Below are 72,089 nucleotides of genomic sequence, written 5' to 3' on the forward strand. Positions count from 1 at the left end.
TAGAACTTGTTTCCATATGCATGCTTCTTGTCACGCTTAAAAGATACCCTGAAAGAGTTAAATATCAGGTATGCAAGTGGCTGACTCAGTCCTGACAGGAAGTGACTACAGTGTGACCCTCGCTGATAAGAAATTCCCTTTTTTTTATCTTTCTTGCTCTCAGAAGCCATTTTCTGTTAGGAAAGTGTTTTATAGTTGGAATTTCTCATCAGTGAGGGTCACATTGTAGTCACTTCCTGTCGGGACTGAGTTAGCCACTTACATACCTGATATTTAACTCTTTCAGACAGAGAAAGAAAAAAAGGAAAACAGCAGTTATTTGTGTGCTAGGCACTGTACATACACCTGTCTATCTCATCATGTCACTTCGGGTATCCTTTAAGGAAATGCGATCACAGGGACATTAGAGAGTGCATAGACTGCACTGTCTGATGTTTCCATACATACACTGCGATTCACCTCTGAATCGCAGCACATGGTTGCATGCATTTTGGGGCAATTGCGCCCATGATCTCATTCATTATAATGCCTCAGGGAATCACATGATGCAAAGCAAAGCAGAGCTGCGCTGTTGCAATGGAAATGAGCCCTGATGCTGGGCATACACTGCTCGATTTTGCCGCGTGATCGTTTCGCCGCTCGATTCCACAGTCAATTCTCTTATCTTTCTTTTTCTATTCACTTCATTCCAGAATTGAGCAGCGAAACGATCAGGCGGGAGATTGGACATTTCGGAAATTATCTATTCAGCCATCTTAATGGCTCAAAATTGAGCCGTGTATTCCCAGCATTAGACTGTATGGAATATAGTCTTGCAGTAATTCTTATGCTGGGTATACACAGGTCAATTCTGGCGCTCGATTCTGCACCCCCTTGTTTTGCCCGCTCGAGTCTCTTATCTTCCGCTCGTTTTTCTTATCTTTTTTTCAATTCACTTCAATGACAAGTCGAGCGGCAAAACGATCGAACATGTTGGAAATTATCTATCGAGCCATCTTATCAGCTCAGAATTGAGCTGTGTATTCCCAGCATTCCAGTGCTAGTTGTGCACTCCAGTACTTTCTGGTGCAGGAGTGTAGCAGCACCTCTACAATAGACCCTCTGATTTAGTGAAAAGGCAGACTGTAGTCACGTGGTTGAAAAGGCGGTACGGCCAGCTCCACCAACAACCTAACGTGAAAATGACCTTTTAGGTTGGGGGTACTTTTTTTTAGGTCCCCTTTTGCACATATGACTTTATATGCCAGCCTGTACTACAGTGCAGAGCTGTATATTAGTAGTGTGGAAAGGTGGACATAACTAAGGTCACTTCTGTGGTCTAACTCCACTACCAGGTATTCCTAAACGAAGATACTTTGAGTTCCCAGCAGTGCAGCTGGATACAGAACGATGCAGTCTTACAGCATGTACCTTGTTGGCCAAGAACCCGCTATTGTGAGGAACATCTCAAGTGACCCTTTAAGCTTACAAATTTCTATGGCGTATTCCATAATAATGTACAGCAAGACCCCTGTTATCTGGAACTCAGGCAACCGGAATTATTAACTAACTGGCATTCCGGGGCTGTAATTTAGCAATATGCAGATCTTTGCAGCAGAATCATTTTACCGATTTTCTTGCAAACACTGCCATTCCAGCGCAGGAGACTTGGGCGCAGCAGTAACTTCAGCGCTGTCAAAAGACGTAGCTGAAGTTATTTATAAAACACTATAATTCATCATGCAGCAATTGCTGGAAGCCGAATGATTTCATTCCCCACCATCCATGGTGGCCTAGATGGGGGAATAGTATTTAACATCAATGAGAATTTGTGCAGGAGCAGGATAAGCCATACTGGCTGTATCTTGCGCCAATTCCTCTCATACCCTTTTCTTGGTGTCATATTCAACACTTCCTGTAGCTCCCAGCGGCTTCCCTGCATCAGTTTCAGCGTGTCATGTGACCCGCATTGGGTCACATGATGGGACTTGTACACAGAGGATGCCGGAAAGCTTCTAGAAGCTATAGAAAATGTTGAAGACAGCACCCGAAGGATCGGAAATTAGTTTCTGCCCAGCATGGGGGAGATTTTGTGCTATTTTGGCTGGTTGGTCAAGTAACCAGCAAGTGCCCATATCCAGCATCAGGCAATGCCTGCCTATGTGAGATATTGGGGTCTTGCTGTATAAAAGCTGTTCAAGAATTTCTTTATGCTTTTAAATAACTAAAGTACCCACTGAAGTATGTGTAGCATGTGTAGCATGTGTTGAGAACCCAGATACGACAAGATCCTTAGCCTTATGTAAACTTGTTTTTCTACTGCAATTCCAAATGTGGCCAGGTCCCTATTGGTTTTCCCACTTTGAGTGTCACATATTCCTACTCTGCAGCTGAATCCAGAGAGGAGCAAGGCTACTGCAAGTCCAAGCACATTTGCCCCAGGAAAAAGGTATGTTGTCTAGTGCGTTTCTTCTATACACAGTTTATTTTCATGTGTCAAGTAGAGGTAACATATGAACTGGCACTGCTTCCACTTTCCATTAAGTTCATACTGCACGCATTGCCATCCAGATTTTGGCAATGCGTGCAGTATGAACTTAATGGAAAGTGGAAGCAGTGCCGGTACATCCAGATTTTGGCAATGCGTGCAGGAGGCCGACACGCACGACAGACTGACTGTCTGATGTTCACACTACATGCGTTCTGGACCAGTGCGGTCCGGGACCGCATGCTGCACACATTTTTTTTTACCAAAATGTGTGGCTGACCTATTCACTTTCAGTGAATGGGATCAGCCACACAACGCATAGAAATGCAGATAGCGTGCGTTCGTATGCATTGTGTTCCGAACGTACGCCCATCTGTGTTTCATGATGTGAACATGGCCTAAAACATGAGCTTTATTGTGAACGGCTCTATCCGACTGTTTCGCTATAGCCTCTGAAGACGCTGCTACAGTGAAACTGTTAAGCGGGCCGTAGCCACCACCACGCCCCACATAATCTCCCTACGGGTATGTGCTGTTGATACTATTCATACTTTTTGAAGAAGTTTGTATCTGTATTGCGCTGTGCACAATAAAGCTCATGGTTTAATGGAAAGTGGAAGCAGTGCCAGTCCATATGTTACCTCTACTTGACGCATGAACTATTGCTTATTATCTTTGGTCCTGAGCATGCGGATTTCTACTATTCATAGTGCCTGAGGAATCGTTATCTTGTCTTGCATCAGTAACTGAAATACATGCTGCTGTAGTACCTGCCACTATTCACTCTGCTACTGCCACAGTTTATTTTCACTTCTCCTGATTTCTATTAGTTTTTTTTCTTTTTAAAGGACAACAAGTTAGAAGAATATGGAGGCTGCCAGTTATTTCCTTTTAAACAATACCAGTTGCCTGGCAGTCCTGCCAATCTATTTGGCTGCGGTAGTATTTGAATCTCACCAAAAACAAGCATGCAGATAATCTTGTCAGATCTGACAACAATGTCAGAAACACCTGATCTGCTGCATGCTTGTTCTGGGGCTGTGGCTAAAAGTATTAGAGGCAGAGGAGCAGGAGTGTCGGGCAAAATGTATTGCTGAGAAGGTAATAAATATGGCAGCCTCCAAAGCCCTCAGTACAGTTATCCTTTAAATTCAGGCTTAAGTTGGCATCAAAGCAAATGTGAGGTTTGCTGCAGCGTATTTTGGATACTTACCTTGGGAGGGGCAAGTCAATGGATCCTGGAAAAGCTGCCCCTCCTCCTCAGCCAGGGCGATCCAGTTGATAAGACTACCAAAGCACAGCTGTAGTTAAAAAAAAAAGCCAAGCCTGATTGTGTCTGTGCTACTGCACAGGTGTCTTGCACAAGCGCTGTAGCAGACCTGATTGCACTCTGCCTTTTTCCACAATAGCCCAAGCAGGTTTGCGTTGATGTGCTTGCCATTGATAAGTTCCCTTTTGTGGGTCCCAGTCATGGAACAGGCAGCTGCAGGAGGATGATGGGAAGCATCTCCAGGATCCAGACTCACCCCCCCCCCCCCCCCCCCCCTAATGAGTATCCTGTGGGAGCACTATAATTTTCTCTCCCGCCTACAAGAACTCTTAACTGCTTATGGTTCCCGGAGGTAGATTCTTAGTGCTGCTGTAGGCTTCTATGTTTCCCCATTAAAAATTGCTGCACATTATCGAGCACGATCCTGTGAATGATTGCTGCTAGCTAATAGCAACAATCATTCAATAAAGTTAGGGGGGGGGGGGGACCGTTTTAAAAGTGATATGATTCCACTAAAAGTATTTTTTAATTCCCAGTGAAGTTTTAACACCAGCATAGCCTATTAACCCCTGGAATACCTATACCTGTTTATATACGTTTAATGTACACCCCACCGTCAGTCATTCCAACTACTATCATGGGCAAGACCAAAGAGCTGTCAAGACATCAGAGACAAAATTGTGGAACTTCACAAGGCTGCAAAGGGCTATGGGGCAATTGCAAAGCAGCTTGGTGAAAATAGATCAACTGTTGGGGCAATGTCTATCTCTCTCGGTCTGGGACTCCATGTAAAATCTCACCTTGTGGGATATCACTGATAAAGGTGAGACATCAGCCCAGAACTACAAGGGAGGAGCTGGTCAATGACATGAAGAAAGCCGGGAGCAGTTTCAAAGGTCACTGTCATTGAATCACTACATTGTCATTGATCCAGCCAGGCATCCTCTACTGCACCTGCGTGAACACCGCTGTCAATCAAATCCACCTTGTCCTGACTGTACTGCACGGGCACAGAACTACTGCACCTGCACAGTAGTCTGGACATGGACTTAATTGACAGCAGTGCAGTAGAGCAGTGTTCCCCAACCCTGTCCTCAAGGCCCACCAACAATGCATGTTTTGTGAAAATCCACAGAGGTAGATAATCAGCTCTGCTGAGACTAATTACGTCACCTGTGCAGGTTTTTGGTTTCCTGCAAAACATGTACTGTTGGGAGGGCCTTGAATGGGGTTGGGGGGAAACTCTGCAGTAGAGGACAACCTCAAGGTCACCTTCTGCACCATGCAGGGACCCTGGGCCGGTGGCTGAGAGTGGAGCTGCAGCATGGCACATGTCAACTGCAAGGAGCTGGAGGAAGCCCAAGTTAAGTAGATCAGGGAGTAGTTAATATTGCTTGATGACTCCTTTAAGGACTTCAGGGTTTTTTTTTTTACCGAACAGCCTTTGATGAATTGAAGCTAATGTGATTTCCCAATTTATTTTTGTAAAGGACAGGTCCAGGGTTAAATAAAATAAAAATCTACTGACCTGGATCTTCCTACAGCCTATCTGTCCATCGCCACAGCTCCTCTCCCAGCTAGTGCCCCCTCTGTTGCAGATGTCAACATCATGAGGTCACATCTTCTGCACCTGCACAAGGGGGCCACTTGAGCTCAAATAACCTGGAGCATTCTGTGCAGGCGCAGATATACTGATTCACTGCTTCAGGTGCATGCTCACACAGGCACATAAGACATCTGCAACAGGTCACTGGCTGGGAGCAGAGCTACAGCAAGGGACAACTAGGCTACCAGGGGCTGGATGAAGCCCAAGGATTTTTGTTTTAATCCCAGATGTGTTCTATAACCTCCCTAACATTTAGTTTCTGCTGGTTTTCTGTGCAAAAAGTAATACAGTTCATTTTCATCACCATTTTTCCTGTACCTTACCAAAATAAAGCAAGTGTCTAGTATACATTTTGAGTTTAATAAAAGCTTGAAACAAAATCTTAACCAAATTATCAAAATTGCTCACAAAAATCTCTAATCATTTAGATTTCCAAGCTGCAGCTGCTCAACCTGCACAAATAGAAAAGTTAGCCATACATCTAGTGATGATGGGCAGAATTGACAAAGGCATCTCTGATCAAATCTGATTAGAGATCTGACAGCTGCCCATACCCCACACTGATAGATTTCAGCATGAAATTTCTCAGGAATCAGCAGAGCTACCCCCGTCTGCTGCTGCCCTCCTAGGGTATAAATGTACTCCCATGTGTGCATTTATACATTACCTTTCCTGTGTCAGACACTGCACGATGCCCATCAGTCTTCAGAATGCCATTTGTGGTGATATTTAGCCCCGCAAAATAGATATCCAGGTATCCCAGTATAGCCAGCCAGGTACCCACAGTATAGGTAACCAGGTATAGCTGTCTCAGTATAGGCACCCCAAAGCCTGTGCTTTATCAGTTACCATGCCTCTAGCCAGCACCAATTGCATCACCTCCGGTCCAATTACCTGTGCAGTCATCTTGTATGTCGGGAGCAATGGGCTCAGGTCATTGACATCACCGAGTTCCGACAATACAGGACCGGAGCTGTGCTGCAGAGGGGATGTAATCAGCGCTGGCTAGAGTCACGGTAAGTAAATGACAAAGCACCAGGGATCACAGGGAGGTTAGGGCACCTGTTCTTGGCTAATTGCAATCGTGGAATTTGTTTTATTTACAAGGTCTGAACTTTTAGGGAAATTGATAGCGATTTAAAGCACCCCCCTAAACGCTCAAAAATGCGATATAGTGGGTTCTAGCCCTCACAGTGGGAAAGCACCTACAATGTGAATTTGACTCCTCCCTGCTTTCTACGTGGGAACACTTGCAAATTCAAAGAGTGTTCAGATACTTCGGTTCCTCACTGTAAAGGCCATGTTGCAGCTGCTACAAATGGAGAAAACATTTTTGCTGAGGATTTGTAGAGGCCAAAGGGTACTGGAGCTCCCCCCAACCCCCCTCCCCCAAGCGATACTATCGATGCTTTGTATACATGCGAGTTTGAATTCCACCAAGTAGTTGTTTGGGGCCTCTTCAGCAAAGAATCAAGTATGTACAGATATCAATTCAATGATTGGGCACACCAGATATTTGAAGGCTGGAGATACCACTAGAGATAGAAAACTCATCAGGAAACACAACCAGGAGCTTTCAGGGAATGCCATTTTAGATCCTGCATTCCCTTATGGAACTAACTCTAAAATTGTTCAGGCATTGGCAGTACATCACAATTGCTCCCAGGGAATCTCTGCAATAGGAAAAATTTAAATCACTGGCTATTCTAAAAAGAAAAAAAAAATATAATCAAATGAAAGTCTAGAATCTTTCAATCAATGTTGGAAAAATAGAAACCTTATAACAGAATAAGTGAAATTGTCCCATATATGGGCACCATAAGACGGCAATGGTCAAGCACTTAAGTTTACCATCTTATCCCAACTACCATAATGCCAATGTTTGGGCCCTTTCACATGCATTTAGAAAATTGCAAGCCTTTAAAAAAAACACAAAAAAAAAAAAACACAGGATTTTAAAAGTACAGTAAAGTTACAATTGGAATCGTGGGCATGCATTCATACTACAGTAAAATCCCTTTACAGTAAACTCCAAGGGATCAGGAAAAGTAGTCTACTATATCAGAATTGGTCATACAGTGTATATGTATAGAGAAGGATTTGCTGGGACTCGAAGACTGAGTTTACTAGATCAAGATTCTACTGTAAATGCATCTTTGATTTTCTAAAAATTCAGTCCTAGTTCTGCTGCATTTTGAATTGAGGCCAACATTGGAAACCACAAAACATTTGCATTTGGTGTGAAAGCTTCTGAGAAGCACTGTTGTATTGCCTCACCCCCCTCATAGGAAAACATATCACTGAGCTGCAGGGCATATTTGAATGCACTTCTGCAGGGATGAGCCCTCAAACCCATTCAAAATTCATCCAGCGCTCATCCCTACACATGCACTAAATTGTTGCTATAACACCTTCACAGACGTTATTGAAAGTTTGTATACAGCTAATTCCAGGGAGTCTTAAGGTGGGTACACACAGATAAAAGTCTTTGGAAAATGAAAGATCAGACCAATTTTACCCCCTTCCATGTAATATGAGAGCCACACCTACAGTTATTGAGCTGAACTCCCCCTCAGAGAAAAATCTTTGCAAGATGCTGCACACAAAGATGCTGTACACATTCAAAAGATTCGTTTCTGCAAAATGCATTCATAGTCTATATCTGCAAATCTCATACACACCTTGTTTAACGGACAATGATCTGCAGATCAGATCCACCAGGATGGATCTTTAGATCTGCAGATAATTGTCTGAGCTGCAGATGAATGTCCGTTAAACAAGGTGTGTATGAGATCTGCAGATATAGACTATGAATGCATTTTGCAGAAACGAATCTTTTGAATGTGTACAGCATCTTTGTGTGCAGCATCTTGCAAAGATTTTTCTCTGAGGGGGAGTTCAGCTCAATAACTGTAGGTGTGGCTCTCATATTACATGGAAGGGGGTAAAATTGGTCTGATCTTTCATTTTCCAAAGACTTTTATCTGAGGTGTGTACCCACCTTTAGAATTGCAATTGACAAGTTAACCACTTCAATAGCAGCAGTCTCTCTAGCCCCCCAAAGAGACTAACAAAATTGTCAGCCTTATTTCTTCTATCCTATACATGTTCTAATGTGGTCTGGCTTACTACAGCCTTTCCTAGTTGCACAATGGCTGTATTATTTCTGTTATATAATCTAATCTTTCCTTTGTCGGGCAGGAATGTGCTGATCTGCTTATGATAGAAGTTATACACACCTTCTCCACGCCCCCTGCAGGCTCTGTGTGAGTCACAGACTAGGCTCCTCTCAGCCTGTCACATGCTGGTTAGAAGCCATATCTTGTTTGTAAACACTGCCTAAAACTGGCAATTAGAAGCCAGGATTGCAGCAGGGAGTGGCAGAAACAGCACAGAAGGGCCCAGGAGAACATAATGAATAGAATGGTATGCTTTTTATTGTAAGAATTTTACAGTACAAATTCTCTTTAATGCCCAGACATTGCTAGTACCAGGGCTGGGGAGTCGGAGTCAGGCAATTTTGGGTGCCTGGAGTCGGGAAAAAAATGCACTGGCTCCGACTCCTAATGAATTTGTAACTGTAATTAAAATAGAAAATATGATAAAATGTTCTATTTCTCAGATAAAAGTCATTAAAAATAATGTGTATATATACACAGTAATAGCTGTGCTTAGTCCACAAAAATGAAATAAACCAATCAAAATTAGTTACTTGTGCTGCTTCAATAAAGCAGTCCCCGTATTTTTAAGGTCAGATATACATAGCGGATTGTGACTGTATGTATATAAATAATGTGTACACAGGAATCTCATATATACTAAATAACATCTATACTGTAAGAATAAAGCCTAATGAGTAGCTGTGTCACTAATAGAGATGGTCAACGAGCTGGAAATAATTTTGCATTGATGCTGATTTATGCAAATGTACACACTCCCTTTGCTGATGAAATCAAATAATTTGATATGTTAAAATTTGGTTTGGTGACTACAAATTAAAGGGTAACTGAGACGGATGAAAAGTAAAGTTTTATACATACCTGGGGCTTCCTCCAGCCCCCTTCAGGCTAATCAGTCCCTCACTGTCCTCCACCACCCAGATCTTCTGCTGAGTCCTGGTAATTCAGCCAGTCAGTGCTGTCCGGCCGCATGCCGCTCCCACAGCCAGGAATATTCTGCACCTGCCAAATAGTGCTGCACAGGTGTAGTATGCTCCTGGCGGCGGAGTGTGTGCATGCGCACTACGCCCGACTGGCTCAAGTACCTGGACTCATAGCAGAAGATCCAGGTGGTGGAGGACAACGAGGGACTGATTATCCTGAAGGCGGCTGGAGGAAGCCCCAGGTATGTATAAAACTTTAATTTCATCTGTCTCAGGTTTACTTTGTTACACAGTAGTACTATACTCTACATATGCACTCCCCACAGAGCTGCAGGGAATCCACCGAGAATGTTGTGCACATTGAACACAGAGGTGTTGTCTGTTTACAATCTCCTCATTCCCCTGCAGAGTACCTGCACATCATTCTTACATGTACCCACACTTACATTGCCTAGGGCCTGATATATGTTCTTTGTTCCGGTTTGTACCTTTTACAAGTACTCTTACCAAGGACTAGTTTTAGTCTAAAAAGGAATAAATATAGTAGTCTACATATTCTTCTCACTTCAGTTGTCTTGTAAAATTCCTAAGCGTTGGCAGTTAAGAGACGAATTTCATGTTACATACTTTTAATCAACAAAATTGTAATATGCAAATTAAAGGAGTCGGAGTCTAAGTCATCCTAAACTGAGGAGTCAGAGGATTTTTGGACCGACTCCACAGCCCTGGCTAGTACAAACACTGGGCTTACCGACACCTAATGTGCTGCACTGGCCCAGTGCACACCAAAAAAAAAACTTCTAGCAGATCTGCAAAACGCTAGAGGTTTTTGAAGCAGATTCCAGAGCGATTCTAGGCATGTTTCGAGACGTTTTCTAAACATGCCTAGCATTTTTTTGGAGAGTTTGTGTAGCAGATTACAAATATTGTTACAGTAAAAGAGCTGAGGGAGCCTTCCACCTCCAGCCTGGGCTGCATCCTACTCAGGAGTTCTTCCTTCTACCAGTCTTCACTACCCACTGGCCATCCGTGCTGCCGCTCCGCACACGCAGCTTCCCGGAACTCTGGCCACCCACATGGAACTTCTCCCCGGCGCATGCCTCCTTTCCATGCTGGGCAGGAACACCGCGGTCACAACCTCCAGAGACAAGTAGCATAGCGGTCACAACCGACCCCCGGCGGGCAACCAGCCGTCTCCACTCTTGGCCATAACCGCTCCCAAGACAAGCAGCTCAGTCTCTGGGCAAACTCCAGCGCACGCCACTCTGTCCCGCTAGGCCCTACCAGGTGGGGCAAGGCCCGCAAGTGAAGAGCCACTGCACCGCAGCTGCAGACTGCCACCTTCGGGAAGCAAGACCACCCCTGGACTCACTGGGCACTGATGCTCAACCCTCCCACCCCCAATCGTTGCTGCTGCAGAAAGCTCACGCATAGTTCCCGACCTCGGAGGCCCTCATTCCACAGCCTGATGCTCAGCCAGGGTAAGGACCCCCACCTTCTCCTCTGCCTGTCATGCTGGCCTGCTGTTTGCTGCTTCCCTGGCCCCTCACTCATGCAGTTCCCTCTACCTGCTTATAGCCACTGATCTCTTGCTATGCCAAGCTACCCCGCTGCTGGTCTTCGCTGAACTCGGCTTTGTCCGATCTCTTTTGCTTAACTTTAGCTTGCACACCTTCAACTTTCACTGGAAGTTGTCTGGTCTTCTCAAAGAGGACCAAAACTCTGCATTTTGATGAGGTAAGCCATGCTCCACCAGCCCTCGCTGGTCCCCAACCACCCCTCGCCTTCAAGTCTGAGGCCATGGCCCATTCACACCACCTGCCAAGCTCACAAACACCAGGGATCAGCTTCTTGAATGTGAGAAATGCAGCCCCATCCCCTGAGGACAGTCTCCTGTCCAACCAGATCAGGAATCACATCCAGAAATTACTGGCTTCTGCTACAGGATCCCATGCAAGTCAGCATGCACCTTCTCTGCAACAAGAGCAATCTCAGCAGGAACACTCCAGCCCTCTGTTTCACAGAAACATGGCTATACAAGAACATCCCTGAAGTTGCCCTCTATCTCCCTGGCTTTAACCTCATCCGAGCAGACCATGACCCAGCTCTCTGGGAAGGGGAAAAAAAAAAAAAAAGGGTGGTGGGTTCTACTTTTACATCAGCTCCTCATGGTGCATGTCAGTGTTCAACAGGAAGTGCTCCCCAGACCTTGAACTCATGACTCCTGATGCTGAGGCCAAATCCACCCTGCGGGTCCTTAGTGAGACCATCTCACAGTGGGAGACGTCCCTCCCAGACTCTGTTCATCAACATGGTTGACTTTAACAGGACCAACCTCCGCCAGGAGATGCCACGCTATCACCAGCATGTAGACTGCCCCACTAGGGGCCCAAACACCCTTGACCACTGCTACACAGCACAGAAAGATGCATACAAGGCAGTGCCAGCTCTTGGCTGCTCCGACCACTGTCTCATCCATCTTATCCCAACTTACAGGAGGGTGCCTGGAATTGGCAAAATCAACTCAAGTCAACCAAAGTGTGGTCAGACGAGGCCAAGCTCCAACTTCAGGCCTGTTTTGACTGCAGGGACTGAAAGTCCCTAGTATCGCCAAACCTGGACGAGTGGGCAGATGTGGCCTCATACATCAGGTTTTGTGAAGACTGTTGTGTACCATCCAAATCCTTCAAGGTCTACCCAAATAAACCGTGGTTCTCCAACTACGGCAACTGCGGAAGCACAAAGAGGCCGCACACAAGTCTGGTAACCAGGACAAGAAATGACCTAAAGCAAAAAACAGAGAGCTGCCAAAAATGGGTATGCTGAGAGGTTAAGGCATAGCCTGCGCTCAAATGACGCACATGCTATATGGAAAAGGCTCAATGCTTCCACTAACTACAAGCCTCCACCCCCGCCCTCCCCCCTGGCATCACCCAGCACTGAACTAGCGGAGGATCTTAGCAAGTTCTACTGCAGGTTTGAGGGTCAGGAAACACCTGGGGAGCACCTAGCCACACCTACTCTCCCCCCCCCCCCCAGGCCCTAGAAATGCTACAGACCAAACCTCCCCCTTGGTGGTGGGGGGAGGCCAAAGTCCTGCACCGCCTGTCAACACTAAATGCCAGTAAAGCCTCCGGCCCAGACAGAGTGTCCCTTGTCAGCCTAAAAACCTGCTCTCTGCAACTTGCTCCTGTCCTCAACTCCATCTTTTCTAGGTCACTAAAGGAAGGAAAAGTCCCCACTTGCTTCAAAAGGTCCACCATCATACCGGTCCCCAAGAAGCAGGGCGTTTCCGACCTTAGCTTCCGACCCATGGCACTGACATCAGTCATGAAAACCCTGGAGTGCGTGGACTTAACTATCCTGAAGCTCTCCACCTTGCCCCTTCTTGATCTACAGGTTCACGGACGATGCCAGTAACAGCTGCCTGGAGCTCATCTGTGACCACCTTGACAGACCAGACACGTACACCCGAATACTACTCCTGGACTTTAGCTCAGCCTTCCATACTATCTGCCCACACATTCTCCAGGATGATCTAACTGCACTGTCTGTCCATCCCGGCCTATGCCTCTGGATCACAGCCTTTCGCACCAACAGGACAAGTCGTCAAGCTGGGCGATAGCCACTCAAAAGTAATAAACACTGGTGCACCACAAGGCTGTGTCCTGTCACCACTGTTCTCCCTCTACACAAACTGCAGATCCGTGGCAGACTCAGTTAAGGTCATCAAGTTCACTGACGACACCACCATTGTCGGCCTGGTCACCAAGGATAATGTCCAGGAGTACTGTCAGCAGGTGGAGAGAATCTGCCAGTGGTGTAAGGAAAAACTGGAGCGGATCATAGATTTCAAGAATGCTTCTCCTAACCCTCCTCCCATCTTTATCAACGGCATGGAGGTTGCAAGAGTACCACGCGCTCGTCTTCTGGGCACTACCATCTCCAGTAACCTCAGCTGTAGAGCCAACATCACTGCTATCCAGCAGAAAATTTACTTCCTACGCCAACTGAGGAAATTCAGTATGACCCAGGAGATTAACAAACTTCTACTCCACCACCATTGAATAGATTCTCTGCTCTTCCATCTTGGTCTGACATGCTGGCGCCACCGACAAGTACAAACTACTAAGGATCATTAGGTCAGTGGAGAGTATCATTGTGAGAACCCTCACTTGCCCACCTACACAACACAAGGCTGCGATCAAGGGCTCTGAGGATCGCAAACGACTTTTCCCACCCAGGCAACCGCTACTTCAATCTGCTCCCATTGGGCCAGAGGCTTCGGGCCATCTCAACAAGGACAGCTAGACACTTTTTCCCCCGCCCCCTCGGCTGTCAGCCTCCTAAACTCCCTCCAAATACTCCCATCAGCACTCCCACTTCCCTCAACAAGCCCCGGCCTTAGCTGTGACTCTGCCGATCAATCGACCATGCCAAAGGACTGATCAACTCTATGTAAGACTGGTCCTTTAGTTATCGGTGTGCGGTCAGGAACCACAGGATGATCTGTTATGTATGAACAATGTAAACTGTTATTGATGTCCCTCTGCTTGATGTCTTTCTCATGCTTGTGAACCTATTATGTAGTAGGTCTTCTTGAGCTATGTATTGTGCCAAATCCAATTCCGGGCATAACCGTTATGCTTGGTGAAATAAAAGGAGTCCGATTCCAAAAATAGAGGGAATCAGTGTTACACTTGACAATATGAACACCTTGAAAATGGAATTCTATTGTAATGTGTCAACATCTGTACAATATAGTACAGTAAACACAAGGTATGCTGTGCATTGGACCATATTCTTGTGTACAGCTGCAGTGAAGCACACTTCAATAAATGTATGCACTATGATACATGGGCAGAGCTAGGCATGCTATGCATGTTCAGCAGTATCTGATATGCGGCTTTGCGTCCGGAGCTGGGGTAAAAGGATACATAGTAAAAAAATTATATTGATTTTTAACTTCTACAATGCCTTTTTGGCTCATTTAAATAGTAAATAAAAGATTGCAAGAGATTTAATTTTCAGTTTTGGGGCTAGCAGTTACTCTTTAAAGGGAATCTAACAGGAAAAGTCCCCTGTGGGGTACTTGCCTACTTTGGGCTGCGGAATCTGTGGATCCTATCAAGGCTTCCTCCATCCTTTGTCCCACAGTGGCAGCGCTAGAATTCCCTGAACAGCGGGCATGTAAATATTTACCTTCCCAGCTCTCTGATCGGGGGTCAGACGAAATTTCCAATCCCAGACGGGTCCACTACCACACAGGCGCAAGTCACCTGCGCAGTAGAGCCAACTCGACTGGGATTGGCCATTTCCGCCTGATCCCATCAGGGAGCCGCTACTGCACCTGCACTGGAGCCAAGGAAGGTAAATATTGTAGGTGCTACTGCTCCATAGCAAAAAAAAAATAAAAAAAAAAATTGTCAGCTGTGGTTTTAGGGGGTCCAGCGATGCCACAGTGGGGCGGAGGAGGATAGGGAATCCTTGTTAAGAGTCCAGAGGCTTCCCCCTCCAGAAGTACCCAACAAGGGACTTTTTGTTGCAGAGTCTCTTTAAAGGATATCCAAGGCAAGAATGCTCAAGTTACTTAACCATGTAGTCCAAATGGGAGGACAAACATTTGCACATTTGATGAAGTACTGTACAGAGTTGGTCCTCTGCAGCAGAAAAAAAATGCACCAGGGCATGCTGGGCTATTTCTAGGACAATTTGATATATTAAACCACTTTTCCTGGACCCTTGGAGTTTGCTATAATGAAATTATACTGTACAATTAGTATACAAGCCAGAATAGTCTACAGCTACATGCACAGGCTAGTATGAACACTGGAGGGCATAAGAACACCTCAGAAAAAAGTTGTAAGTTAGACCAGCATGTGTACAGTGGCCACCCAACATCTGCTAAAGATCCAGCATGCCAGCAAAGCTGAGTAATGTGACCACTTTTTTTATTTACAAAAAACACCTGAACCTTCTACACCTATAGGCAGTTGTAAATAAAATGTTCTATACATACCTGGGGCTTCCTCCAGCCCCATATGCACGGATCACTCCCACACCACCATGCTCAGTTTTCTGGCAGCTTCGATACAGGGTCCCGCACTTCCGTCAGTCGGAGCCAGTCTGACGTATTGCGCTGCTTGAGTCTCTCCAGCAGGCGACTGGCCCGACTGACGGAAGTGCGGGGACCTGGTATCGCAGCTGCGAGAACACAGGATGCCAGCGTGGGAGCGATCAGTGCGTAATGGGCTGGAGGAAGACCCAGGTATGTATACTTTTTTGCAACTCCCTTTCCTTTAATTTGCATGGGTCCCTTTGTGTTAGTGTGCAACAAATTAAACATTACACGTTTTGAAAAGTGTGATTTTATTTGGAGGGAAAATTGACGAATGCTAGACATTTTATGCAGACATAATATTTCCCATGTTTTGGGCTATACATGACTTTTCCCAAACCAGAACAGAAATCATTTAACAGTGCAATTAAATGTTTGAAGATCATATTATGAACAGGTTTTGTCAATTTAAATCAACTGATCAGTGTGTTTTTAAAGCAAGACACTGGCTACAGTAGAGATACAAGTAGAAAGCAGGTACTATTATGGTACAGACCATAAACTATGCACAAGGAGATGCAAATTACTACAAGGAAATGCAGGTTCATGTAAACAGCTTGCATAGGACCAAATGAAGCCAAAGGAGGATTTTATGGTCCACTTAAAAGCTACTAAAGTTTGTATACAAAATGTACATAATCTTGCATAAACTTGATTTGCATCTCACTGATCTAGCCTACAGAACCACTGTACAAATCACCAAATCTTAGGGCCAATATATACACAAGTAGTCATTTTCCCATACATCAGATGTTATTCAATAAAAATATAATATGCTGGAAGCAGTAGTCAGACTAAAAGGGCAGAGTGGCACAGGGCAGTACCCAGCTAAATATGCACATATAAATAGTTTACCTGATATTAAGTAGTGTACACATGCACTCAATGCTGTGGAATAAACTTTAGGGAATGAGTGGCAAACTGGTTGCTTGGGTACAGGGAAACTATGCGCCAAATGGACTAGCTTCTGACAGGCAGCGTAAGCAGGGGATAAACGTGCTTGGCCATTGCATTATGGTAGGACATCTGTACACTGGCCAATGGTGCCACAAATCAAATGCCCATCTAGCATGTTTGAGACAATGCAGGTTGCAGGTAAGGAAATCTCTAAAGATCACGTAATTCAATTTGAAATCCCTGTACCACATTCCACAATGCAATAGAACCAAAGATGGCCAAATGAGATGCAGTGATGGCATGCATGGACATGCATTGCACATAGCTTGGAACTGGATCAATTCTTTTCACATCCTGATTCCCAATCAATTGGTCCAGTTAAGCAAGCCAGAATTCTGCAGTTTATAACAAAGCGGTGGTATGTCCCAGCATCCTGAGGGGCCTGCTATGCTCAAAGTGTTTGGGGGTTGTTTTATTATCTGTACTGTAGCCACTGTTTCTTTACAAAGCCATAGATTTAACAAGTTTTATGAGAATCTGAGATCATACAAAATCAACCAAGAAATACACAAAATGAACTCTGTACAAAGTCAATGAAATTAAAAAACTAAACTAATTAAAAAAAAACAGACTGATGCTGCATGAATGACATGTGGGTAAAATGGTTTCCTATTGCAAATGCAACTGGAGACTGCACAGGACTTCGTATCTTACCTAAAAACGAAAAAGGCAAAAGGGGAAGAAAAAAATAAATTTATAAAAGCAGAACATTTTACATGCATTTCTTTAGTAAATCTTTGTAGGTTTTTACTGATAATTGTGTGCAAGATTAGTAACTAGACTCACTGCAGGACCAGGGAGTTTTATCAGGGCTGCATCAGATTTAAGACTGGCTCACATGTGCATTAACATGAGGTATACAGAAGAATGCAGAGTGACATTCAAACCTGTAGCTGTCTGGAAGCATTGCACTTGTTCATTTAAAGACAACGCAGCAGGATGGAGTACATGTGAAGTGGCCTGAAGGGTCTTCACACTAAGGCCCAGTGCACACCAAAAACTCTAGCAGATCTGCAAAACACAAGGTTTTTAAAGAAGATTTTGAGCGATTCTAGGCATGTTCAGAGGTTTTCTAAACATGCCTAGCGTTTTTGTGAGCATTGTGTAGCAGATTTCATAGATTTTCTTACAGAAGCTGTTCAGTAACTGCTTTACTGTAACAAACGCCTGGAAAACCGCTCTGATCTAGCGTTTGTTTTCCCTATACTTTACATTGAGGCAGAAATGCATCTGCAAACCTAAAACCGCTGGTGTTCACCATCCCATTGAGATACATTAGCCAAACGTTTTCACAAGCGGCAGCGTTTTTGAAAACTACCAAAAACGCTTGGTGTGCACCAGGCCTAAGTGTTTGTTCAGGAAGAACGCGAACTATAAGCCATGTTGACAATTGCATTTTTTTCACAAGCCTCTGTTCACGCTTACATGTATGCCATTATCAAAATACTTAATACAAAGGAGATAAAGCAGACGGTCGCAAGGTTTTTGTTCCACCTTGAATGGAAAAGTACCATCAGATGTGAGCGAGCTCATTGATTTATATAGGCTGACCATGCTAATGTATTTTCCCGTTTTGTAAAAGCAACAAAAATAGGGCAAATGTGAACCCTGCAGGCACTTATCCCATTTGTTAATGAAATCCACAAATTAAATCTCCCAATATCTTAGTTACATTAAAGGCACACTTAAGCCAGGAAAAAAAAAAAAAAAAAGTTTTACTCACCTGGGGCTTCTACCAGCCCCCTGCAGCAGTCCTGTGCCCTCGCAGCCACTCACTAATCCTCTGGTTCCCCGCTGCCAGCTAGTTTCGTTTTTGCCGACAGGCCCATCAGGACTGGCCACGCGTAGCTTTTTCCGCATTCCCGACTGTAATTAGCGCTATTGCGGGCCACAACGCGCTCAAAAATACGCGTTGCCGTATATCTATGCGTTCTTAATGCTGCAATTTTTGCACGCGTTGCAGCTCGCAATAGCGCTAATTACAGCCAGGAATGCGGAAAAAGCTACACGTGGCCAGTCCTGATGGGCCTGTCGGCAAAAACAAAACTAGCTGGCAGCAGGGAACCAGAGGATTAGTGAGTGGCTACGAGGGCACAGGACTGCTGCAGGGGGCTGGTAGAAGCCCCAGGTGAGTAAAATCACTTTTTTCTGACTTAAGGTTCACTTTAATGCCTTGTTTAAAGCTAATGTAACCCCATTAAAAAAATAAATAAATTTAGATACTCACCCAAGGAGAGGGAAGGCTCAGAGTCCTAATGAGCCTCTCCTCTCCCGGTGGATCCTCAGTCACGGGGACTTCAGAAGTCTTCGGGAGCACTCGGGCTCCCGAAGGCCCGCGGCTCCATACTGCGCGAGTGCGTCAGAGGGCAATCACGCATGCGCAGTATGCAGTGGCCCGTCTTTGGGAGCCTGAGTGCTCCCGAAGACTTCTGAAACCTCCCTCCGGTGGTGGAAGTGGCAGTATTTGACCGAAAGGGTCGAATACTGCTACAGGGGATCCTGCATGGGACCGGGCACCGGGAGAGGAGAGGGAAGGCTCATTAGGACCAAGCCATCCCTCTCCTTAGGCGAGTATCTGACATTTATTTACACGGGTTCCCATTATCTTTATGAGTGTAATGTGGACTATGTCAGTTTGTACTACACAAACCATAATTTGGGGTTTCTTTACCTGCCTGGCCTTAATATCGATGGTAAAATGCAATTAGCCTAAGCAAGCATTATCTATTTGCAAAGCTGTATATTCCATGCGATGTTTGCATTGAGAAGACACATTGTCAAGCAGAGCTGCATTCCCAGCCAACATGAAGGTTGTCTGGCAGGCAGGGTGGGATGCAAGGTCTTAATATTATGGAAAACTCGCAGCAATAACAGGCAAACTTGTCACCACTGAGCATTTCATTTAACAAGAACCTGAGATGAGCTTTACAAATCCTAATTGCACACAGAGGCTGGGTCTGCACATAATGCCCAGCCCCCCCCAAAGTAAACTGCCATGCTAGCGACACGCTGTGTCGCCAGCAGGCTGTTTACATGTATACTGTCATTCTCGCCACTCCTCTGCCTCCTCTATGTCACCGCTTCCTGCCTGCGGCCCTTCCTTCCAATCAGCGGGAAGGGGGTGGGGATCGGCGACAGAGGAGGCAGGGAACAGAGAGAATGACAGTATACATGTAAACAGCCTGCTGGCAACATGTGTCGCTAGCATGGTGGTTTACTTTGGGGGGCAGAGCGCAAAGAGGGCCTGGGGGAGGGGGGGGGGGGGAATAATATAGCAACAGAGGCTGGGCATTATATGCAGATCCAGCCTCTGTATGCAATTAGGATTTGTAAAACCCACCTCGGGTTCTCTAAGTTTTTTTTTTTCCATAAGGGCAGTCTGAGTGAAACCCACTAGCAGTACATTACTAAGCAGTTGTGATTTGAAAAGCTCTTGCTAATGTATTGCTATGAGTGTGATCCTAGAGCAATTTTAATAAAAATCCCCCATAGTATTAGCCAGCGCTTTTTCAAATTACTAGCTCTTAGATAAAGCTGCTAGTGGGTTTGAGACCCAATACTTATTTTCTGGCAACCTCAAGTGATTACTGGTAAAAGACTTGCGTTATCGGCACCAGTCTAGAGAGAAGCATCACAAAAACCCTAAGTATTACTAACGTTCAATGAGATGCTAAAAGTTCTTGGATTTAATACAAATGATTGGAAACGGACTAATCAGATACAGCAGCACACTAAGCAATAGCAGTCCATACCAAAAGCCTCGTACACCACAGATTTGTTTCCAATCATATACCATAATTAAAGGGACAAGTAGTGCACAAGTAGCACCTTTTATCCAATGGAGAGAAAGAATAGGAGGTGTCCCAACTGCAAAATGCAACTATAACAGAGGACTCTTCAAGTTGAATTGCTGATGAGGTGGTCACTTATATCAGGGGACACCTCAAACATTGTCAACTTGCACATAAAATTATCACAAATCCTTTTCAGTAACAAAAGTCTACAGTGTGCATGTCTTACCCTCAGAAGTAAGAATACTTCTATATAGCCTGATAATTCCTACTATGAGCTAAAGAGAAAACTTCAAAAAGCAATGCATCAAGATTACCCCCACAGGACATCAAATGCACAGGTCATGTCCAAGTAGTAAAAGCGCAAGAATTCCTAGCATCTCACTGACCATTCCTAATGCCCAGATTTGTGAATAAGTGCCAGTTCAGACAGGCGCTTCTCCGCGGCGATAGTCGGCATCAGTCGTGATGTGCGGTTTTTGATCTCAAGGGGACATGAAGATGCGTCGGTGATTTGGCCCTAGAAGCCATGAGGCGTTCAGGGTCGCCTAAAACTATGGGGTAAAAGCAGGATCGGAATAACTGATGGTAACTGCAATGTTAAATGCTCCCATTCACTTGAATGGGAACGTTTAACCGAGGAGTCCGGGACACTTAGCGGTTAGCGCCGCCAAACGTCTGTGTGAACTGGCCCTAAAACTCTAAATTGGCACCAGATAACCTCATGTCTGAAGGTATCAATTAAGGTGTTAAAATGGCCGAAACATGTGGGAGGGGGAATTTAAATATTTTGCTATATATAGAAGTAGTTTGTCTTTCACAATTGGGTTTGTATTTATTGCTCAGCTTCACCATTTCTCAAACACTGGCAAATACAAATTCTGAAGAGGAGGCCAAACAGATGGCAACCAGACCAACCATCAGATACCACTGAGTGAATCTAAGCAGAGGGATCTATTGGCTGCTTCCAACCTGCCAGCAGTCTAGCTTAATTTTCCAGCTCATCCCAACACGATTGATTTGACAGAAATAAGTCAATTGGGCAATGTTTGTGTTACAGATTTCACAGCAGATTCAGTGATCGAATGTGTACCGATGGTAAAATTAGAGTAGTGTATGGCCTGCTTTAGAATGCAACAGAAGCTGGAGGAAATAAATAGCAAATGTTAACCCTGGGAGGAGGATTAAATCCAGCTTGCACAAAAATTGAACACATCACTTACCTGGAACTAAGGGTTTAATCCAATAAAGTATAAGCAAACTGGACACAAAAGAGCAAGAAGCTTAAACTGTTACGTTATATAAGATGATTTCTAAAGCCATGTGTTCCATACAAGTTTCTGCAGAAACTTATTGGGACAAGGTTTTAGAAACCCAGGAGAACGAAGCTACATTTAAGCTGAACCGTGTACGATGCATCTTGCACTCTATGCACTACGATAAAAAGCCAGAAGTTGCAGTCGTTAACCCGAAGTACACGAATAAGAAAGTATATAGAAAATAAAAAATTTATGCACCCCCAACTAGTTTAAGACACGTTACAGGAAACCTGTAGCAAAACATATGGAGCCTGCCAGTTTTACTCCTTTAAAATAGTAAGGCTTGTGCCTGGTTGTCATGCCAACCTTTTGGCTTCAGCAATGTAAAGTGCACACAGCAGACTCACCAACATGGGACAAGCAGGAGTCAGATTATTTGCACTCATACTGGGTCAGTCAAAAAAAAAAAAAAAAAAAAAAGACTGAAGAGCAGTGTAGTAGGCAGACAAGAACACTAAAATGCAGCCAGATACCTTCACAGGCCTTTGTCTGGTTTATGAAATTTCTTTTAGCTGCAGACACCCAGACCCTAAACCTTTAGATATGGCACTATGTTTAATTGGTAATATCAAAGGCAACAGTAACTTACAAAAATACAGCTTAAACTGAATATATTATATGTAAAAAAAAAAAAAAAATCTTTAAAAAAACGAATGAATCAAAATTAAAGCTGACAGTTCTATATTACTCTTACTACAGGTTTCCTTAAAAAAAAAAAAAAAAAAAAACTAGCGACAGGCCTGAAGAAAAAAAAGGCTTCATTAGCCACTACTTGAATCAACCGCCATAAAGCCACTATGCAGTAAGGGGTTGTTCACACGATACATGTTGCAGTGTGTCAGTGTGCAAACCACAGCAATGTGCTGCAATGGTCCCCTTCAGATCTGCGCATTACATCCAGTGCATTTTACTTCGAATTAAATGCGATCTGAGCACAACTGGCCCGCACAAGCTCCACAAATAAAATGGTGATGATGTACTGTACATTGCACCCATTACTAGAAGCAACAAATTAGGAAATTGACATGTACCTCTAGTGTACTGCAACGGATTCGGTGTGAACTTACCCTAAACCAGTATCAGGTCAGCATTGTGTCTGCTGATAATTACACAGCAAACATGGCTTAAAGAGACTCTAACAAAAACCTCCCCTGGGGGTACTCACCTCGGGTGGGGGAAGACTCAGGATCCTAATGAGGCTTCCCACGCCGTCCTCTGTCCCACGGGGGTCTCGCTGCAGCCCTCCGAACAGCCGGCGACAGAGCCAACTGTAGCTTCAATATTTACCTTTGCTGGCTCCAGCAGGGGCGCTGTGGCGACTTTCGGCACGGAAATAGACGGAAATACCCGATCTCTGTCGGGTCCGCTCTACTGCGCAGGCGCCGGAAACTTGCGCCTGCGCAGTAGAGCAGACCTGACGGCGATCGGGTATTTCCGCCTACTTCGGCGCCGACAGCCATCAGAGCGCCTGCGCAGGAGCCAGGAAGGTAAATATTGCGTCACGGCTGTACGGAGGGCTACAGCAAGACCCCCGAGGGACGCAGGACGGCGTGGGAAGCCTCATTAGGATCCTGAGGCTTCCCCCACTCGAGGTGAGTACCCCCCAGGGGCCGTTTTGTCGTTACAGTTCCTCTTTAAGATTAATGTACTTGGAAGTGTTAAATCAGTCCCCAATCGCTCACTTAATGTATAACAAATTTGGCTTCAATCAAGCATTTCATAAGCAGAGATTCAATACAGAACCTGTAATGTTTCTGCATTTGAGTGAAAGCTTTACTTACAGGTTCAGTTATCCTGTGCAACTTCCTTCTGCTTACTGGGCACAATATGTACCAGGATGCAACATGTAGAAAGCAATGATCAGACTTACAGATTAAGATACCAGAGGGTGGCTTCACAGTAATAAGTAGCAGAAAAAGGAGGTGAGGTTTAAAGAGGAACAAAGGGGAAACTGGCAGAAGACAGATGTAAAGCTGATGAACAGCGTACTGGCTGCTATGGGAAAGTAACGGATGGCCAGAAAGACCTTATAGCCCTTTCAGAGTGCAAAATAGAACTATTTTATTTCTCAAGGAGTCATTTAGGACTGGTTTAACATTTAAAAGTTCACATTCTTAAAAAGTAGCAGTCAATGAAGCCGTTTCATGTACTTTACCCTGTCACTAGTTTACCTTTAACTAGTAAAAGGTTTGCTTTCACAAGATATTTAACTAAAGCCTCACCTCCTCATTTTAGTAATACCCCGAACGATCAGTGTAGGATTCCCGTATGTACCGTGAGGAGGAGTCATACATAGAATTCCGCACGGGAGCGCTTACTCTGGACTCCGCATCATATCCCTCCGCACCAGCGGCCGCTGCAGTAGTAGTAGTGGTGGTACGACGTAAGGGGCTTCGATCTCGTGAGTAATAGCTGGGGATCGGAGGTGGCGGTGGCAACAAATGCCTCTCATATGGATAGGCTTCCAAACGCTTCCTGTGTGATAATGACGACATTGAAGGGGGTAGAGGCGGCATTCGACGATCCATGAAAGAATCATACGATGAGGTGCGCATACGGTAACGGTGGTAGTAGTCTATCAGGCTCCGGCGTTCATCAAACAACATACGTTCCGCGTAGGCAGCCGCCGCACTGCGCATTGGGACGTAAGGATCGGAGAAAGAATCGTATGACGCCCCCAGCTCCTGAGCCATTTGGTCTAAGGGACACATTCCAGACCAGTGGCCATCCTTCCCGCAACGGTAGCATCGACTTCGTTCTCCCATCCCCGGAGTTACTCGCAGACGACTTGTAGAGAGCTGAACGTGCATCTTTTTGCCTTTAAGAGAGCAAACGCGAGAAGGATTTGTGATGAGAAGTATAGGCACAATTGCCTTGTCTCAATTAACTAAAGATACAAATCTAGATTTTTTTTATTTTACAGTATATCTGAAAAACAGAAACATAATTAAAGCAGAGTTCTTGGCAAGACGAAAGTTATTGGCAGGTATGGTTTAACAAACAAAAATTCTTGACCACCCCTCTTCCATCTACTTAAAAATCAATGAGTTATGAAATAAAATACATTGCTAAAAAAAGTGAAAAAGTCCCATGCTTATACTAGTACAACACTTGATTTAAACATCCAAACAAAAAAAACAAAAACAAAACAAAATCCACTTACCTGGGGCTTCCTCCAGCCCCTGGCTGCCATCCTGTGCCCTTGCCGCAGCTAAAGTGCTCCGGCTGGCATCATTAGGTCTGTGCTGTAGTTCTGCGCCTGCACAGTACAGACCTGACGACATCGGCCAGACCAAGTGACCCACGCGTGGAGCGCACAAGAAGCCAACCTGGCAAAGTCAGCTTCTGCAGCGCAGGACACCAGGAGCCACTTGAGCTGCGGCAAGGGCACAGGACAGCAGCCAGGGGCTGGAGGAAGCCCCAGGTAAGTGGATTTTGTTTTTATTGCTTGGACCTTCCCTTTAAAGGACTTCCGAAGGCCAAATGTTAACAAAAAAAGTTATATACCTGTGTAACTTGGTAGGACACGGAGGACGCCGTCCACGCCGCTCATAGCCCCCCCGGACAGCTGCCGACCCCACGGCCAGGGTCGGGCTCACTGCCTGTATCAAGATGGCCGCCGGCCCTGGCTGCGCACTCCTAGTACGGCTGCGCAGGGCCAGCCCTCCGACCCACGCATCCTGTTGAAACAGGATGCGTGGATCGGGGGGCTGGCCCTGGAGCTGTGCAGCCGCACTAGCGGCAATGCGGAGTGCGCAGCCGCGGCCATCTTGATACAGGCAGAGAGCCTGACCCTGGTCGTGGGGTCGGGAGCCATCCAGGGGGGGGCTATGAGCGGCGGGGACCTGGCGGAACGGCATGGATGGCGTCCTCCCAAGTTACACAGGTATGTAACTATTTTTTTAAAACATTTGGCCTCGGAAGTCCTTTAAAGAGATTAAAAAAAAAATTTCAGCCTTAAGGCAGGCAGTACGGAACATGCACGTTACCAGCAACATGATTATATTGTGACTTGGTGCACTTTTGCAGGGTGCACTCATCACTGGAAGCTGTCAATTTTGAAATCTGTTGCAATGTGCCACATGCACATCCCAAAGGATTCAATGCGAACCTACCCATAGGCACACCATGACTGGTTTCACATCTGAAACAAAAATCACATCACTAGCAGCAGGTTAGTATGTTTATAAGTCCTGAGGGATACATGCAAAGTCAGCTGACGTCTAGCAATTGCCAAATGTAATACAGTGGGGTGGGGGGGTATTTAACCAGGCCATGGATCTAAAGGCACAATTTCAACCACTAATACAGACAAGAGCAGAACGAGCAGTACATTGACCTGTTTTCCCTGAAGGTGCATACAAGCGTATTTGTCTCAACCGTTCATAATTACATTTCACAGCACACCAGCAGGTTTGTTGTGAAATCCTATATCCCTCTTACCGGCAATGGGATTTCTGTGACTCCTCCACATCAAGACAGATCTTCTAAATAGGACAGCAAGCAACAAAGGTTTTACAGCTCCCCACAGACCCCTCAAATGCATTACAGATAACCTTACCTCAAGACAGAACTTACCAACTTCGTGTGTGTTTCTTACCCTGTCGTGGAGGACTCAGAAATCCATTACTAGTGCAACTTCAGCACTTCTGTTTCATCCTCCACGACAGGACACAGATCTTCCACATTTAAAAGTACTTCAGGGCAGGACCACAATGGACAAGAGTTTCCTTCTGAAAGACAACTTTTCACTGGCCAATATATAGTCTATAAATTAATAGCAAGTTTAACCAAGTAGCTGTCTAGCACAAATGATCAACTTAGAGTTATCAGGCAATTTGAATCAAAGTGCTACTTACCCAGGGCTTTGTCCAGCCCCAAGCCCCCAGCATGTCCTTTGCCACAGCTCCACCGTCAGCCATTTGCTGCCGCTGCCCTCCGTTCCCCGGCAATGAAGTCAGGTCGGCCTGTACTGTGCCTGCGCAAGCGGCGCTGTCAATCACCGCCACTTGGATCGGAGCATACTGCGCAGAACCAGCATGACGTCATCGCCGGGTACCAGGAGGCAGCAGCGGCGAACAGCTGAAAGCGGAGCTGCGGCAAGGGACATGCTGGGAGGTTGGGGCTTGACGTAGCCCCGGGTAAGTAGCAAATTTTGATTCAAACTGCCTGATGACTCCTTTAAGCCAATGACTTCTCAGCCTAGGCAGAGGACATGGCCCTTTAGAGCGAGCCCTAAAAGTTTCTGGGTGTGTTTTTCCCTAGGAGCGAGTTCTTGCTTAACCCATCTTTAGTCATTTGATGCCTTCAGACCTTAATGCTTGGTACACAAGGCAATTTCCTGTCCAACTGACAGGAAGTTGTATTGTGTATAAAAGTCCAAACTGTTCCTGATCAATAACCAGATCGATTTTCTCCATGATAACTTATCGAATGGGAGCATAATTGTCCGATTCCTGTTGGAAAGGAAACTGTGTGTACCCAGTAGGCACCTTTACTAGTCCCAACTGTTTTCAAAAACAAGTCTCAAGCCTTTCAAAGGAGGTCACATGTACTTTATGAGGCTGAGATCACACGGGAGTGACACCCCCGGCTAATACTAAACAGAATTGAAAAGTTTTTTTTTTGTTTTTTTTTAATTTAAAAGGCCCCTATGGTGTACATACTTCGGGAGAGAAAAGACTTAGGGCTCGCTTCCACTGTAGCGGTGCGGAATCGCCTGGATTCCACCGCAGAAGCGCATGCAGGTGCGTTTTTTTACGCGATTACGCATGCAATTTCTCACAGGTTAGGCTATGTGCGTTTTTAACCATGTCACTGCCTGTGTTAATTTACATTGGTTCCTATGCGGAATCGCATGCGTAATCGCGTAAATAACGCGAAAAACGCATGCGATTTCCCTATTAAATACATGCATTCCACTAGCAGGCGAATTCGTTGGCTCTTTTGTGCGTTTTTTCACCGCTCATAAAAATGCACCACGCAAACGCTACAGTGGAAACATTTCACTTGCATTACATGTGCGAATCTGCATGCGTTGGACGCATGCAGATTCGCGATAGTGGAAACGAGCCCTCAGGCTCCTACCTGAAAATCCTACTGACAAGCAAAGCAGCGTGCAGCAATATTTACCTTCAGGGCTCCAGCGCAGTAGAAGTTTTCAGATCAGGCTCCGGTGGAAATAGCCAAGTCCCATAGGACCCACTCTACTGCAAGTCATCTGCGCAGTAGAGCAGACCCGATGGGGATCTGCCATTTCTGCCAGAGCACGATCAGAAAGCTTCTAATGTAACTGCACTGGAGCCCAAAAGGTAAATATTGCTGTGCATGGAGCTGTCAGTGATTGATCCAGTAGACTGAAGAGGACAGGGTAAGACTCATTAGGATCCAGAGGCTTCTCCCTCCCAAGACAAGTATTCCCCCAGGGTTTTATTTTTCATCAGATCTCCTTTAAAGCGGAATATAACCCTGCATTTCAACTTTGCTCTAACACATTATTTACAGTATATTATATGCAACCAGCATTTTTTTTTTTTTACTAGACCAGCATTACACAGTGCTTTAAAATTCCTGGAGATTTCTGCAGACGCATCCGAAGCTGACATAGATACATTTATGTAAACAAAATGTATCTAAGTGTTGAATGTGACTCATCTCTCTGACTGAGAAGGAGTTGGAGGACAGCCAAAGAGTGTATAACATTTCTCAATAGATACATATAACTAAATAGAATGTAACAATCTGAACTTCTACATATCTCTCCACTGAACTTTAAACCTCTGTTTAACCCTTCCAATGCTGGTCTAGTAAAAAAAAAAAATGTTTTGCATACAATATGCTGTAAATTATGTTTTAGAGCAAAGTTGAAATGCAGGGTTATATTCTGCTTTAAGTCTGCAGGGAAGGGGGGGGGGGACCCAATTTATGAATCATTTAACCCCCTGCCGTTTCAATTATATCGGCAAGGGGGCGGCGCAGCACTTTTATTTTTAATTCATGTAGCTAGCCTAGCTACATGATAGCCGCTGACAAGCGGCATCCCCATACGTATTTCAAACGCCACCGGCGATCTTTGCAAGCAGGAAATCCTGTTCAGAATGGGATTTCCTGCTCGATCCACCCCTCAGCGCTGCCTGGCACTGATTGGCCAGGCTGCGCGAGGGGTCTGGAGGGGGCACGGTGGCGATCGAGAAATGCACGCAGCTAGCAAAGTGCTAGCTGCGTGCAATAAAAAAAAAATTTTGAAAAATCGGCCCAGAGGGGCCTGAGAAATCCTCCTATGCAGGTTTCCCCGAGCTGAGCTCGGGATAACAGGCAAGGAGGTTAAGTTAGCAGCCAGTGGGTAATCTCATCCCGCCAACTAGGTACTACACAGCAGTCATAGGGATAAGACATTATGGAGACCTAAGGCTAAATATTTATGCCTCTCCCCAATCACAAAACCAGTCTAATCCAGCTGGTTCTGAGCTTCTTTTAGATAGATAGTGTGGTCACACTAGGACGACCTACTATACCTAACCAACCTCCATGCAGAGCTGAATATCAGTTACTTCACTGTATCCTGTCTGACCTAGCAACTTAACCAAAAAAGGATCCTATTTTCACCAAAGCCATTTTGACTATTACTACACACTGACATGTTACATGATCTAGTATCACATCACAAACTAGGCCTTTCACTAAAACCCAACATTAAATCACACAATGAAAGCCCTTGTTTCACCTTTGAAGTCCAAGTTGTTCAGATTTCTTATGGCCTCCAGTGCTTCTTCAGCCTTCTCCATATGAACAAAGGCATAATCTTTTACAATGTCGCACTCCAGCACAGTGCCATATTCCTCAAATTTTTCACGCAGTTCCTCACTGGTGACATCGGGGCTAATGCTGCTCACATGCAGTTTGGTGGAGGCTCTTGGTTTGCCCCTGCTGTGTTCCACGTTGATTGAAACTCCATGAAGTTTGTACTGATTCAGATTGTTCACAGCTTCATCTGCTGACTTCTTGTCTTCCATGTGCACGAAGGCATAATTTGTTATGATGTCACATTCTGTAACTTTACCAAACTGCTCAAAGAGAGATTTGAGCTCTACTTGAGTAGCAGCAGGAGGAAGGTTACCCACAAACAGTTTCACCATTTTGACTAGCTGTAGAAAAAAAACAAAAAAAAACACATAAACAAGGAAGCTATACAATTTGAACATAGGTCAGAATTCTACAACACTAATTTAGTTCACCTGCAAATCTCCACAGGCCATGTGTACCAAGTGACCTGTCCACCATATATTAACTGCTGCAAGTGGACACTATGCACTATTCTTAATTCTTAAGATCCGATTAAATCTGACATGTCCGGTCAGGATTCGATTCAATTAAATTCGATTTGCCATTGTTTTGCAATGGCGAATCGAATCCCGATCGGGACATGTCAGATTTAATTGGATCGTAAATAGAATTGTACAAAGAATCGTATCATGTAGATTGGGCGATACAGGGAATCTGTACAAAAAAAAAAAAAAAAAAAAGATGGCGGTGTCCGGTACATTAGAAAGCTGCAGTATGGCACTACTGCAGCTTTGGCAGGCAATTTTTCGAAAGGGGTGAATCCACTTAGCCCACGCAGCTAAAGGTTGACACCACTTGGCAAAAAAAAAAAGTTATGTATAATTTCCAGGAGAACACTGCATGGAGCGACAATACATGCAGCCATCGATTTCCTATATATTTTGGGTCGTAATTCAGACTCACCTGGACATTAAAGTGAAGGTCCAAGCTACAAAAAAAAAAAAAAAAAAACTCGACTTACCTGGGGCTTCCTCCAGCCCCTGGCAGTCGTTCTGTGCCCTCGCCACAGCTCAAGTGGCTCCCGGTCTTCCCCGCTGCAGAAGCAGACCTCACCAGGTCGGCTTCTCATGCGCTCCACAGCATGGGTCATGTGGGCCGGCGACGTCATCAGGATTATACTGCACATCCGCATAACTACTGCGCACTACAATCCTGATTACGTCAACCGGACCACGTGGCCCGCGAAGGACAGCAGGAGCCACCGGAGCTGCGGCAAGGGCACAGAACGACTGCCAGGGGCTGGAGGAAGCCCCAGGTAAGTGGAGTTTTTTTTCCTTTTAGCTTGGATGTTTCCTTTAACCATGTACAGGTCACTTTTCAGAAAGAAATTTGCAAATCATGTGTTCTAGCATATACCTCTACTTGTGGCTTTTGACCGCATCTCCCCCTTTTATAAACCTCTCCCAACTAATGCTCTATAAGCATAAACTAGGTTGATTTAAGAAAAAAAAAAAATGGCACTAGATGCGGCTGGCAGCGTGGTCCCACGCCACTAGTACTTATGACGCATGCACACTAGAAAGCACATCCATATACATTCTGAAGCAGAGACAGGCACTGGATCAAACAGTACCTTTATTGTGGTGCTGTGGATACAGACAAATATGGAAGCCTCCATATTTTTTTTCATTTCAGTTGTCCTTTAACATTTTAAAAGACAACTGAAGAGAGAATATGGAGGCTGTCATTTATTTCCTTTTAAACAAAACCAGGTGCCTAGCAGCCGTGCTGCTCTATTTGACTGCAGTAATGTCTTCATCACACCTGAAACAAGCATGCAGCTAATCCAGTCAGATCTTTCACCAATGTCAGAAACACCTGATCTACTGCATGCTTGTTCAGAGTCTATGGCTAGAAGTATAAAGCTGGGTACACAAGATGTGTTTTTTACGTCGATTTTCCATCCGATCGATATTTGATTCTGTTATCTTTTGTCTATTTCCATTCACTTCTATGAGAAATGAACCAGGGAAAAAAAAAAATAAAAAGAGCGAAGATCAGACATGATGGAAATTCTCAAACCATCTATCTAAAAAAAAAAATTGTATGGGGTGTACCTAGCAGAGGCAGAGGATCAACAGGATGGCCAGGCAACTGGTATCGCTTAATAAGAAATTTATGGCAGCCTCTGTATCCCTCTCGCTTCAGCTGTTTTCCACTCACTAAAAAGGTGCAATTGTGCACAGCCAAGGTGCAACTCTCCACACCTCCTTGAGTGCGCTCTCTTGAACAGGGCACTGTCACATGTTAGTACAATTTACATTTGCCTAATAAAGCTTTCTGTACACATTGTGAAATTATAATAGGCCTTGCAGTCGTGGCTAGCAGCGCATGCTGTTCGGAAGTCGTCACTAAGCCCCATCCACACCATACAATTTGTCCGATCGGGATTTAATTTGCCATTGCAAAACAATGAATCGAATAAAAAGAATTGTATGGTGTAGATGGGGCTTAAAGAGAACCCGAGGTGGGTTTGAAGAATGTTATCTGCATACAGAGGCTGGATCTGCCTATACAGCCCAGCCTCTGTTGCTATCCCAAACTCCCCTAAAATCCCCCTGCACTCTGCAATCCCTCATAAATCACAGCCATGCTGCTAACAGCTTGTCAGAGCTGGCTGTGTTTATCTCTATAGTGTCAGTCTGCTGCTCTCCCCGCCTCCTGCTGATTGGAGGGAAGGGATGGGGCAGGGACCGGAGCTATGCAGGAGGCGGGAGAGCAGCCGAGACTGACACTACAGATGTAAACACAGCCTCACAGCACGGCTGTGATTTATGGGGGATTGCAGAGTGCAGGGGGGCCTTAGGGGGATTTGGGATAGCAACAGAGGCTGGGCTGTATAGGCAGATCCAGCCTCTGTATGTAGATAACATTCTTTAAACACACCTCGGGTTCTCTAACAGTTGAATTAAGCTGAGTGGCCAATTAATAAGTCCCTGGTAAGCCCACCTCATTTTTGTTTTCACTTCATGTAAATGTGGTTTGTATGCTAGTTTTACATAAGTTTCCGCAGCCTGAAAGCCAATGGAATGCAGCTGCTGCAGGAGTTGGTTCATTTCCAAATTGCAAAATAAGTGCGAAATCTGCATCAACTCAGAATTATTTGATCGACCATTTCTATTCTACCATACATGTCAAGGTGATACAAACAAATCTAAGCTTATGGGCAAATTTAGTTATCTTGACAATGACCCAAACAATGCAGCAACTACATTTTAATGGTCTGCTTTCAAGTGCATAAAACAAGACCTGCATTCACTTTAAATTATTTGAATCTCATTGACTGTAAAGCCCCAGCTACATGATACGATTCTTTTTACGATCGATTAAATCCGACATGTCCGATCAGGACTCAATCCGATATTGTTTTGCAATAGCAAATCGAATTGAATCGAATCCCGATCGGTTATGTCAGATTTAATCGAATCATAACATGTAGATAGGGCTTAATTAGTACAACAGATATGATCAACTTCGAAACTAGAATATGCATGAGCTAAACCAGAACTTGGTACTTGTCTGTTTTGAAGGACCCATATCCATTGTCACAACCACTAATTTGTTAGAAATTGGGACATGCTTGAAAAAACATCTACGCCACCAAATTAGGTTTAGTAAAGTTGCCCAAAGGACATGGATCCTGGTGTACAATTTTATTGTTAGTGCTTCGAGTCGCCATTTCTTAAGTTAGTGGAGGCAACCGATTTGCCCCAAGCAGTGAGCAGCCGTTAGCCTACAAGGTTTCCCACTGGGTCCCCTCAACTAGACTAGCACCCAAAACTTTGCATGGAGATGACTAAAAAAAGCTAAATTCAGCAATCTCAAGCAAAACTGTTACCTACCCAAATCTTAATTCTAGTTCAGCTTCTAATTCCAATCACCACACTGCAGAAAGAAAAAAAAAAAAAAAAAAAGGCCAAGTGCTTAAAGAGAACCCGAGGTGGCTTTGTATAACGTTAGTGGGGCACAGAGGCTGGTTGGGCACACTAACACCAGCCTCTGTTGCCCCATGGTGTGTGTCAAAGACCCCCCTGCTCGCCGCTATCCTTCCCGCAGTGCTGGCGACACGCAGCGCGTCGCCAGCACAATGTTTACCCTAGCGCTGTCTGTCAGCGCCGCTCCCCCGCCTCCTCCGCATCGCCGCTACCCGCCCTCGTCCCTTCCCTCCAATCAGCGTGAGGGAAGGGACGAGGGCGGGTAGCGGCGATGCGGAGGAGGCGGCGGAGCGGCGCTGACAGACAGCGCTAGGGTAAACATTGTGCTGGCGACACGCTGCGTGTCGCCAGCATTGCGGGGGTATAGCGGCGAGCAGGGGGGTCTTTGACACACACCATGGGGCAACAGAGGCTGGTGTTAGTGTGCCCAACCAGCCTCTGTGCCCCACTAACGTTATACAAAGCCACCTCGGGTTCTCTTTAAAGGACTTACGAGGCCAAAATGTCTAAAAAAAGCAAAGTACCTGTAAGCTGTTTAAATGCACGGAGGACGCCGTCCACGCCCTCCGTGCAGTTCCGCCGGGTCCCCTTCCTGAGATCGCCCCCCGCGCCGACCCCGACCCCCCAGGCCGGGTCGGGCTCTCGTGCCGCTCTCAATATGGCCGCTTCCATTGGCCGCGGCTGCGCAGTCCGCCTGGCCGCGAGTGCGGCTGCGCAGCTCTACGGCCAACCCCCGAACCATGCACTGTAGCGTGGATCGGAGGGGTTGGCCGTAGAGCTGCGCAGCCGCACTCGCGGCCAGGTGGACTGCGCAGCCGCGGCCAATGGAAGCGGCCATATTGAGAGCGGCACGAGAGCCCGACCCGGCCTGGGGGGGGTCAGCGCGGGGGGCGATCTCAGGAAGGGGACCCGGCGGAACTGCACGGAGGGCGCGGACGGCATCCTCCGTGCATTTAAACAGCTTACAGGTACTTTGCTTTTTTAGACATTTTGGCCTCGTAAGTCCTTTAACCCCCTTGCCGTTCCAATTGTGTCGACAAGGGGGCGGCGCAGCACTCTTTTATTCATGTAGCTAGCCTAGCGCTAGATACATGATAGCCGCTGACAAGCAGCACCCCCCTACCTCAACCGATCGCCGCTTTCTGAAAGCAGGAAATCCATTCAAAAACGGAATTTCCTGCTGGGCTTCCCCCGTCGCCATGGCGACGGGGTGGGATGACTTTACCGACATTGGGACGTCAGAGGGAATCCCGATACACCTCTCAGCGCTGCCTGGCACTGATTGGCCAGGCTGCGCAAGGGGTCTGGAGGGGGGGGGGGGGAAGCGGCACGTAGCGGCGAATCGGCGGCGATCGAAATATGCACGCAGCTAGCAGAATGCTAGCTGCATGCAATAAAAAAAAAAAAAGTTGAAAATCGGCCCAGCGGGGCCTGAGAAATCCTCCTGCGCAGGTTACCCGAGCTGAGCTCGGGATAACTGGCAAGAAGGTTAAACCAATTAAGTACCAGGGGGATTGTGGATCCTAATGAGGCCTCCCCCATTGTACCCTGGATCCTAATGAAGCCTTCCCCTTCCTGCCCTGGCACCACCAAACCATTCACTGCTGGGTGCAGGTGCATTAGCAGCTTGCCACACAGGCTCCGCCAGAAATGGTTGTGCCCAATCGGGTCCGCTCTAATAAGCAGGCAGCTCCTGCCAGCACAGTAGGGAAGACCAGATCAGGCTTGACTATTTCTACCAGAGCCTAAGCAGCAAGCCACTAGAGCACCTGCTTTGGGCACACCACTGTATTATTGTTATGGAGCCCAAGTGGAAAGCTGCTACAGAATGAGGCACTGACAAGCCCTTGTTGCCAGACTTTCAGGGATCCCAACCCTAAAAAAGGGCCGCAGAGAAGGACAAGGCAAGCCTCTTCAGAGTCCAGAGGCTTTCCCCTCCCAAAGTACACTCTTAGGCCTGGTTCACATTGAGTTTTTGAGCCTAAAGGATCCTGTGAGCGGATCCGGTCTCCGCTTCACCGAATGGCTCAGTCCGTGGCCCTGTTCACATTAGTGAAAACGGATCTGATCAATGATTGATCGGATCAGTTTTCACTCAGAAACACATACCTTATCTTCATAGGCAGCTGGCGGTAGATGCTTCCTCCTCTTCCGCTGTGACCACACAGCGCGTCATGTGACTAGTCACATAGCACGTCATGTAGTCACATGACACGGAAGCAGCCTCTATCGCTAGCTGCCTATGAAGTTAAGGTATATATAAAGCCTCCCTAGCCTACCCTCCCGTCGCTAGGTTTGCGTTGGCCCATGCCCCTATACCCAGTGGAACGGTGCGTTTCTTCACTAGTGTGAAGAATCGTTCAGTTTCCCATTGCCCCAATGCTGCTGCATTTGTCCGGATCCGTTCCGCTAAGCAGAATAGTCCAGAAAATTAGGGCCTGCAGCAATTTTTAGGTCTGGGGACCAAAACATATCTGTACCAACAGACGCATGTGAATGGATCCATAGGTTAACATTGAATCCATTCCACTTGTACAGTGTACGTTCCGGAAAACCCACCAATGTGAACCGGTGGCAAAATAGCATACATTTAGGAAGCATCTACCGCCAGCTGCCTATGAAGATAAGGTATGTATTGCTGAGTGAAACCGGTTAGGGCCACTTCTGTCCAGTGGCCCTAACCTCTAACATCTTGAAGCTCCTCGAGCGGTTGGTCCTTGCCCACCTGAAGAGGTCCAGGGACGCCCTTCTAGATCCGCTCCAATTTGCATATAGGGCTAACAGAACCACCATCAACGCCATCAATGCCAGCATGGCATACATCACTGAGCACCTAGACAGCCCTGCCTCCTATGCTAGGATCCTGTCCCTGGACTTAAGCTCAGCGTTCAACACAATCTGCCCAGAAGTCTTGATCACCAACCTGACGCAGCTCGGAGTTGATCCTACTCTTCGAGCATGGATTAGAGACTTCCTGGCAGACAGAACGCAACAGGTGAAGCTTGGCAAATACAACTCCAGCGTCCGAACCACCAATACAGGGGCTCCACAAGGCTGTGTTCTGTCACCTCCACTGTTTTCCCTCTATACCAACAATTGCATCTCATCCGCTGACTCGGTGAAAGTTATCAAATTTGCAGACACCACTATCATCGGCCTAATTGGTAGCAACGGAGAGCATGAGTACTGCAGCGAAGCCGAGAGAATATGCAACTGGTGCAGAGACAACAACCTAGTTCTCAATGCAGCAGTGTTGAACTAGTCATAGATTTCAGGAGAAACCCTTTCCCGCTCCCACCTGCCCTCATTGGAGGAACAGAAGTCGCCAAAGTAACATCTGTAAGGTTCCTCGGCACGACTCTCACGAACAACCTGAAATGGGGGCAAAACACCACCAAAATACAAAAGAAATCCCAGCAGAGGTTGTTCTTTCTGCGCCAACTGAAGAGATCTGGCATGCCCAGGGAGCTGCTGACCAGCTTCTATACTGCCACCATAGAATCCATCCTCTGCTCCTCAGTCATTGTCTGGTATGCTGGCGCGACGGCCAGTGACAAACTGCAGAGAGTCATAACGGATGCGGAGAGGATCATCGGATCTCCTCTTCCACCTCTTAATCTCCTCCACTCCGCTAGGATGAGGAAGAGGGCCACCATGATCTCCCGTGACTCCTCACCCAGGCAGCCACTACTTCAAGCTCCTCCCGCTGGGACACAGTTACAGGACTATACCATCCAAAACCACCAGGCGAAAGAACACCTTCCCCCAAGTTTATTGAACTCCAACCTCCCCCCCGTCTGGCCCACATACCAGCATGCTATAGCTGGGTCGGTCAGCCGGCTACTGTCACTGCCTGCCTTGGCTCTTATCCAAAAATGGACTCGCGGCCATCACCAGCATCTTATTACCCTACTGGTCCGCATTTGTAGCGGTGAATGGCCGATGTAAACTGTCTTCTGCATTTCGTAATTGTATGTGTTGTGCGTCTGTCTTAAAGAGAATCTGTACTCTAATATTCTTACAATAAAAAGCATACCATTCTATTCATTATTTTCTCCTGTGCCCCTCTGTGCTGTTTCTGCCACTCTCTGCTGCAACCCTGGCTTGTAATTAACAGTTTTAGGCAGTGTTTACAAACAAACTAACCAGCTTCTAATAGGCTCAGCTAAGCATAGTGTATGAGTCATTCAGAGTATGCAGGGGGCCTGCAGAGGGTGTGTATCGCTTCTACCAATTAAAAGCAGCCCTGCACATTCCACACAATCAAGCTTTAAGGTCCGCGGATCGCTCAGAAACAGCCGTATCAGTCTGACGACAGAGCGTACACACGCCGGACTGTCGCTGGCACGCCCACCCAGCGGGAGGCAACGACGGACCCGTCGTTGCCTAAAGTCCGGCGTGTGTACGCTGCTTTAGCCCCACAAACAGGACAGAGGAAAGATACATTCATTTATTACAGAGACAGTGCAGTTAGGAAAGACTGCAGTAAGCCAGAGCAGATTAGAACAGGCATAGGAACTTATAGGATAGAAGAACTAAGGCTGAAAAAATTGTTACAGAGTCTCTTTAAGGTGGGTACACACGTCAGATAAAAGTCTTTGGAAAATGGATGACAGACCAATTTTACCCCCTTTCATGTAGTATGAGAGCTATACTCTACAGTCTATTCTATGGAGCTGAACTCCCCATCAGATAAAAATCTTTGCAAGGTGCTGCACACAAAGACCGCTGTACACATGCAACAGATCAGTATCTGCAAAAGATCTGTTCCTGCAAAAGATCCATTCCTCCAAAACGCATTCATAGTCTATGATATCTGCAGATCTCATACACACCTTGTTTAACGGACAATTATCTGTAGATCAGATCCACCAGGTTGGATCTTCAGATCGGCAGATAATTGTCTGATCTGCAGATGAATGTCCATTAAACAAGGTGTGTATAGGATCTGCAGATATAGACTATGAATGCATTTTGCAGGGATGGATCTTTTGCAGGAACAGATCTTTTGCAGATACTGATCTGTTGAATGTGTACAGCATCTTTGTGTGCAGCATCTTGCAAAGATTTTTATCTGATGGGGAGTTCAGCTCCATAGAATAGACTGTAGAGAATGGCTCTCATACTACATGAAAAGGGGTAAAAATGGTCTGTGATCTTTCATTTTCCAAAGACTTATCTGACGTGTGTACGCACCTTTATACTCTGCCTATGCCATGTGTTCCACAAGCAATTCCGATTACAGCTCTTGCTGTACTTGGTGAAAAAAGTTATCCTGATTTAAAGTGATATCTCCTTTTTCGTAGAATCAGTGTCCCCTTGCCCTCTCGCTGGGCTGCAGGCTCTGTCCTCGCTTCGCTTGGACAACTTTTTATTCTAACTCTGTCCACTTGGATAGTGGACACTGCACATCAGGACCCAGGCTAACGCAGGTTGCAAGGTTAGTGCTGCTGATGGGCATTATGGGGTTAATTTATGACTGGCATGACTTTGCACATGCTCCGTAGCATTTGTATGCCATTTTGTCAGGTATGCTGAAATGTTGGATAACCAGGCCTAAAAGTTAACCTGAATTGTAAGAGTGGTCTGGAGGCTGCCATATTTTATTCCTTCTATGCAACACATGTTGCCTGGCAGCCCTGCTGATCTATTTGGCTGCAGCAGTGTCTGAATAACACTAGAAACAAGCACGCAGCTAATCTTGTCAGAGCTGACAATGTTAGAAACACCTGATCTGCTGCATGCTTGTTTAGGGTCTATGGCTAAGGGCTCTTTCACATCAGATAACATTTCTCCTGCACGCGTTGATAGCCTGCAGCGGGCCGTTGTGTCGTCGTGTATCTGCAGTGCGCCACAATCAGCAGCAGTAGCTATTCATTGAACGCTACGGAAAACGCCAGCTCCCGGGTGCGTCAGGCGAAAAACAGCTCCCGGGTGCGTCGTACAGCACAAAAACGCAGCGTCAGGCATGAAAGGTAAAATAAAAAAGTCTTGGTTAACGCAAACGTTAGCCGTTGCATCAAACCGCTGAAAATCTGCACAGATGTGAAAGAGCCCTAAGGCCTCTTGCACACTGCAAGCAATTCAGATTCAGATTCCGCTTTTTAATCAGTTTTTACCTCCGATTCAGATTTGCAGTGTGCAGGGAGCAAACTGCAAATCTGAATCGGAAGTAAATTGCTTGCAGTGTGCAAGAGGCCTGTAAGTATTAGATGCAGAGGATCAGCAGGACAGCAAGGCAACTGGTGTTGTCTAAAAAGGAAATAAATATGGCAGCATCCATATCACTCTCACTTCGGGTTCACATTAAAAAGGTGCTTCCACACCCCTTTCAGGTTCACTGTAAGCAGCTATCCAAAAATCCAATTACTGCAACACAAATCAATTCTTTTGATAACCGGCTATGCATACACGGTGTAAGTAAAGAACGTTTGGAATCCAAGCGAAGACAGTTTACTTGAACAACCCTGTGACTGTGGGACACGAGCCAAGGCGCGAGACGCCAGAGGATTCTAGAATGGCGCGTGCAGACGGGAGAAGCCGCACGCGAAACCCCGAACTCTCTACACAAACAGAGCGGGCAATACCATCTCCCCCTTCTTACTACCCTTCCGCCCGCACCCATCCACCTGCACTCACCACACGGACCCCTGCGCGCTCCGACACGGAAAGATGGCAACCTTGCAACAAAGCCGCTTCGACGAGGGGAGAAGAAAGGAGGGGCGCACACGTTATAACCGTTTATTGGGCAGAGGCGCTACCCCGCCGCTCAGTCATTGGCCAACACAGTAACCCGCCCACAGATACGCGTGCTCTGTTTGGCTAATCCTACCGGATGTGTCTCTTTTGCGTCATGGCTGTGGCTTTCGTTTATGAGCGGCCATTTCGTTAGTATTGGGTTGTACAGACATGACATGGAGTCGTTTCTCATTGTTGGAAATGCAAACATTTCCACGAAACGTTTTGGGGAGAGCGTAGTCATACACCCCACGATTACCTATTTAATGGGTTATAGACTATAGCTTAATTAATTAATTAATTAGTAAATGAATGAATGAAAATATAAACATAATTTATAACTACCCTACCTAAAAGCCATTTCTATAACTTAAAAGCTATAAAAGAAAATATATAAGCTAAAAGAAATTATAAAAGCCATAAAGAAAATAGATAAACTATAAAAAAAAGTGTCCATACAGTATTAGACTAGGTAAATAAGAAAACTCAATATTAATATTGGTACTTTTCCATTAGCCGGGCGCAAGCGTAATAGGGCAAAGTAATGTGTTCCACGAGCCGCTGTCTTCGGCTCTGCCTCCTCTCCTACCCCTGCCTCTCTCCTATAGAACACTGGCAGCCGGGGGACACGCTGTTCCCGAGAGTCGTTTGTCGCAAGAAACAAGCAGAGTGGGGAGGCTGCAGACATTGCTTCTGCCAGCACCCGCTCTGCAAGAACGAACGGCAGGATTTCCTGCCGCGACGAACGGCTGCCATTGTTCTATAGGAGAGAGGCAGGGGGAGGAGAGGAGGCAGAGCCAAAGCCGGCGGCTTCATCTGTTACATTGCCCTATTAACCTCCCTAGCGTTCTGATTATTTGCGGCACACGGCCGCGGTAGGGTGTTTGACCTAATTTTTTTATATCATGTAGCTAGCCTAGCGCTAGCTACATGATTCCTCCCTCCCTGCGGCATCCCTCCCACCCCTTTTTCAATGGAAGCCTTCTGATCTGAAAGTTGGATCGCTCGCTCTTTTGGGTTAACCACAAGGGAACAGTAATCATGGTGCTTCTTTTCTCCTGAGGCGATTGCATGCGTTGCAGTTTTTGCCCCCCAAAAATCGTGGTGCTATATGATTTTCATGTGATTTACATATGCTCTTCATCTCCCGAAAATCACAATTGCATCGCACATAATCAGGGCCGGCCCTAGACTTTTTGCCGCCTGAGGCAAAAAAAATTTTTCCACCGCCACCCCCCCCCCCCCACCCCCGGTGGGGGGGGGGGGGGCGCTCTGGGGGGCCGCCGAGCTGGAGGGGTAGCTGGCAGGACGGGGGTATTGGGCCTAGCGGCGGGGAGGGGGTCGTACCCCCCGCCTCCCTCGCCTGGGTCCCCCGAACTGCGCTCCCCTCCAGCCTTACATAGAAGAAGCAGCCGCTATTTGTAAGACGCACGGGCGGGGAGGACTCACCTCTTCCCAGCGTGCGCTCCACTGACATCACTTCCTGCAGCGTTGCAGGAAGTGACGTCAGTGGAGCGCACGCTGGATCGAGGAAGAGGTGAGTCCTCCCCGCCCGTGCCTCTTACAAATAGCGGCTGCTTCTATGTAAGGCTGGAAGGGAGCGGAGGACGGGGGACCCAGGCGAGGGAGGGGGGGGTCCGACCCCTCATCCCCGCCGCTAGGCCCAATACCCCCGTCCTGCCAGCTACCCCTCCAGCTCGGCGGCCGGCTCCCCGCACGGACGGGCGGATGCCGCCCCTGGAAATTTGCCGCCTGAGGCAAAAGTTTCACCCCGCCTCATGAGCGGGCCGGCCCTGCACATAATGATTGTACGAAAAGATGCGACAACACACTGGAAATCGCATTGTCCTCTTTCAATTTTTATATCTGATTGCACGAATATCTGTTCATAATACCACCCCACTCGGAAGCTTTCGTTCCTCCCAGGCAACCCTCTTGTTCTTTTGCTGTAACGATTGGTGTCAGCAAGAAAAGATTACTCTGATTACTGGTGATCTGCAGTATCACCAATAATACAGACGCTATACCTGATTATGTGTGATCTGCAGAATCACCAATAATACTAGTATAGCCAGGACCAGGACCACCAATGTGAGGGTATGTGTTTGGTGCAACAGTAATGATAGAGATACTCGCTATTCCCAGAGGAGCTGGGAGATAGGAGTATATCTATGTAACACAGGAAACTCCAGCAAGCTGGAGATACAGACAATAGTGAGATAGTTCACCCGAGGAGCGGGTGGAACTATATTACAACAAGTGTACTGATCACCCGAGGAATGGGTGATTCAGACTGTACTGTAGCCACTATTACCTGAGGGGCAGATAGAGAGGATAGTACTGTAGTGACTATTCACCTGAGGAGCAGATGATTCAGACTGTACTGCAGCTACTGACCACATGAGGAGCAGGTGATTCAGATAGTACTGCAGCTAGTAATCTCCTGAGCAGCAGGTGATTCAGACTGTACTGCAGCTACTGACCACCTGAGGGGCAGGTGATTCAGATAGTACTGCAGCTAGTATTCACCAGTGAAGCAGGTGATACTGGCAGAGAATCCCTCACCAGTGACTAGGCTCACTGGTGAGGAAAGGAGAGTCAGACAAGCAGGTTTGGCAGCAAGCGGACAGATACGGTACAAAGACAGAAAGCTAGATCAGAGTAGTGTTTCAGGCAGAGTCGGCAACTATATCAGATAGGCAAAGGTACAGGATCAGTGAACAGAAGAGTAGTCAGGCTAGCAGAAGGTCATAACAAATAATACAATTCAATTAGAACTTTAAGCTATCTACAGAATCTGGCTAAGTGTGGATCCCCAGCTCCAGCTGGTTCTAGCACACTTTGGGATCTGACTAGGTCTGAGTGCTAACACGTACCATTTGCAACAGCAGACGCGGAGCAACTGAATGACCTGTCCTATATATACTGCAAGTGCTCCACAGCGCCGCCCCAGTCACTCAGCCAATCCGGAGCATAGCTGGAGTCAGCTGATCGCCTGATCAGCTGACTCCCCTTCTAGTTGCATAAAGGTCCTGTCGCCTGGCGCGCGCGCGTGTAGCCCTTAGTCTATGAGCAATAGAAGGACCAGGCAAAGCACCAGCGTGTAACTGTGCGGCGGAAACCACCGGCTGTGATGCGGAGATAGAGCCGCCATGCCGCTTGCTGTTGCGCGGCCGTATCTCCGCTATTCGTTACAGCCCCCCCCCCCCGAGGAGTGGGCCCCGGACTCTTCCTACCCGGTTTCTCCGGGTGTAACTCATGAAAGTCTCTCTTCAACTACTCCGCATGCATGCGACAATCCGGCACCCAAGTTCTCTCCTCTAGGCCATACCCCTTCCAATGGACCAGGTACTGTACAGAATTCTGCACCAATCGAGAATCCAAAATCTTCCCGATCTCATACTCAGGCTGGTTGTCAATCATCACGGGGGGGGGGGGAGGTTGAGGAATCCACATGCACAGCAGGCTTAAGCAAGGAAACATGGAATGATCTCACACCTCTCATGCTGGCTGGGAGATCAATCACATATGTCACACCATTAATCTTTTTGGACACAGGGTATGGGCCTATGAATCTGGGTCCTAACTTGGGTGATGGTTGTTTTAACGCTAGATGTCGAGTAGACACCCACACTTTATGTCCTGGGGAAAACTTCCACTCTTCAGATCATCTCTTATCTGCCTGTTTTTTCTGAGTCTGGAAGGCTTTCCCCAGATTTTTCTTTACTAAGATCCAAATCTCCCTCAAAGCCCTTTGCCAATCCTCTAGGGCCTGAAAGGGGTAAGATGCCACTGGCAAAGGAGAAAACTTAGGAGATCTCCCCGAGACCACTTGAAATGGAGAAAATCCTGAAGAAGAACTCTTCAGATTATTATGAGCAAACTCCACAAATGGCAGGAACTTTACCCAATCTAATTGCGCATCTGCCACATAACATCTAAGAAATTGTTCCAATGACTGGTTAACCCTTTCGGTCTGTCCATTGGTCTGTGGGTGGTAGCCTGATGAAAATGAAAGGTTCATATTGAGCTGACGGCAAAAGGCTCTCCAGAATTTCGACACAAACTGGACTCCCCTATCTGACACTACATTCTCCGGAATGCCATGCAGCCGGAAAATGTGCCGGATGAAGAGATCAGCCAATTCCTGGGCCGAGGGGAGTCCTTTCAGAGGTACGAAATGAGCCATTTTACTGAACCTATCAACTACCACCCAGATGACCGTCTTGCCCTCAGAGCTGGGGAGTTCTCCCACAAAGTCCATAGACAAGTGAGTCCAGGGTTCATTTGGCACTGGTAGAGACTGAAGTGTACCCTCCAGTGCCTGGCGAGATGGCTTACTTCTGGCACACACAGAGCATTCCCTTACAAACTCCTTGCAATCAAGTGCCAAAGACGGCCACCATACACATCTAGCCAATAGGTCTTGAGTTCGAGCAGCTGCGGGATGCCCTGCATTCTTATGGGTATGGAATAGTTGCAAGAGTTGTAAGCGAAAGGGAAGTGGCACAAAGAGAACCCCCTCGGGCTTCCCTTTTGGGATATCCTGTTGGTAAGGCCCTAAGGTAACTGCCCAATCCTCTCAGGTTTCCGTGGCTGCTACCACCAGTTTCTGAGGTAAGATGGTCTCAGGTGTTGCAGGCTGAACTGTCTCTGGCTCAAAGCACCTAGACAATGCATCTGCTTTGACATTCTTACTTCCTGGGGTGTACGTGATCACGAATCTGAACCTTGAAAAGAACAGGGACCAGCGGGCCTGACGGGGACTAAGTCTTTTGGCCCCTTCAATGTACTCCAAGTTTTTATGATCAGTATAGACTGTAATTGTATGTTCTGCCCCTTCAAGCCAATGGCGCCACTCTTCAAAGGCTAACTTAATGGCCAGAAGCCCCCGATTGCCAATATCGTAGTTCCTCTCAGCTGGAGAGAACCTACAAGAAAAGAAGGCACAGGGATGGAGTTTGCCTTGTAAGCCAGAGCGCTGAGACAGTACAGCCCCAACCCCAATCTCTGATGCATCTACCTCAACGATGAATGGGAGGGTGACATCCACGTGTCTCAGAATGGGAGCAGAACAAAATAGCTTTTTAAAGAGACTCTGAAGCGAGAATAAATCTCGCTTTAGAGCTCATAGTTAGCAGGGGCATGTGTGCCCCTGCTAAAACGCCCGCGGCTAAACGGAGGTCCCTTCACCCCCAAACCCACCCTCGCAAACCTTGGTGGTAGACTTGGTCGTTCCTGGAGGCAGGGCTAACGGCTGCAGCCCTGCCTCCAGTCGCGTCTATCAGCGGCGCATCGTCGCCTCTCCCCCGCCCCTCTCAGTGAAGGAAGACTGAGAGGGGCGGGGGAGAGGCGGAGATACGCGCTGACAGACGCGCGTGGGGCAGGGCTGTGGCGGTTAGCCCTGCCCCAACCAGGAAGAGGGGATGCGCTGCATGGAGGGGGATTTGGGGGTGAAGGGACCCCCGTTTAGCGGCGCGATAGCGGCGGTTTAGCAGGGGCACACATGCCCCTGCTATCTATGAGGTCTGAAGCGAGATTTATTCTCACTTCAGACTCTCTTTAAGCGTAGCAAAGGCAGACTGTGCCTCTGCCGACCAATAGTAAGTGTCAGCCCCTTTTTTGGTAAGGTTGGTTAGGGGTGATACTACAGAGGAGAACCCTTTGATGAACTTCCTGTAGTAAGTGGCGAAGCCAAGAAATCTCTGGAGTGCCTTCAAAATCACAGGTTGCGGCCACTCCAACACAGCAGACTTTTTCAGGATCCATGGAAAGGCCTGAAGTGGAAATAATATATCCCAAAAAAGGGACTTGAGTGACCTCGAAGAGGCACTTCTCTAGCTTGGCGTACAACGAGTTCTGCCTTGATTTACGTAACACAAACTTCACATGTTTACGATGTTCCGTTAGGTTGGGATAAAAGATCAGTATATCGTCCAAATATACTAGCACGAATTTCCCCAGAACCTCCCTAAAAACTTTATTAATTAATTCTTGGAAGACGGCAGGCGCGTTACACAACCCGAAGGGCATTACCAGATACTCGTAGTGCCCGACGGGCGTGTTGAACGCCGTCTTCCATTCGTCACCATCCCTAATGCGTACCAGGTTGTATGCCCCTCGAAGTTCCAGTTTAGAGAAAATACTGGCATTGGTCACCTGAGCAAACAGATCGTCTATCAAAGGCAGTGGATAGCGATTCTTCACTGTGATCTTATTTAACCCCCCGATAGTCAATACAAGGTCTGAGCCCACCGTCCTTTTTCTGCAAAAGAACCCAGCCCCCGCTGGAGATCTGGAAGGACGGATGAAGCACTTGGCCAGATTTTCCTTAATGTACTCCTGCATAGCCAGCTTCTCGGGCCCAAACAAATTATAGAGATGACCTCTAGGAGGCATACAACCTGATCTTAACTCAATGGGACAATCGAAACTTCGATGAGGTGGGAGTTTGTCTGCTGATTTGGGGCAAAACACATCAGAAAACTCAGCGTACTGCACTGGCACCCCTTTCACCTGAACCTTGGTGGCACAAACAGCAACTCTCTCCAGACAATGATGATGACAATGGGTTGACCAGCTCTGTAGCTGACTGGAAGCCCAGTCAATCTGAGGGAGTGTAGTTGCAACCAGGGCATACCGAGGATAATGGTAGAAGTTGCCATTTGCAGGACAAAGAACTGTAATTTCTCCTTATGTAGCACCCCTATAGTACATGACAACAAGTGAGTCTGCGAAAGAGGCTGTCTACACTGTAATGGAGAATCATCTACCGCTGTGACCAGAATCTGACGATCCAGCGGGAGTAAAGGAATACCCAATTTTTTCACAAAGTCATAGTCTATAAAATTAGCTGCAGAGCCCGAGTCCACGAATGCCTCAGTGGCCGTGGCCCGACCCTCCCAGGTAATGGAGCAAGAGAGAAGCAAACTGTTATTGTTTAGAGGAAGAAACGGCTCGCCTAGGGTATTACCTCTGACTACACCTAGGTGGCAGCGTTTCCCGACTTCTTAGGACAATTCTGGACGATGTGACCCTCCTCAGCACAGTATAGACAGAGTCTTTCTGACCTTCTGCGATTCTTTTCCACTTGCGTTAACCTAGAGTGACCGAACTGCATCGGTTCATCTTGAGGTGACGAGGGTGGAGAAGAGGCGTAAGAAACAGATCTTATAGCATTTCTCCCATGGGTCTGTCTCTGATAGCGAAGGCGGCGATCAACCCGTACCGCCAACGAAATCGCTTCGTCTAGGGATTTAGGCTCAGGATGCCCTAACATCAAATCAGAAACTGCATCAGATAATCTTGACAGGAAACAGTCTAACAATGCATACATTCCCCATCTAGCTGATACAGCCCACCTCCTAAACACTGCGGCATAAACCTCCACTGGATTACGACCCTGCCTGAGGGTCTTTAGTTTCCTTTCAGCCGTGATAGCAATATCCGGATCATCGTATATAACGGCCATGGCCTTAAACACTGCTAAACTGAGGATAAGGCCTTATGCTCAGCCTGCAGACTATGGGCTTGATTCACAAAGCGGTGCTAACCTACTTAGCACGTCTAAAGTCTTTAGACGCGCTAACCAGGGTGCTAAGTAGGTTAGCACCGGATTTCTCAATCAGATCGTGCGCTAACTTTGCGCGCGTAAAGTTTTACGCGCGCAAAGTTTTACGCGCGCTAAGTCCCATAGGCTTTAATGGGCACTTCGCGCGGTGCGCCCTGTGCTCTGTGCAGTACGCGCGTAAAGTTTTACGCGCATAAAGTTTTGCGCGCGTAAAGTTTTATGCGCGAAAAGCTTGTTTAGACGTGCTAAGGGGGTTTTCACAGGCGTGCTAACAGTTAGCACCGCTTTGTGAATCAAGCCCAATATCACCATGTTTGTGAATCTCCTGACAGAAGGGTCTTTATAAATGTTACCCTTTGGTTCTCAGATCCTGATAGGTTGGGCCTCAACTCAGAATAAGACAACACACGATTCCTAAAATTCTGAAAGTCAGATCTATGCCCAGAAAACTTTTCAGGTACGGACATACGAAGGTCCGTGACTGGAGGGGATCGCACTGCATCAACGGTTGTTTTAAGTACCTGTACAGTCCCAGACAGTTGTGTAATCTGAGACTGTTGGGTATTAATCACCCCGGTAAGATTGTTTACCGCGGTGGTCAGGACTTCAACTTGGTCACGCAGTGCGTCCATGGGGCCTGATTCACAAAGCGGTGCAAAGTGTTTGCACGCGAGTGAAAACCCCTTTATCACGCCTGAACTCAGTTTAGGCATGATAAGAAGAAACTCGCGCGAATTTTCCACGCGCAAAGTTTTGCGCGCGCAAGCATCACCCGGCACTTCGCGCGAAGCTCCCATTAAGCCTTTTGGGACTTTGCGTACGCGCGGTAGCTTCGCGCGAGTTAGAGCACAAAGCGGTGATAACTTTGCTAGTGCAAAGGTTATCACGCCTAAAGTCTTTTAGGCGTGATAACTGAGTTATCACCGCTTTGTGAATCGAGCCCATAGTGTTTTGGTCTGCTGTTCTGTAACGATTGGTGTCAGCAAGAACAGATTACTCTGATTACTGGTGATCTGCAGTATCACCAATAATACAGACGCTATACCTGATTACGTGTGATCTGCAGAATCACCAATAATACTGGTATAGCCAGGACCAGGACCACCAATGTGAGGGTATGTGTTTGGTGCAACAGTAATGATAGAGATACTCGCTATTCCCAGAGGAGCTGGGAGATAGGAGTATATCTATGTAACACAGGAAACTCCAGCAAGCTGGAGATACAGACAATAGTGAGATAGTTCACCCGAGAAGCGGGTGGAACTATATTACAAGTGTACTGATCACCCGAGGAATGGGTGATTCAGACTGTACTATAGCCACTATAACCTGAGGGGCAGGTAGAGAGGATAGTACTGTAGTGACTATTCACCTGAGGAGCAGGTGATTCAGACTGTACTGCAGCTACTGACCACCTGAGGAGCAGGTGATGCAGATAGTACTGCAGCTAGTAATCTCCTGAGCAGCAGGTGATTCAGTCTTTACTGCAGCTACTGACCACCTGAGGGGCAGGTGATTCAGATAGTACTGCAGCTAGTAATTTCCTGAGAAGCAGGTGATTCAGACTGTACTGCAGCTACTGACCACCTGAGGGGCAGGTGATTCAGATAGTACTGCAGCTAGTATTCACCAGTGAAGCAGGTGATACTGGCAGAGAATCCCTCACCAGTGACTAGGCTCACTGGTGAGGATAGGAGAGTCAGACAAGCAGGTTTGGCAACAAGCGGACAGATACGGTACAAAGACAGAAAGCTAGATCAGAGTAGTGTTTCAGGCAGAGTCGGCAACTATATCAGATAGGCAAAGGTACAGGATCAGTAAACAGAAGAGTAGTCAGGCTAGCAGTAGGTCATAACAAATAATACAATTCAATTAGTACTTTAAGCTATCAACAGAATCTGGCTAAGCGTGGATCCCCAGCTCCAGCTGGTTCTGGGATCTGACTAGGTCTGAGTGCTAACACGTAGCATTTGCAACAGCAGACGCGGAGCAACTGAATGACCTGTCCTATATATACTGCAAGCACTCCACAGCGCCGCCCTAGTCACTCAGCCAATCCGGAGCATAGCTGGAGTCAGCTGATCGCCTGATCAACTGACTCCACTTCTAGTTGCATAAAGGTCCTGTCGCCTGGCGCGCGCACGCGTAGCCCTTAGTCTATGAGCAATAGAAGGACCAAGCAAAGCACCAGCGTGTAACTGTGCGGCGGAAACCGCCGGCTGTGACGCGGAGATAGCCGCCATGCTGCTTGCTGTTGCGGCCGTATCTCCGCTATTCATTACATTAGCTTGGTCACCTCCTCTAACACCTGCATCCAGGACTTCTCAGGAGCATCACTTCTCCTTTGGAATGCTCTCTCACAGACTCTCCATCATGCTCCAAGTGTGGAAACTGTTAAAGGAAATAACTTACAACATGAGACTTCTCCAATTGTGCCAATGAAAATGAAATCTTTATTTACTCAGCTGAGGACCTTTTTGTGAGAGAACGCGAAAAAGCCGCCACGTGTGCTGCTGAGGAGGCGGCTGATTCCGCGTCCAATGCGGCGGTCTGCACGCGGAAGCATGCGTCTGGTAACAGGGCAGAACGCGGAAAAGCCGCCGCATGCAACAACAGTAAGGCAGCTGGTTCCGCGTCCAGCGCGGCGGTTTGCACGCGGCAGCGTGTGTCTGGTGTGGCTGAGCCTGGTAATGCACACACGCTCAGGAATACACGCGCGCGCGCTGAGAGGCAGAACTCTTATACTGGGCATGGAGAGATCAGCTGATCACGCCGATCAGCTGACTCCAGAGCAGGATACTATTGGTTGATCAATTAAGGGTGGTGCTGGAAAGCACTACTCCATATATAGTTACTGCTGGCCAGTTGCAAGTTGGCTGCCGTTGCGAACACTACGTGGAAGCACTCAGACCTTAGTCAGATCCAACAGTGTGTTTGAACCAGGTGGACCTGGGAATTCACACTGAACCAGATTACTTACTGTTATTCTGTTTATGCTTAGGCTAGTTCCAGGGTGTAGAGACCACGGACCTCACACCCAGACTAGGGAACAGTATTATCATTTGTGTTATACTCCAGACTAGTTCCAGGGTGCTGAGACCACGGACCTCGCACCCAAGACTAGGGAACTGTATTATCATTTGTGTTATACTTCAGACTAGTTCCAGGGTGATGAGACCACGGACCTCGCACCCAAGACTAGGGAACTTGTACGATCATTCTGTTATACTTCAGACTAGTTCCAGAGTGTAGAGACCACGGACCTCACACCCAGACTAGGCATTGTTTGATATCTGCTATGACATATTGCTTTCCTGACTACTCCTCTGTCCTCTGATTCGGTACCTCGCATATCTGATACTCCGTTGCCAAACCCTGCTTGCCCTGGATACCGAATCAGTCTTCTGTCTTTGTACTTTATCTGTCCGTGTGTTACTGACCAGGCATGCCCGACCTCGAGAGCTATCTCTCCTCTTAAGAGATAGTCTCCAGATCAGATAGTGACATCCACCTTCAGGAGTAACTCACTTTCTGGTCCTTCCTATCTCCAGCCTGACTCCACCCCTTGGAGAGTCTCAGGATGCTGTAAGGTTCCTGTGTCCTCAAGAGCAGTATTCCTTTACTGCCTATGATCACCTGCGCAGCAGGTGCATTACTCAAAGTACTACTGTTACACCAAACACTCACATACCTATAGGTGTCCAGAGGTTAGCAATATATCTGTTTTATCGGTGATTCTGCAGATCATCAATAATCAGGTATATATCTGCATTCTTGGTGATACTGCAGATCACCAATAATCAGATTCCCTCTGCGTGCTGACACCAATCGTTACACTTTTCATGTACCAGCATTTAAAGGAACCACAGCTAACTGCAGCTTGGCTAGTCAGTAAAGGTGGAGACTTCCTTCCTCTGTTGATCTTTATACCAGTAGCGTCACTAGGGGGGTGCGGTGGGTGCGGACCGCACCAGGTGTCACCAGCAGAGGGGGTGACAGCAAGCTCCAGGCTAAGGGAGAGTGGAGAAGGCTATGTAAATACTTACCAGGCTACTGTCTGATAGACTTCTCTCTCCTGCTCTACTCCCTTCTGGCTGCACCCTGTTGAGCTTATAACAGAGTTCAGAGGCCACCAGGGCCACATGGTGATCATTTTAAAACCCCCCTATAACAAGCAACGTTACTACCTGGTAAAGTTTGGAGGTTCATGGGGTAGGAGGGGGTGACACCATGAGTTTCCGCACCGGGTGACACCAACCCTAGTGACGCCTCTGCTTTATACCCCAGTTAACATGCTAATATATTCCTCCCTCCAAGCAGTCTGCCATCCCATGAGTCCAATGAGCAATGTCCAAAGGAGACTGGACTTCTTCTTTGGGCGGGTTTTTCCTGTGTCCTTCAAGAAACTTCCTGTAACTTAGCTTTCACTTTCATGCTATTCTTTGGAATGACCTCAGAAGTACTTGAGTTTCGTTTCTCCAAAATGATCTCAAGGGTAACCCTGCCTCCAGAGTCCGGTTCAAACTGGCTCTCCTTTGTCTCCTGAGACTGGAATTCCACTGCAAAAGCATAATAAGCTGTGCACAGTAAATGAGCTCAAAAAGATACATTTATTCAGTAATATTGTGATAACTCTTAAGGCAATATTTATGATCATATTATTTAAAGTGTCACTCTAGCACACTGGTCTGATTACATTAATGTGGTTCTTATAGCCACGTGGGAATATAAAGGATATACATAAGATTAATTATAAATCTTCATAAATTCTTTCCACAAAACCTTCAGACGTACTCTCAAAACACACATATTCAGACAAGCATATAATTTGCTGTGACTAGCATTGGAAGTTTTCTGCCTCATACACTAACTGTTTCTCCTACCCTAGTGTCTCCACCCCACTACCCTCTATATTGTAAGCTTGAAAGGGCAGGGACTTCCTCCTACTGTTTCTTATTCTGCTGTAATTTATCATATGAACATGTAACAATATTGGTGATGACTCAAACCACACATCAACAATGTATGTATTTGTTTTGCTGGATGTTCTAATTGTACAGCGTTTTGAACGTCTCATGTATTTATACTCTCCATTATTTGTTTTGTACTATGTACAGCACTACAGAAGATGCTGGTACTATAGAAATAATAATCTTTGTGTCGCTGTGCCTCCTTTGTGCCTTCAATGTCCCTCTGTGCTACCTCTGTCCTCCTGTGTTACCTCTGTGCCTCTCAATGGCCTCAATTCACTAAGATCATGCTGGAGATAATAAGGCAAGAGAAAACTTACCTCCACACAGTAAGAGAGTTATCTTATCTCTTCATTCCTTACGTTACCTCTTCTGTAGTTAATTTACCTCCTCTGTAGTTAAGTTACCTCCTCTGTAGTTAAGTTACCTCCTCTGTAGTTAAGTTACCTCCTCTGTAGTTATTTTCACAGGCAGTTAATGAACAGCCTGTCTTTAACTCTGGAGTTATTTTAAGGATTAAAGAGTTAACTTAAAGACAGAAGAGTTAACTTTAGGTTTGCCTGAGGTAAAATGTTTCCTGAATACTACATGCCTTATTACCATGGTAACAACTCTAGAAGAGTTATTAAAGACAGGATATAAGCTTAGTGAATTGAGGCCTTAGGAGTTATCTTATCTCTTCATTCCTTACGTTACCTCCTCTGTAGTTAATTTACCTCCTCTGTAGTTAATTTACCTCCTCTGTAGTTATTTTCACACGCAGTTAATTAACAGCCTGTCTTTAACTCTAGAGTTATTTTAAGGATTGGAGAGTTAACTTAAAGACAGAAGAGTTAACTATAGGTTTACCTGAGGTAAAATGTTTCCTGAATACTACATGCCTTATCACCATGGTAACAACTCTAGAAACGTTATTAAAGACAGGAGATAAGCTTATTGAATTGAGCCCAAAGTGTGCAACACCAATCCAGACTCCACCAATCATATAAGAGCAATTCTTAAAATGTTCATATTTATTTTCAGCGGTCATACAGCATACATGGACCAGATGGTGCTGGTCCATGTATGCTGTATAACCGCTGAAAATAATATTTGAAGAATTGCTCTTAGATGATTGGTCGAGTCCAGATTGGTGTTGCACACATTGTACTGGATTTTGTAAGGTTCGATGGATCCTCATTCTGATCTATGACTCCCAGCAAGATAAGGACTATAGCTGAGGGCCGCAGGTTAACCTATTTTTCCTCTGTGCCTAATCCTGACCCATTTTCCTCCCACTGTACCACTTTTTGTCATCCTGTGCACCCTTTGTGCCTCCTCCTGCCCCCCCCCCCCCATTCCCCTTTATGCCTCCTACCATCCCCCTATGCCTCTTTTTGACCCCCTGTACCCATTTCTGTGCCTCCTTCCACCCCCAGTGCTCACATGTGCCTCCTTCTGTACCCCCTTCCACCCCTGTGCCCTCTTCTGTCTGCCCTGTGCCTTCTTCTGTCCTTCTCTGTGCCTCTTCACATACACTGTGCCTCCTTCTCTCCCCCTCTGTGCCTCAATATTCGTAATGGCGACTTGTTCGTTACTCAGTAATTCATAAGCCAAGGATTCCCTGCACTTATCTTTCATATTTACATAGTTACTGTGAGAAAACGCGGAAAAGCCGCCGCGAGTACTCAAGCTAAGGCGGCTGATTCCGCGTTCAACATGGCAGTTTGCGCGCATGGGCCTGCATCCACTGGCCTGACGGAGCACGGAGAAACCACCGCATACCCAGTAAACAAGGCGGCGGATTCCGCGTCCGACGCGGCGGTTTGCACACATAGGCCTACATCTGTCCGCATGGCGGAACGCGGAGAAACCGCCGCGTGGTCGGATAGCGGTGCGGCTGGTTCTGCGTTCTGCACAGCAGATACATTGCAAAACAGATCTGGTGTGGCTGGGACTGATAGTCCACACAGGTTTAGAAGGACGCGCGCGCGCGTTGAGGGGCAGAGCATTTATGACAGCCAGAAGGGTGTCAGCTGACCAAGCCGGTCAGCTGACAATTTTACCACTTCCCATTGGTCCAGCACTTAGGGGAGGCACTGGAGAGCGCTAGGGTATATATACTGGATGCTGGTCATTTCTCTGGTGTCTGCCATTGCGATCACTACGTGGTAGCACTCAGACCTTTTGCTAAAATCTGTGTTGTTATTTCTGTTATACTTCAGACTAGTTCCAGGGTGTTGATGATCAAGGAACTCACACCCAAGACTAGGGAACTGTATTATCATTCTGTTATACTTCAGACTAGTTCCAGGGTGTTGATGATCAAGGAACTCACACCCAAGACTAGGGAACTGTATTACTATCCTGTTATACTTCAGACTAGTTCCAGGGTGTTGATGATCAAGGAACTCACACCCAAGACTAGGGTACTGTATTACCACTCTGTTATATATCAGACTAGTTCCAGGGTGTTGATGATCGTGGAGCTCACACCTAAAGAATAGGCATTGCTATTATCTGTTATGACTTCCTGCTTTCCTGACCACTCTCTTGATCTCTGATTTGGTACTTCGTTATATCTGATACTCTGTTGCCAAACTCTGCTTGTCCTTGGATTCCGATTCTGTCTCCTGTCTTTGTACCTGATCTGTCTGTCTATTGCCGACCTGGCTTGTACGACCTCGAGAACTATCTCTTCTGTTTAGAGATAGTTCACAGATCTGTCAGTGACACTCCACCATTGGTGTCACTCACACTCTGGTCCTTCCCACTCTCAGTCTGACTCCTCCCCTTGGGGAACCTCAGGCCATTGGAAGGAGCTTGTTCTTGGGCAGTATCTCTTACTGCCTTGCACCCTCTATACGGGTGCTCTCCTCAAAGTATTACTGTTGCACCAAACACTCATCTTACTCAGGTGTCCAGAGGTTAGAGATATATCTGATTATCGGTGATACTGCAGATCATCAATAATCGGGTATATATCTGTATTCTCGGTGATACTGAAGATCACCGATAATCAGATTGTAATGATCGCTGCTGCAGCAGCTATTGCTGGAAGTAGTGCTGCAGCTCAGGCAGTTCTGATCTATTTCCATGCAAGTTGCATAGCTTTGTCTGTCTTTCCCTGCTGTCAGCTTGTGACTGATTATCATTCACCTGTGTGGGAATCTGCATGTCTGCTCCCATTGGATGACCTCAGTATAAAGATCTGCTTCCTGCAGGGTTTCCTTGGGTTTTCATAGCTTCAGCTTAAGCCTGTCTTGCTGTCGCTTTAGCCCCCGATCGTGTTTCTTGATAAAGATACTTTGCTGGTTTTGCATCATATATTGGTTTATTGCCAATATATATGCATACCAGCACGTTTATTATTTTCCTTGTATTTGTGTTACGTGATACATCAGTGTCGCTGATGTATACGTACACGAACTGTTTATATCCTGTGTTCAGTTAGTCAGTTTCCAGCACGTTTTGGTAGTTTGCGCGTACCGTGAACACCCGTGCTGAGCTAGTTATCCTGTTCCTGGTTCTGTTTGTGGATTGCGTTCATCTCTGCGAAGAGATAACGAATCCTTCTGAATCCTGTCCTGTTACCGTTTGTGGATTGCGTTCATCTCTGCGAAGAGATAACGAATCCTTCTGAATCCTGTTCTGTTACTGTTTGTGGATTGCGTTCATCCCTGCGAAGAGATAGCGAATCCTTCTGAGTCCTGTTCCCTGTTACTCCATTCCTAGTCAGCGTTCCTGCTTATGTCATATATCGGTTCATTGCCGATATATACATATGTTAGTCAGACGTAACAAATAGTTTCATTGATAGCTGTGATTGTAGTACGCTAGGAAAACATACTTATTGTATATTTATCTGTGTTACGTTTATCTATCTTAATCCTGCTATTTTCTGACTGTCCTGTCTTTGTGAGGCACGCCATCGCCGCAGCGCATTGGCTGCCTCATTCCAGTCTGTCTGGTTTTGGACGCTTGCTGTCGCTAAGTAGCCGCTAGCTAGCAAGCGTTCATTCTGTCTACCTGTCCTGATCTCCTCAGTTCTGGTTTGTGCGCTCAGCGCTACTTTGCGCTGAGACGTTATTACGAAAGCATTGTTTGTGGCTGTCAGATCTGCACCGGCTCTGTGCGCCACAATCTCCTATTGGAGTCAGTCCTCCCCTCCACTATACTAGGGATAGCCTGTTTCCTGGTGCTAGTGTGTGTACCTCCTCCACGCCAGCTCATGCGTTGCATGCTGACTGTGGAGAATACACCACCAAGCGTTACATTATGAAAACCCCATTACCAATCCCCATTGTGGGGGGGATTCTCAGAAAGTATGACACTGTTAATTATGGTTCCTGTTCCTTTAAGAAATTTGAAGAACTTAGCTCTGAAACAGAAAATGAGTTTTTCTCTGAATGTGCCAGGTTCCTGACCAATCCTGATCTCCAAGCGACTCCTGTTTCAACCTGGGCACTCCAACTAAGTTATATTTTGTTTAAAGGGGAATTATTCCAGTGGGCATTTGATGTTCTCAATCATTCCGATTTGAAAGATAGACCGCTGGAATTTCTAGCGTTTGTGATCCATAACTGGTTGCGCATAGATCCATTGCCTTTTCCTCTTAATGAACTCCTGGCAGCAGGCCAATCAGCTGCTCCTTCAATTGCTTGCAAGAATGAGCAGCAAGCAGAAAGTGTTACTGATAATTTTCCTGCAGCTTTGAATAAATCACCAAAAACCGCAAGGTCAAAGGCAAAACGCAAACGTTCTAAGAAACGTGTCCAATCTGCAGAATCGTTATCCTTAGCGACTGAGACCTATAATGAGATTCTGCCATTAACAGATAATGAAATGCAATTGTCTTTCAGGGGAGTTAAATGGACTTATGAAACTACTAATGAACTTTCCTCCCTGGCTAGGGAAAATAAAGATTTTAGTTTAAAAGAATTATCTGAGTATGATTATGATGAGATATTACAGAGTATTGAACAAATCAACTTATTTGTGAACCAAGGGAAGTTTGCATACACTACAGTTCAACACTTGCTACAGGTATTGGAGCTTCTTAAGAATAAGGAATCTGCCAATCACCTGCTAATTAACCCTATACATGTGCCTGCCACAATCATATCTGCAAACCATGATCTGCCTGTTAAGTATGCATGGGATCCTCCATTCGAGAGGGGAGAGATGGAAGCCCTGGTCTGTGAATGGAAGAATGATTCAAGTTCATTTTGTCAATTTTACAGTGCAAAAAGTGAAATGGTATTGAACGCATGCATTAAGTCAGCCTATAACCTAATAGAGGCTGGTGTGTGTAGGTATGACTGTGTGGCTCCCTTGATTGATGTGTGGGAACTGATTTTGGATGATTTTTTTGTGACTCCGAATTCGCAAATTTGGCGTTCTGACCCGCCTGCTTCAGCACCTTTGGCTGATTCAGCAGGTGATTCGGAGCTCTTTTTGTGTGAAGTTGAAGTTCCTGCAATTCCACCCTGTACCATGGATAACTCAGTGTTACTTCCCAGTAAAACAGAAGCCACTGATACTTTCTTAACTTTGCCCTGCACAAATTTCTCAGCAGAGAATCCAGAGGTCCTGCTGACTTCCGAGTCCAGCCTAGCCAGTACTCATGACTCTTTGTTTAGTGAAACAGACACCAGAAAAATCTTGCCTGTCTCTGCAAACACTTCTGCAGAAATTACCTGTGTTAATAAAGTTCAACTCCTGTCTGATCCAGCAGATGCGCAAACATTGTGTCTTGATCTTCCTGTTTCTACACCTCGCTCTAGTTTCGTGAATAGCTCAGAGCATCTGCTATGTGAACCTGAAATCGCAGAAGTATTACCTTGTTCAGAAAATTTTCCAATAAATTTGCCCTGTACCATGAATTGTGCAGTAGATCTCTCCAATGAAACTCAGGTCACAGAATCATTATGCTGTCCAGCAGGTGCTTCCATGGTTTTGCCCTGCAATATGGACTGTTCAGTGATCCTGTCCAGTGAAGCTGTGGTCGCAGAGTCTTATGCTTCACCCAGTATTTTGGATACTTTAAACCCTCTAGCAGAGGAGGCTGAAGCACTGCTTACCTCAGTTGGTGTTGCAGTAATATTCACTTGTCTAGCAGCTGTTTTGGAATTACAGTCTGCTCTAATAAAACTTGATGAATTTCTGCCCAGCAAAGCAGAAGCCATTGAAATATTGTCCTCGTCAGCAAGTGTGTCAGATACCTTGCCCTGTACACAGTCTGATTTAACCAATGTTGTTGAGTCCCTCTCCAGTGTTGTAACAGCCGAGGAACTCCAGCCCTGTCCTCTGAATGTTTCAGAAGTCTTGCCCTGTAACATGGATAATTCTGATTCTCTGGTCAAAATAATAGAAATCTCAGAATTTCAGTCCGGTCTGATGAGTGTTCCTGAAACCCAGCCCTGTATCCTGAAAGATTCTAGTTCTCTGGCCGCTGTGGCAGAGGTTCCAGAGTCCCCTTCCTGTCCAGGGAATTCCTCAGTTTTGCCTAGTCCAGTGGGGGCTGCTGCAATACTGACTTGTTCTGCAGCGCCTCATGAGCTCCAATCCAGTGCATTAAATGAGTCTCTGTCCAGTCCAGAGGTAGTTGTGGAGTCCCTATCTGGTTCAGTGCATACATCAGAAGATTTGTCCTGTCTTGTTAGTGCCCCTGAATCTGATTTGTTACTGACTTTGCTGGAATCAGCGACATCTAAGTCTGATCCTGCATTCTCGTGTAAAAATCCAGTAGTTGCGAAGTCTAGTCATGATGATTTTTTTTTGGCCAGTCCTGGTTTTGGTCCTGTCTTGGCTGACCCTGAGGCTCACAGTTCCTTGACATGCCCAGAGGTTTCTCTTGTGCCAGTGTGCCCAGATGTTCTTTGTGTGCCAGAATGCCCAAGTGTGTTTAAGGTGTTAGCGTGCTCTGATGCTTCCTTAGTGGGAACATGTTCTGATGTTGCCAGTCTGCCTGCATGCCCAGAGATGGTTCTGGTCCCTGAAAGCCCTGATATTGATGTTTGTCCTTGTGGCCCTGACTCGGGAATTGCCCTAGGTTCCATAGGGGTTCTTGATAGTTCTCCATGTGAGCCTAAAGGGCATTCTGACCTATGGGGATCTCTTTGGAGCTTCAAGGTGTTCTGGGAGGTCTCTGAGAAAACTTGTCCTGGTGCCTTGGACTGGTTCAACAGTGGGTTTTGTGTTGGTAAAGACAGTACTGGTGGGCATTGCAAAGGCTTTGGCGTTTCTGAACGGTTCCTGGAAGGCGGTGGGTATCGCTCAGGGAGTTTCGGAGGGCTTTCTTCTGGAAATCATGGTTCTGATGGGTGTCACACTGGGGCTTGTAGTACTGATGGGCATGGTTCTGTAGGTCCTGGTTCTGATGGGTCCAGTCTTGTGGGGACTGATTCTGGAATTCGGTCTTGCCGGGCTGTCCCGGTCATCATGAATTATCAGTCAGACTGTTTTGTTGGAAATTTCAGTTTTGAAAAGCGTCTGGAATCCACTTTTAAAGGCGGGGGTACTGTAATGATCGCTGCTGCAGCAGCTATTGCTGGAAGTAGTGCTGCAGCTCAGGCAGTTCTGATCTATTTCCATGCAAGTTGCATAGCTTTGTCTGTCTTTCCCTGCTGTCAGCTTGTGACTGATTATCATTCACCTGTGTGGGAATCTGCATGTCTGCTCCCATTGGATGACCTCAGTATAAAGATCTGCTTCCTGCAGGGTTTCCTTGGGTTTTCATAGCTTCAGCTTAAGCCTGTCTTGCTGTCGCTTTAGCCCCCGATCGTGTTTCTTGATAAAGATACTTTGCTGGTTTTGCATCATATATTGGTTCATTGCCAATATATATGCATACCAGCACGTTTATTATTTTCCTTGTATTTGTGTTACGTGATACATCAGTGTCGCTGATGTATACGTACACGAACTGTTTATATCCTGTGTTCAGTTAGTCAGTTTCCAGCACGTTTTGGTAGTTTGCGCGTACCGTGAACACCCGTGCTGAGCTAGTTATCCTGTTCCTGGTTCTGTTTGTGGATTGCGTTCATCTCTGCGAAGAGATAACGAATCCTTCTGAATCCTGTCCTGTTACCGTTTGTGGATTGCGTTCATCTCTGCGAAGAGATAACGAATCCTTCTGAATCCTGTTCTGTTACTGTTTGTGGATTGCGTTCATCCCTGCGAAGAGATAGCGAATCCTTCTGAGTCCTGTTCCCTGTTACTCCATTCCTAGTCAGCGTTCCTGCTTATGTCATATATCGGTTCATTGCCGATATATACATATGTTAGTCAGACGTAACAAATAGTTTCATTGATAGCTGTGATTGTAGTACGCTAGGAAAACATACTTATTGTATATTTATCTGTGTTACGTTTATCTATCTTAATCCTGCTATTTTCTGACTGTCCTGTCTTTGTGAGGCACGCCATCGCCGCAGCGCATTGGCTGCCTCATTCCAGTCTGTCTGGTTTTGGACGCTTGCTGTCGCTAAGTAGCCGCTAGCTAGCAAGCGTTCATTCTGTCTACCTGTCCTGATCTCCTCAGTTCTGGTTTGTGCGCTCAGCGCTACTTTGCGCTGAGACGTTATTACGAAAGCATTGTTTGTGGCTGTCAGATCTGCACCGGCTCTGTGCGCCACAATCTCCTATTGGAGTCAGTCCTCCCCTCCACTATACTAGGGATAGCCTGTTTCCTGGTGCTAGTGTGTGTACCTCCTCCACGCCAGCTCATGCGTTGCATGCTGACTGTGGAGAATACACCACCAAGCGTTACACAGATCCTCTCTGTGTTACACCGATCGTTACAGAACGGCAGACCAAACACAAATGGACGCTCTCACCAGCTGTCTGGGCACACTTACCACTTCGGTGGAAAACATCAACCAAGTGCTGGGTAGCCACCAGACGCTAATAAATGCCCTGTCTGGATCCGTACAAACCCTTCAGACGGCTGTGGATGAGGTGCGATCCCCTCCTAGCACAGACATACGTATGCCTGTACCTGAAAAATTTTCTGGCCACAGATCTGATTTCCTAAATTTTAGGAGTAGAGTGTTATCATACTTTGAGTTGACACCTAGATCTTCAGGAACCATGGCCCAAAGGGTCACATTTATTAAGACTTTGTTATCAGGCGATTCCCAGACCTGGGCGTACAGTTTACCCGCTGGAGACTTAGCCCTGACCTCTGTAGAGAAATTTTTTAAAGCCATGGCAATAATTTACGACGATCCGGACATTGCCTCGACTTCTGAGCAGAAGCTCAAGTTATTACGTCAAGGCAAGAGTCCGGTCGAGGAGTATGCTGCTGAATTCAGAAGGTGGTCAGTGTCAGCCAGGTGGGACACCTTTGCCCTGTTAGATTGTTTTTTATCAGCATCAGAAAAGAAAACAGTTGAGTCAGGCACTGCAGTGATTACTGTTTTAATGGTGTTCCGAATTGAAATGAATCACCATAGTTGTATCAAAAATTGTGACATTCAATAGGTAGGTACAAAACATCATCATCAATGAAAAAATCGTCATGTGCAAACATCTTGTGCATTCAAACAGTTGCAAGAGGAGGATGTCCTACCATATCTAAGGTGGCGGTGGTGGGTGCAGGGCAAAAACGGTAGCCTAACGTCCGTTTCGCACGGCAGTGCTTCTTCCGAGGCTGATCCACGTTTATACACATGAAAACACAGGCTTTTATTTCCTGTGTCATGAACTGGGGGCGGGTACGCTATGACGTACGCATTTCCGGCCGCATGCGTAAAAACGTAAGCGTTAACCAGGCGTTCACGCGTACAAAAGAAAAACGCGTTACCGTAAGCATAACAAAATACGCGTCAAATGCGAACCACGCGTATCAGCATGGAACGCATGCGGACGTGTAATTCCATACGTATGCAATCTAGAAAGGAGGCGTATTCACCTTCTTAAAGGAGCAAATTTCTCCGGATTGCAAAATTAATCGCAGGAAAAAAGAAGGGACCGTTTGAGGCTATCTGTGAAGTACAGTGACTCAAACGTGCATGTGGATCGTGAGATTGCTTAAAACACCGAAAATGCGAGGGGGAGAAAAAAGGAGGAAAAGACTACTGGACAGTGGAAGCAATTGTTTACGAAAATCATCCATCCTTGTTGCAAACCTGTTTGCAAAAAGTTGCAATATCTAAAATTACATATCAAAAAGTAAATATTTGCTTAAAAAATAATCCCAGTACATAAATAGCTGCAGCTATGGATCTAGAAAACATGCCAGGTCATTGTGGTCGTTGAAACCCAATGGGCCTAGGGCTTCACTTATAATGATCAATAACGACTCCTTTCTTAATAGGAGGCGAGAACGATCTCCTCCCCATTTGGGAATCATAACTTGTGCCAGACCGTAGAATTTTAGCACGTTTGGGTTGCTTTCATGTATTTCTCTGACATGTTCTATCATTCTCGTGGCACCTTTACCGTTTTCAACGGAACGCCAATGTTCTTGTATTCTCTCTTTTAGGGGGCGAGTGGTTTTACCAATATAGAATCGGCCACAAGGGCACCACAGAGCATAAACCACAAATTTAGTATTACAGGTAATTACCGTATATACTCGCATACAAGCCGAATTTTTGACCCCCAAAAAGGGGGTCAAAAGTTGGGGGGTCGGCTTGTATGCGAGTCATGCTGGTCCGCGGGTCCCCCCCTCCGCTGGTCCGCGGGTCCCCCGCTCCCCCCACGGCCGCCGCCGCTGCTATTACCTGGCCGCATCTTCTATTCCCCTCTCCGTGCTTGTACACATTCACAGCAGCGCGCCCGGCGCTGCTACTGTGACGAGTCAGGAGGCAGGAAAGAGCGCGGCTTCCTGTTACTATGGGAACCGCTCTTTCCTGGCTCGCCGCTCGTCACAGTAGCAGCGCCGGGCGCGCTGCTGTGAATGTTTACAAGCACGGAGAGGGGAATAGAAGATGCGGCCAGGTAATAGCAGCGGCGGTGGGGGTGGGGGGAGCGGGGGACCCGCAGACCAGCGGAGGGGGGACCCGCGGACCTACACTGGGCACTTTACTAGCTATACTGAGCGCTATACTGAGCACTATACAAGCTAAACTGGGGCACTATACTAGCTATACTGAGCACTATACTATCGATACTGAGCACTATACTAGCTATACTGAGCACTATACTAGCTAAACTGGGGCACTATACGATCTATACTGAGCACTATACTAGCTATACTGAGCACTATACTAGCTATACTGAGCACTATACTAGCTAAACTGGGGCACTATACTAGCTATACTGAGCACTATACTATCTATACTGAGCACTATACTAGCTATACTGAGCACTATACTAGCTAAACTGGGGCACTATACGATCTATACTGAGCACTATGCTAGCTATACTGAGCACTATACTAGCTAAACTGGGGCACTTTACTAGCTATACTGAGCACTATACTAGCTATACTGAGCACTATACTAGCTAAACTGGGGCACTATACTATCTATATTGAGCACTATACTAGCTCTACTGAGCACTATACTAGCTATACTGAGCACTATACTAGCTAAACTGGGGCACTTTACTAGCTATACTGAGCACTATACTAGCTATACTGAGCACTATACTAGCTATACTGAGCACTATACTAGCTATACTGGGGCACTATACTATCTATACTGAGCACTATACTAGCTCTACTGAGCACTATACTAGCTCTACTGAGCACTATACTAGCTCTACTGAGCACTATACTAGCTATACTGAGCACTATACTAGCTATACTGAGCACTATACTAGCTAAACTGGGGCACTTTACTAGCTATACTGAGCACTATACTAGCTATACTGAGCACTATACTAGCTATACTGAGCATTATACTAGCTATACTGGGGCTCTATACTGAGCACTATACTAGCTATACTGAGCACTATACTAGCTATACTGGGGCACTACCTACCCATACTGGGCACTTTACTAGCTATACTGGGACACACTAGGGGAATAAGGCGGCCAGCATTTCCTACCCCCGGCTTATATGGGGGTCAATCATTTTCCCCTGGTTTTTCAGGTAAAAGTTGGGGGGTCGGCTTATATGCGGGTCGGCTTATATGCGAGTATATACGGTAAGTCACGCACTGTCCACTGCAAGGCACCTACACGATAAAACGTGCCGGTACACATAAATTGGCAGTGGGAGCAGAATTGACATCTGTGGTTGCCCTTAGGCCGACATTTCTGTAACCAGTTCTCGGTGGAAGTAGGCGTGCATTCACTTTTAGTGACATAATCCCCAATTGTGGGCGCACGACTGAACGCTACTAAGGGGGAAGGAGGCAACAGAGATTTCAGAATGGGGTCTTTAGCTAAGACAGACCAATTCTTTTTGATAACGTTTCTAACTGTGTTAGCCATTTGTGTATAGTTGAACGTGAAGGCGATTTTGTCATCGCGTTTAGAGCCGCGATCTTTGAACAGGAGGTCATCTCGGTTTTTGTGTAGAGCTTCACGAAAGGCAGTATCTAGATCATTCTCAGAATACCCTCTACTGCAGAGTCGCTTCTTCAAAGCATTTCCCTGGACTATAAAGTCTTCCAATTCTGAATTATTTCTCCTCAAACGGAGGAATTGGCCGTAAGGCAATGATTTAGTGACATGATCAGGGTGGAAGCTATCCCTTCGCAAGAGCGAATTGGTTGCTGTGGGTTTGCGGTGGCCTCTCGCCACTAGGCGAGAACCGCAAACCCGCAGTTCCAAGTCAAGAAAGGCAATTTTGTCAGGGCCTATTTCAAACGTGAAGGCCATATTGACCTCATTCAGATTGAGATAATCTACAAATTGGGTAAATTCTGAGGGGGACCCAGACCAGAACACCAGGACGTCGTCCACGTACCTGGACCATCTCCTGATGCAGCCTCTATAGGGATTACGTCTACTGTAGACGTAATCCTCCTCCCAGGCCGCTAGAAATAAATTAGCGTATGCGCATGTGACCGGTGCTCCCATCGCGGTACCTGACACTTGCATGTACCACACGCCATCAAATTTAAACGCGTTGTGAGTAAGAACAAAACGCAAGCAGTCGCATACAAACGTAACATGGTCATGATCGGACCAGACCCGGTTTAAAAACCGTTCGACTGCCTCTATGCCAGCATTATGGGGTATGCGGCTATAAAGGCTTTCAATGTCGATGGACATCAATAAGTCACCCGGTGACCATTCGTAATTTTCGATTCCTTGAAGGACCTCTAAAGTGTCTGACATATGTGAAGGCACTAACTGTAAAAGAGGCCTCAGGAGATGGTCCAGGTAACGAGAAAGTCTCTCGGTGACAGAACCGACACCTGAGACGATCGGACGTCCTGGTGGTCTGGTCCGTGATTTGTGGATTTTGGGGAGACAGTACCATACTGGTTTTCGTGGAAATTCAGGGAGCAGATTGGTTGCTAAACTTGGGATCAGAAAACCCCTTTCAACCCCTTGCCTCAGGAGTGACCTTAACGCCCCTTGATATTTGAAAGTGGGATCAAAGCTGATTGATGTATAGACACGGGGGTCCCGCAGCTGCCGCATCGCCTCCTCCCTATATTGGGTGGCCGACATGACAACTACGGAACCACCCTTGTCCGACATTTTTATTATTAAATCGGGACGATTTTTTAGCCATTTAAGGGCTCTATTTTCGGGCTCAGTAACATTTGGGGGCAATTTAGAATAGCAAAGTGCTTTCATTTCATTCTCCACTATGGTCTGGAAATGATCCAGACTTGATCCAGTTTGTACCGTAAAGGGCTTGGTGGATTTACAAGCCCTGTACGGTTGTTTTAGTTTAGGTAGGAGGGTAGGCTGATTGGAAGGGGAAAAGGGTTCGGGAAGGGAGGTTAAGGAACCAGGAATGGATGGGGAGGGGGAAGGGGGAGAGGATGGGTGGGATGGTGGGAAGTAAAGGGAAGAGGGAATGGGGTCGGTGGAAGGACAATCAGACATCATATTATCAACTTCCTCCTCTATTCTTGTGTCGAGTTCCATTTCCTGTAAGATTGTTAGAATGTCCTGATCTTCTTTTGACCATGTAAACTGGGTACTGAACCCCAAAGGGCTAATTTCATCAGCTTGGCTCTGAGTTTTCTTGCTGATAGGTGTCTGAGTCCCCTGCTTCTGAAAAATCTGCTTGATATTCACTTGTCGTATGTTTTTGTATAAGTGCACTTTAAATTGCGCAAAGTCGAATTCTTGGACGAGTGAAAAGTTAAGTCCCCTCTGAAGTAAAGGTATACATCCGTCTTTCAGCTCCACATCTGAGAGGTTAATAACTTCCAAGTTGGGTGATATTTCTGTGATTACTGTCTCGGATAACGGCGCCTGTTTTGATCTCTCCATGTTACTCTTTTCCTTTTTGGCTTTCTTTTTACCTCTTCCCCTCCTGACGCGCCTCCTAAAGGGGCCTCCGGTGTATCTTTTGGTGGTCCCTTAGGGGTGGTAGGAACTTTCTGAACTGGAACTTCTTCGCCACTCGAGTCTGAGTCGGTAGTCCAATACCCAGATGGTGGCTTGCGGGGTGGAGTTTGCCCTCTAGGAAACGGTTTTCTTCTAAAGGTAGTTTGCCAGGCGAAGTATTTACCCAGAGCAAAGTCTTCCTTGTCCCTGAGAAATTTTCGTAATTTTCTTTCTTTGATGTTGTTTTGCAGAGAAGTTAATTTTTTATCGATTTTCCCAATGGTTCCGGAAAACTTTTCAGGGTTCACCAGTGTTTTATATTGCTGTTTGATCGTATCAATTTGTTTAGTGACATGGGCATGTTCCTGTTGCGTTCTTTCTAGAAAAATTCCTTGAAGTACTGCAGCATGGGTTAGATAAGCTTTCCGCCATTTTTCCACGAAGGCGGGGTCATCTTGATACTCGGATGGTTCCTCATATTTGCGGAAACCTCTTGCAGAGATTTGATCATGTTTGTACTGCTTCAAAGTCTCCACTGTCCAGAACAGCTTAACCTCCCTCTCGCATAGTCGGTCTAGTCTGGTTTCCAATACCCGTGCACCCACCGCTTTGTTGGTTTTAGATGCTACTGACAGATTCTTAAAGAAGTTCGTCAGATCCGTCCTTCCTGAAGCGACTGTGTTGTCGTCTTCCTCAGTGATATCCTCCTGGATTTCTGCTTCCTCCTCTGTATCGATGGGATCCATCCGTCAAGGCAAGAGTCCGGTCGAGGAGTATGCTGCTGAATTCAGAAGGTGGTCAGTGTCAGCCAGGTGGGACACCTTTGCCCTGTTAGATTGTTTTTTATCAGGGTTGTCAGATGAGGTCTCTGATCTAATGTTAAGTCAGCCTGAACCTAAGACCATTGATGAGGCCATTTCATCGGCCATCAGGATCGACCGTAGGCTACGCTATCAGAGACAGACCCGGGGTAGAAGCCATGTAAGGATGGGGTCCTACGCAGCACCTCCTGTGACTCCACCTCCTCCCGTTTCACCTCCACCTGAGCCAATGCAGATTGGTCGGTCAAAATTGTCGCAAGTGGAGCGGAGACGCAGGATTTCCGAGCAGTTTTGTCTTTACTGTGCAGAGGGGGGTCATAGAGTTCAGAATTGCCCTAAGAAGTCGGGAAACGCTACTGCCTAGGAGTAGTTGGGGGTAATACCCTAGGCGTACAACTTTTACCCTTAGACGATAAAAGGTTGCTTCTTCCTTGTACGATTACATGGGAAGATAAATCTGAAGTCACTGAGGCCTTCGTTGATTCAGGCTCAGCGGCTAATTTTATGGATTACGAATTTGCTAAGAAATTGGGTATTCCACTCACCCTGGTGACACCACCTATCCAAGTTACGGAAGTGGATGATTCCCCCCCTGCAACGTAACCGTCCTCTGTCTCAGACACCAGAGGTGGGAGTCACTATAGGGGTGCTGCATAGGGAGAAGTTGCATTTTTTTGTGTTACACATGACCACCTCCACTATCATCCTTGGCATGCCTTAGTTACACCTTCACTCCCCTCAAATCAATTGGGCCACTGGTCAGCTAACAACCTGGTCAGCCCATTGCTTTCATCATTGTTTAGTGAAGGTGACCTTGGGTCAGACCAGAATTCATGTGGAGGGAGTACCGGAACAATATTCTGAATTTTCAGATGTGTTTTGTCCCAAAGCCGCAGATAAACTACCTCCACATCGCCCTTTCGATTGCCCCATCGACCTCCGATCTGGTTGTATGCCCCCTAGAGGTCATCTCTACAATTTGTCCGGGCCGGAAAAAGTGGCCATGCAAGAGTACATCCGTGAAAACTTAGCTAAGGGTTTCATTCGCCCTTCCCGGTCGCCTGCCGGAGTAGGTTTCTTTTTTGTTAAGAAAAAAGACGGAGGCCTTCGGCCATGCATTGATTACAGGGGCCTGAATAAAATCACAGTAAAAAATCGCTATCCATTGCCTTTGATAGACGATTTATTTACTCAGGTCACCAGTGCTAAGATTTTCTCGAAATTGGATTTGCGGGGTGCATACAACCTGGTGCGGATCAGAGAGGGCGATGAGTGGAAGGCGGCCTTTAACACACCCGATGGGCATTACGAGTATCTGGTGATGCCCTTCGGGTTGTGTAATGCTCCGGCCGTCTTTCAGGAACTCATTAACGAAGTATTCAGGTAGGTATTGGGTAAATTTGTCCTGGTATACCTAGATGATATACTAATCTTCTCAGATAACCTCTCTGAGCACAGGGCTCATGTCAAATGGGTGTTGCACAAGTTAAGACAGAACATGCTTTATGCTAAATTGGAGAAATGCATTTTTGAGGTAACATCTGTCACCTTTCTGGGGTACATAATTTCCACCTCGGGCCTGTTTATGGATCCTGCCAAAGTCTCTGCTGTCCTGGAGTGGCCGCAGCCAGTGGGACTGAAATCGCTCCAGAGATTTTTGGGATTCGCTAATTACTATAGAAGGTTCATAAAGAGGTACTCCACAGTCATAGCACCCCTCACCAGTCTCACAAAGAAAGGGGCAGATACCAACCACTGGTCCCCAGAGGCTCTAGCTGCTTTCTCCACCTTGAAAGAATTGTTTTGCTCTGCATCCATTTTAAGACACGTCGACACCTCCTATCCCTTTATTGTGGAGGTAGACGCCTCTGAGGTCGGGGTAGGGGCTGTGCTGTCTCAGCGTTCTGGGTTGCAGGGAAGATTACACCCGTGTGCCTATTTCTCTCGTAGGTTTTCACCAGCAGAGAAGAACTACGATATAGGCAACAGGGAGCTCCTAGCCATTAAATTGGCCTTCGAGGAATGGCGTCACTGGCTAGAAGGAGCAGAACATACGATTACCGTTTACACTGATCACAAAAATTTGGAGTATATTGAGGGGGCTAAGAGATGGAGTCCCCGTCAGGCTCGGTGGTCACTGTTTTTCTCGAGATTCAGATTTGTAATTACGTACACTCCGGGTAGTAAAAACATTAAAGCGGATGCTTTGTCCAGATGCTTTGAGCCAGAGACAGCACAGCCCTCAGACCCAGAGACTATTATTCCACAGAGAGTAGTGTTGGCAGCCACAGAGACCTGGAGAAACTGGATGGAGACTTTAAGTCCCCTCCAGCAGGATGTCCCTGAAGGAAAACCTGAAGGGGTGATGTTTGTACCACTGCCATTTCATCTCCAGATATTGCAGATGTTCCACTCCCACAAGAATGCTGGACATCCTGGGGCCACCAGAACACAGGACCTCGTTGCCAGGTGTGCTTGGTGACCTTCATTGACAACTGACTGCAAGGAGTATGTTAGGGAGTGTGCAGTATGTGCGAGAAGCAAACCCTCCCGTCTGGCACCTGTGGGAATGTTGCAGCCTTTGCCCACCTCGAGTGAACCATGGACCCATGTGTCCATGGATTTTGTGGGTGAGCTTCCGAAGTCTGAGGGCATGTCGGTCATTTGGGTGGTAGTCGACCGTTTCAGTAAAATGGCCCATTTTGTGCCCCTGAAAGGACTCCCCTCGACCCAGGAGTTGGCCGATCTTTTCATCATCCACATTTTCCGGCTACATGGCATTCCGGAAAACATTGTGTCAGATCGGGGAGTCCAATTTATTTCCAAATTTTGGAGGGCATTTTGTCATCAAATGGGCATGGAACTGTCATTTTCGTCAGGCTTCTACCCACAGACCAATGGTCAGACTGAGAGAATTAATCAGTCATTGGAACAATTTCTAAGGTGTTATGTTGCGGATGCGCAAAAGGATTGGGTCAAATTCTTGCCGTTTGCAGAATTTGCGCACAATAATTTGAAAAGCTCTTCCTCTGGATTTTCTCCGTTTCAGGTGGTAACTGGAAAGTTGCCTAAGTTCTCCCTACTCCCAGTAGCTTCCACTCCGTTTCCAGCTTTGGAGGCTTGGCAAAAGTCGTTTAAAAACATTTGGGGGATCGTGAAAAGTAATTTGGAGAAGGCTTTTCAAAGTCAGAAAGATCAAGCTGACAAGAAACGCTCCTTAGAGTGGAAGTTCCAGCCAGGAGACTTGGTCTTGGTGTCCACGCGTCATTTGACCCTGAAACAGCCCTCGCCCAAGTTAGGACCCAGATTTGTGGGCCCTTTTCTAGTAACCAGGAAGATCAACAATTTTACTTATGCCATTGATCTTCCTGCCAGCATGCGTGGTGTAAGATCCTTTCATGTGTCCCTGCTTAAGCCAGCAGTGCATGTAGGTTCCACTCCTCCTCCTCCTGTGATGGTAGATGAGCAACCTGAGTACGAAGTAGAAAAGATTTTAGATTCACGTGTTGTACAGAACTCAGTGCAGTATTTGGTTCACTGGAAAGGGTATGGCATTGAGGAGAGAACGTGGGTACCTGAGTGTCGCATGCATGCGGATAAATTAAAGAGGGAGTTCCACACCTTATATCCTGAGAAACCGGGTAGGAGCTGTCCGGAGTCCACTCCTCACGGGGGGGGGGGGGGGGGGGGGGGTACTGTGAGAAAACGCGGGAAAGCCGCTGCGAGTACTCAAGGTAAGGCGGCTGATTCCGCGTTCAACATGGCAGTTTGCGCGCATGGGCCTGCATCCACTGGCCTGACGGAGCACGGAGAAACCGCCGGATGCCCAGTAAACAAGGCGGCGGATTCCGCGTCCGACGCGGCGGTTTGCCCGCATAGGCCTACATCTGTCCGCATGGCGGAACGCGGAGAAACCGCCGCGTGCTCGGATACATTGCAAAACAGATCTGGTGTGGCTGGGACTGATAGTCCACATAGGCTTAGAAGGACGCGCGCGTTGAGAGGCAGAGCTTTTATGACAGCCAGAAGGGTGTCAGCTGACCAAGCCGGTCAGCTGACAATTTTACCACTTCCCATTGGTCCAGCACTTAGGGGAGGCGCTGGAGAGCGCTAGGGTATATATACTGGATGCTGGTCATTTCTCTGGTGTCTGCTGTTGCGATCACTACGTGGTAGCACTCAGACCTTTTG

The 72,089-nt window shown here is 46.6% G+C and overlaps 1 protein-coding gene across 1 annotated transcript; it reads right to left on the minus strand.

Annotated features, from left to right (window-relative positions):
- Positions 1-15,797: 15,797 nt before the first annotated feature.
- LOC137538590 (RNA-binding protein 4B-like) lies at positions 15,798-40,148 on the minus strand. Its single transcript, XM_068260858.1, has 4 exons — positions 40,047-40,148; positions 29,354-29,774; positions 23,853-24,448; positions 15,798-17,174 (listed from the first exon to the last, which is right to left on the minus strand). The coding sequence occupies exons 2-3, from the start codon at positions 29,763-29,765 to the stop codon at positions 23,862-23,864; spliced, it is 999 nt and encodes a 332-aa protein (XP_068116959.1). The 5' UTR covers positions 29,766-29,774; positions 40,047-40,148; the 3' UTR covers positions 15,798-17,174; positions 23,853-23,861.
- Positions 40,149-72,089: the final 31,941 nt, after the last annotated feature.

The sequence above is a fragment of the Hyperolius riggenbachi genome, chromosome 11 (genome assembly GCF_040937935.1).
Source record: "Hyperolius riggenbachi isolate aHypRig1 chromosome 11, aHypRig1.pri, whole genome shotgun sequence".
Lineage (NCBI taxonomy): Eukaryota > Metazoa > Chordata > Amphibia > Anura > Hyperoliidae > Hyperolius > Hyperolius riggenbachi.

What these genes read in the sequence shown, in the direction of transcription:
- LOC137538590 (XM_068260858.1), bottom strand. Translation starts at nt 29,765, where the DNA reads ATGGTGAAACTGTTTGTGGGTAACCTTCCTCCTGCTGCTACTCAAGTA. An exon ending in GAACAACTTGGACTTCAAAG is followed by an intron (nt 24,449 to 29,353) that starts GTGAAACAAGGG and finishes GCTCTCTTAAAG; the next exon opens with GCAAAAAGATGCACGTTCAG.